The following is a 71,713-nucleotide window of genomic DNA, read 5'->3' as shown; positions in this document are numbered from 1 at the left end:
ACTCATGTCTCCGGTTCGTGGGACCCGCGTGTCATTCACAGATTCGCATCCGCGTTGAATCGGCCCTCGCTGCTCCACCGGGCCCACGCGTCGGCCGCTGCTCCTCCTTCCTCGCCGCGCCAACCGAAGACGCGCAACAATGGCGGATCTCTCGGGAATCCGTTGCGGACGCCCCAACCGACCGAACCGCCCATAAAATGAACCCAGAGTTGGGGAACAACCCCTCCATCCCAGCTGAGCGCCGCCACTATAGCTCTGCGTACGGGTTGGTCGCGAGTGCTGCGCCGCCGCCGTGGATACGATCGGCCATCGTCGCCAAGGGCCGTGCCGCCGTTCGGGAGCCGTAAAGAGGGTGCCGGGGGGGTTCGCCGGACCACGGGGAAACCATACGCACGCTCGGACCGTGCAGATAGGCATCTGCTCGGCGTGAATTGCTCGCCGGACTTCACATCCACCGTGGAACCGCAAGACGCCGTGGACAGGAGAATTCGCCCTTCGATTGTCGGTATGAAACCTCCTCCAAGGCTCGCTATCGTCCGTATTATGTGTAGTGCACTTCGATTTAGCCCTAGGACGAGGGTGTGGGCGTAGATTCTTCACCGGCGGCACCCCTCGCGTGGGTGGCGTGCCGCCGTTCGGGTCGCCGTGGATGGGGGCGATAGCCCCTGGCCATTAGATATAGCGGGAACGGTAGAGATTAGATGGGCTCACCCGTTCAGCTTGGACGACTGCTATCCGTCGGATCGCGATCGGATGATGGACATCGCTTTAGAATTCATTAAATCCGGGGCACTAGTGTTTGATCCAACGGCACAGATCGTGTACCGGTTCGCTGAGTGAGTAGTCTAATCCTAACCGCGAGATCAAGATCCTGCGGCTGATAATAGAGAATACCCCTTCGCGACGCGCGTTTTGTAAAAGAGACCCTGAGAAATGGGGAAAACAACCCGTCGTCCTATGCATAGTGCGCTGAGTCTTGGTACTCTTCTGTGTTAACCCCCTGGACTTTTTGGAAATTGAGGCGAGGTCCAGACAGTAGAGAATATTCATAAAATCAATTAGAAAACGAATTTTAGTATTAAATTTATTGCAGAAACTTGCTAAATTCATAAAAAAATTCATATGAACTCCAAACTGGTTCATTCCAGTCTCTAAAATTTTGTAAGATTATTATCTATCACTTAGAGTCTCTGTTTTGTCATGAAAACAGTAAGAAAATTAATTTCTCACTTAATCCTATTTTAAACACATAAAACCTTTGAAAATCCATAACTTAAAATCTATAACTCGAAAAATTATGATTCCTGTTCCTAGGTTTTTATTTTAATGTGTAGATTATTACTGTGTATTTTGTTTATATGTTTGGTGTAATGTTAATCTCTCTATATGCACTGTGCTTGTTTGTATTGTGGCGAGTAAAAGAACCCGTGACCGAGGATCCTGGTGAGCAGCAGGATGAAGTAGCTGAGCAGGAGCTCATTGAAGGCAAGTTGTGCCCTTGACCACTTTTTACCCAATAATGTTCTTTAATATCATTTATCCATGCATAGGTTAATTTTGATGGGACCCAATAGGTCACCCTAGATTGTTTATCTCATTACCTTGCTTACCCCTGAATCACTTGGGTAGTTTGCTATTGCTTTACATGGTTTTGGGATAATCATTTATTACATCTATGTTCCAATTCTTTTGTTATTCTATTTATGTTCATGTTAAGATCATTAATGTTAATTGGAACATAGAGCTTAACTTGAGAAACACGTGCCACCACAAGGGTTTAATGGGACGCCCTTGGCTGACTAATTAGGAAAGCTAGTGGAAGACTACCTTACCCGAAAGGGGCAAGGGCAGTAGGGGAGTTGCATGCAAGGAGGTTCTCGGGTTGATTTAGCTGCGATGGCGGTCAGACGGGGGATTCTTGCAAGTGCTCTTCCCATAAACTATAGCGGGTTTTCGGAAGCTAGTGGAACTTTGTAAAGGCCTCGTAGTGTTGCACTGTCGCGCTTCCTAGGTAGAGGTGTATGGGAGTCGCGACCCCTTGGCAGATGGGTAACATGACTTGTGGGTAAAGGGTACAACCTCTGCAGAGTGTAAAACTGGTATACTAGCCGAGCTCACGGTCATGAGCAGCTCAGGACTCTCTGATGATTAATTTATGGAACCTAAATTCAATTTTGCCATTTGCATTGCATGGGTTTATTATTAATTTTGTTCTATTACTTTACTTAAGGTTTGGTATTTACTTACACTTAGTAACTGCTAATAAAATTTTGACCAACTACTTAAAAGCAATGCTCAGCTTTAACCCCTGTCATTGATTAGCCTTACACATCACATGAACTCCCACCTTTGTGAGTTCATGTCCACTGGTTCCCCACAACTTGTTGAGCTATGATCATGTGTGAGCTCACCCTTGCTGTCTCACACCCCCCCACAGGAGAAGAATAGGTGGTTCAGGAGGAGCCACAAAGCAAGGAGTTTGATCTGATGTAGGTGGCGTTTCTCAGTTGACATTAGCGCCAACGACGATCCTTAGTTCGTTTTACATTTATTCTTTTATTTTGTAATAAGTCTTCCGCTATGTAATAAATACTCTGATGTTTTATGACATTTATCTCTATACACTCTGTTATTATATATGTTGTCTTCTTGGCGCATGTATGAGATGCACCTAGCTTTGTTCCTTAAAGCCGGGTGTGACAAGTGGCCTTCCTCTTCTGGCTTCGAGCCTCTCGAAGAGAAAGGGTCTCCTGGTTCAGGTCTAGTGGCTGCAGTGTGGCAGCCCCTGTCGCTGAAGCTTTCTTCGATGGCATGACGAAGGTCGGTGCATGCCGAAGGTGGTCGAAAAGAGGGTTCACCGGAGGTGGGCGCCAATGTTGGGGACTTGCCCTCAAATGCTATAAATTTAGAACAAGACAACACTAAAACAGGTTACTTGTTAATGTCCTTCGTCCTTCGAAGCATTATTTCCCCAAGGATATAATGATCTTCGGACGAAGGTCATGAAGAACATACCTTCATCATCTCAACATACATATATGTATAAACATTAACAACGAATGAAGCATGTAAAGCATAAGAAACAATGTGAACAATAACATTATTATATATATTTCTCAGTATATAATCGTAAGTTAATATAAGGACAATATTGAATTACATTTGGTACCTTCGGCTTGACAGGAAACAAAGGTATGAGCGTGACGCAAAAGCAAATGCCAAGTCTGCGTGAACAGTACGGGAGTACTGTTCATCTATTTATAGGCACGGGACGCAGCCCATGTAAAATTACATCCATGCCCTTTACATTTGCTAATGACTCTAAGGTAATCCATCAAGGTCTAAATAGCCTTTTCCCCATTAAGTCGGTTCCCTTTCCTACTGTCATGCCGAAGCTCTCTTGCGCATAGCTTCGGCGCTACGTCAACCTTCATATTGTTCGTGCTTCTCACACTGTGGTTCTTATCCGAGTCCGAAGGTACCTATCGGGGACCATAATTAGGGGTACCCTCAAGGCTCCTAATTCTCAGCTGGTAACCCCCATCAGCATAAAGCTGCAAAGGCCTGATGGGTGCGATTAAGTCAGGGATCGGTCCATACGAGGGACCCGATCACGCCTCGCCCGAGCCTAGCCTCGGACAAGGGCAGCCGACCCCGGAGGATCTCCGTCTCGCCCGAGGCCCCCCTCCAACGGCGAATGTGTTCCCGGCTCGCCCGAGGCCCTGTCTTCGCTAAGAAGCAACTCTGACCAAATCGCCGCACCGACCGACCAAGTCGCAGGAGCATTTAATGCAAAGGTGGCCTGACACCTTTATCCTGACGCGCGCCCCCCCGAGCCGAAGTGACCGCCGTCACTTCGCCGCTCCACTGACCAGCCTGACAGAAAGACAGCGCCGCCTGCGCCGCTCCGACTGCGGTGCCACTCGACAGAGTGAGGCTGACAGGCAGCCAGGCCCGGTCGAAGGCACCATAGGAAGCTCCGCTTCGCCCGACCCAGGGCTCGGACTCGGGCTAAGTCCCGGAAGACGGCGAACTCCGCCCGACCCAGGGCTCGGACTCGGGCTAAGTCCCGGAAGACGGCGAACTCCGCCCGACCCAGGGCTCGGACTCGGGCTAAGTCCCGGAAGACGGCGAACTCCACCCGACCCAGGGCTCGGACTCGGGCTAAGTCCCGGAAGACGACGATCTCCGCCTCGCCCGACCCAGGGCTCGGACTTGGGCTCAGCCCCAGAAGACGACGAACTTCGCTTCGCCCGACCCCAGGGCTCGGACTCCGCCCCGGCATCAGCCGGCGACCTACGCCTCGCCCGACCCGGGGGCTCGGACTCAACCTCGGCCACGGAAGACAGACTCGACCTCGGCTTCGGAGGAGCTTCCACGTCGCCAAACCTAGGGCACAGACCAGCCACGTCAATAGGAGGCACCATCAACACCCTACCCCGAGCTGACTCGGGCCACGGGGAACAAGACCGGCGTCCGATCTGGCTCGCTCCGCCAGATAGGCGATGATGGCGCCCTGCATACTCTGTGACGACGGTGGCTCTCAGCCCCCTTACGGAAGCAAGAGGACGTCAGCAAGGACTCAACAGCTCCGACAGCTGTCCCTCCGCCAGGCTCCATCGCTCCTCCGACGGCCACGACATCACACCAGCTGGGTGCCAAGATCTCTCCGACTGCCACAACGGCATGTACTTAGGGCGCTGGCTCTCCCCTGCTAGACACGTAGCACTCTGCTACACCCCCCATTGTACACCTGGATCCTCTCCTTACGCCTATAAAAGGAAGGACCAGGGCCCTCTTAGAGAAGGTTGGCCGCGTGGGGACGAGGACGAGGTACGCGCTCGCTTGAGGCCGCTCGCTCCCTCTCCCGCGTGGACGCTTGTAACCCCCTACTGCAAGCGCACCCGACCTGGGCGCAGGACGAACACGAAGGCTGCGGGATTCCCACCTCTCTCACACCGGTCTCCGGCCGCCTCGCTCTCCCCCCTTCGCGCTCGGCCTCGCGCTCGACCCATCTGGGCTAGGGCACGTGGCGACACTCACTCGTCGGCTCAGGGACCCCCCGGTCTCGGAACGCCGAAAGTTGGCGCGCCAGGTAGGGGCCTGCTGCGTGTTGACGAACAGCTTCCCGTCAAGCTCCAGATGGGCAGTCTCCAGCAACCTCTCCAACCCGGGACGGTGCTCCGTTTCGGGAGTCTTGAGTTCGTGTCCCTCGACGGCAGCTACGACATGATACTCCTTCCACCGCCGTGCGACAACGACAATGGCGGCCGACAGCCCGCCCACCGGCGGCGGAATCGACGACGTCTTCCCCACGTGGTGGAAGAACAACATTCGAGCTCACCCCGTCCTCTCCCCCGCCGACGGAGGAGGAGGCGGGGCAACCAAGGCCAAGCAGGAGGCAGCGCCTCGTCGGCTGTCGAGCGAGTCGACGGCCCCAGCGCCCCAATGGGGGGCGCGTCGGGCATCGACCCCGCGTTTGAGACGAAGGCGAGCACCATCTCCCCGCGACAAGCCAATCCCGGGCAAGCGGACGACGCCAGCACGCTCGCGAAAAGCTTGCTGGACGTCACCCTCGTACCTGAGACGACGGTGCAGTCAGTCCCCGACGTGACCTCATCGCCGCCCGTCGACCAGAAGGTACCGACCGATTCCCATCCCACGTCTTTCGGATTCAGCCTCGACCCGCCTAGCGGCTTCGCTTTGGCGGGTGCTCTCGTAGAGGCAAGTCCAAACCCTCTGGGGTTTCGTACACGGTCACCTTGGGACCGGCTGACGGACGTCTCGACCTACGGGCCCTCTGGGTCCGAGGAAGACGACGAGCCCAACATCTGTTGGGATTTCTCTGGACTTGGCAACCCCAGTGCCATGCGGGACTTCATGACCGCATGCGACTACTGCCTTTCCGACTGTTCCGACGGTAGCTGTAGCCTCGGCGACGAGGACTGCGGCCCAAGTCGCGAATGCCTCCACGTCGATCTAGGGGGTCCCTCCGAAGGCAACCATCACGGCATGCCGGAGGACGGTGATCTCCCTTGGCCGGTGCCTCGCGTTGACATCCCACGGGAGCTAGTTGTGGTCCCCGTTCAGGCGGGGGGCCATGACCCACAGCTTGATCAAATCCGCGGGGTGCAGGCCAGGCTCGACGAGGGAGCAGGAGCGCTTGAGCCGATCTACCGGGACGTCGGGCAGGCATGGGCGGGCCAACCCCCGGCCGGAGAAATACGTCATCTACCCCAGGGCTTCCAGCACCGCGTCGCCGACGACGTCAGGGTCAGGCCACCACCTGCATCTAGTGGGGTCGGCCAGAACCTGGCTGCAGCAGTGATGCTTCTCCGCGCGATGCCGGAGCCATCAACCACCGAGGGGCGGTGAATCCAGGGGGAGCTCAAGAATCTTCTGGAAGGCGCCGTGGTCCGACGGGCCGAGAGCTCTGCCTCCCGAAGGCAGGGGTACCCCTCGGAACCTCATGCCGCGACTTCCCGATTCATGCGGGAAGCCTCGGTCTACACCGGGCGCACGCGCAACACCGCGCCTGCGGCCCCGGGTCGCCTCGGCAACGAGCAACATCACCGCGACCGTCGGGCCCACCTCGACGAGAGGGTGCGCCGAGGCTACCACCCCAGGCGTGGGGGACGCTACAACAGCGGGGAGGATCGGAGTCCCTCGCCCGAACCACCCAGTCCGCAGGCCTTCAGCCGGGCCATCCGACGGGCGCCGTTCCCGACCCGGTTCCGACCCCCGACTACTATCACAAAGTACTCGGGGCGGACGAGACCGGAACTGTGGCTCGCAGACTACCGTCTGGCCTGTCAGCTGGGTGGAACGGACGATGACAACCTCATCATCTGCAACCTCCCCCTGTTCCTCTCCGACACCGCTCGCGCCTGGTTGGAGCACCTGCCTCCGGGACAGATCTCCAACTGGGATGATCTAGTCCAAGCTTTCGCTGGCAATTTCCAGGGCACGTACGTGCGCCCCGGGATTTCCTGGGACCTCCGAAGCTGCCGACAGCAGCCGGGAGAGTCTCTCCGGGACTACATCCGGCGATTCTCGAAGCAGCGCACCGAGCTGCCCAACATCACCGACTCGGATGTCATCGGTGCGTTCCTCGCCGGCACCACCTGCCGCAACCTGGTGAGTAAGCTGGGTTCGCAAGACCCCCACCAGGGCGAGCGAGCTGATGGACATCGCCACCAAGTTCGCCTCCGGCCAGGAGGCGGTCGAGGCTATCTTCAGGAAGGACAAGCAGCCCTAGGGCCGCCCTTCGGAAGATGCCCCCGAGGCGTCAACTCAGCGCGGCGCCAAGAAGAAGGGCGAGAAGAAGTCGCAAGCGAAACGCGACGCCGCCGACGCGGACCTTGTCGCCGCCGCCGAGTACAAGAACCCTCGGAAGCCCCCTGGAGGTGCCAACCTCTTCGACAAGATGCTCAAGGAGCCGTGCCCCTATCACCAGGGGCCCGTCAAGCACACCCTTGAGGAGTGCGTCATGCTTCGGCGCCACTTCCACAGGGCCGGGCCGCCCGCGGAGGGTGGCAAGGCCCGCGACGACGACAAGAAGGAAGATCACCAGGCAGGAGAGTTCCTCGAGGTCCGCGACTGCTTCATGATCTATGGTGGGCAAGCGGCGAACGCCCCGGCTCGGCACCGCAAACAAGAGCGCCGGGAGGTCTGTTCGGTGAAGGTGGCGGCGCCAGTCTACCTAGACTGGTCCGACAAGCCCATCACCTTCGACAAAGCCGACCACCCCGACCACGTGCCGAGCCCGGGGAAATACCCGCTCGTCGTCGACCCCATCATCGGCGACGTCAGGGTCACCAAGGTCCTCATGGACGGAGGCAGCAGCCTCAACATCATCTACGCCGAGACCCTCAGGCTCCTGCATGTCGATCTGTCCTCTGTCCGGGCAGGCGCTGCGCCCTTCCATGGGATCATTCCCGGGAAGCGCGTCCAGCCCCTCGGACAGCTCGACCTTTCCGTCTGCTTCGGAACACCCTCCAACTTCCGAAGGGAGACCCTGACGTTCGAGGTGGTCGAGTTCCGAGGAACCTACCACGCGGTACTAGGGAGTCCATGCTACGCGAAGTTCATGGCCGTCCCCAACTACACCTACCTGAAGCTCAAGATGCCGGGCCCCAATGGGGTCATCACCGTCGGCCCCACGTACAAACACGCGTTCGAATGCGACGTGGAGTGCGTGGAGTACGCTTAGGCCCTCGCCGAATCTGAGGCCCTCATCGCCGACCTGGAGAGCCTCTCAAAGGAGGTGCCAGACGTGAAGCGTCACACCAGCAACTTTGAGCCAGCGGAGACGGTTAAGTCCGTCCCCCTCGACCCCAGCAGTGACGCCTCCAAGCAAGTCCGGATCGGCTCCGAGCTCGGTTCCAAATAGGAAGCAGTGCTCGTCGACTTTCTCCGCGCGAACGCCGACGTCTTCGCGTGGAGTCTCTCGGACATGCCCGGCATACCGAGGGATGTCGCCGAGCACTCGCTGGACATCCGAGCCAGAGCCCGACCCGTCAAGCAGCCTCTGCGCCGATTCGACGAGGAGAAGCGCAGAGCCATAGGCGAGGAGATCCACAAGCTAATGGTGGCAGGGTTCATCAAGGAGGTATTCCATCCCGAATGGCTTGCCAACCCTGTGCTTGTGAGAAAGAAAGGGGGGAAATGGCGGATGTGTGTAGACTACACTGGCCTCAACAAAGCATGTCCGAAGGTTCCCTACCCTCTGCCTCGCATCGACCAAATCGTGGATTCCACTGCTGGGTGCGAAACCCTGTCTTTCCTTGATGCCTACTCGGGGTATCACCAAATCAGGATGAAAGAGTCCGACCAGCTCGCAACTTCTTTCATCACGCCCTTCGGCATGTACTGCTATGTCACCATGCCGTTCGGCTTGAGGAATGCGGGCGTGACGTACCAGCGGTGCATGAACCATGTGTTTGGCGAACACATCGGCCGCACGGTCGGGGCCTACGTCGATGACATCATGGTCAAGACGAGGAAAGCCTCCGACCTCCTTTCCGACCTTGAAGTGACATTCCGATGTCTCAAGGCGAAAGACGTCAAGCTCAATCCCGAGAAGCGTGTCTTCGGGGTGCCCCGAGGCATGCTCTTGGGCTTCATCGTCTCCGAGCGGGGCATCAAAGCCAACCCGGAGAAGATCGCAGCTACTACCAGCATGGGGCCCATCAAGGACTTGAAAGGCGTACAGAGGGTCATGGGATGCCTCGCGGCTCTGAGCCGCTTCATCTCACGCCTCGGCGAAAGAGGTCTACCGCTGTACCGCCTCTTAAGGAAGGCCGAGTGCTTCACTTGGACCCCTGAGGCCGAGGAAGCCCTCGGGAACCTGAAGGCGCTCCTCACGAAGGCGCCTATCTTGGTACCCCCAGCTGCCGGAGAAGCCCTCTTGGTCTACGTCGCCGCGACCACTCAGGTGGTTAGCGCCGTGATTGTGGTCGAGAGGCAAGAAGAGGGGCATGCACTGCCCGTTCAGAGGCCAGTCTACTTCGTCAGCGAGGTACTGTCCGAAACCAAGATCCGCTACCCACAAGTTCAGAAGCTGCTGTACGCGGTGATCCTAACGCGGCGGAAGCTGCGACACTACTTCGAGTCTCACCCGGTAACTGTGGTGTCATCCTTCCCCCTGGGGGAGATCATCCAGTGCCGGGAGGCCTCGGGAAGGATTGCAAAGTGGGCGGTGGAAATCATGGGCGAGACGATCTCGTTCGCTCCTCGGAAGGCCATCAAGTCCCAGGTCTTGGCGGACTTCGTAGCTGAATGGGTCGACACTCAGCTCCCAACAGCTCCGATCCAGCCGGAGCTCTGGACCATGTTCTTCGACGGGTCGCTGATGAAGACAGGAGCCGGCGCAGGCCTACTCTTCATCTCGCCCCTCGGGAAGCACCTATGCTACGTGCTACGCCTCCATTTCCCGACGTCCAACAATGTGGCCGAGTATGAGGCTCTGGTCAACGGGTTGCGGATCGCCATCGAGCTAGGGGTCCGACGCCTCGACGCTCGCGGTGACTCGCAGCTCGTCATCGACCAAGTCATGAAGAACTCCCACTGTCGCGACCCGAAGATGGAGGCCTACTGCGATGAGGTTCGGCGCCTGGAAGACAAGTTCTACGGGCTCGAGCTCAACCACATCGCTCGGCGCTACAACGAAACTGCGGACGAGCTGGCTAAAATAGCCTCGGGGCGAACGACGGTTCCCCCAGACGTCTTCGCCCGGGATCTGCATCAACCCTCCGTCAAGATCGACGACACGCCCGAACCCGAGGCACCCTCGGCCCAGCCCGAGGTACCCTCGGCTCAGTCCGAGGCACCCTCGGCTCGGCCCGAGGCATCCTCGGTTCAGCCCGAGGTACCCTCGGCCCCCGAGGGTGAGACGCTGCACGTTGGGGGGGGAGTGAAGTGGGGTCATGCCTGATCAAAGCTGGCAGACCCCGTACCTGCAATATCTCCACCAAGGAGAGCTACCCTCCGACCGAGCCGAAGCTCGGTGACTGGCGCGACGCGCCAAGTCGTTCGTCTTGCTGGGTGATGAGAGGGAGCTCTACCACCGCAGCCCCTCCGGCATCCTCCAGCGATGCATCTCCATCGCCGAAGGTCAGGAACTCCTGCAAGAGATACACTCGGGGGCTTGCGGCCATCACGCAGCACCTCGAGCCCTTGTCGGGAATGCTTTCCGACAAGGCTTCTATTGGCCAACGGCGGTGGCCGACGCCACTAGAATTGTCCGCACCTGCGAAGGGTGTCAGTTCTACGCAAGGCAGACCCACCTGCCTGCTCAGGCTCTGCAGACGATACCCATCACCTGGCCTTTCGCTGTGTGGGGTCTAGATCTCGTCGGCCCCTTGCAGAAGGCACCCGGGGGCTACACGCACCTGCTGGTCGCCATCGACAAATTCTCCAAGTGGATCGAGGTCCGACCTTTGAACAGCATCCGGTCCGAGCAGGCGGTGGCGTTCTTCACCAACATCATCCATCGCTTCGGGGTCCCGAACTCCATCATCACCAACAACGGCACCCAGTTCACCGGCAGAAAGTTCCTGGACTTCTGCGAGGATCATCACATCCGGGTGGACTGGGCCGCCGTGGCTCATCCCATGTCAAATGGGCAAGTAGAGCGTGCCAACGGCATGATTCTACAAGGGCTCAAGCCTCGGATCTACAACGACCTCAACAAGTTCGGCAAGCGATGGATGAAGGAACTCCCCTCGGTGGTCTGGAGTCTGAGGACAACGCCAAGCCGAGCCACGGGCTTCACGCCGTTCTTCCTAGTCTACGGGGCCGAGGCCGTCTTGCCCACAGACCTGGAATACGGCTCCCCGAGGACGAGGGCCTACACCGACCAAATCAACCAAGCTAGCCGAGAAGACTCGCTGGACCAGCTGGAGGAGGCTCGGGACAAGGCCTTACTACACTCGGCGCGGTACCAGCAGTCCCTGCGACGCTACCACGCCCGAGGGGTCCGGTCCCGAGACCTCCAGGTGGGCGACCTGGTGCTTCGGCTGTGACAAGACGCCCGAGGGCGGCACAAGCTCACGCCCCCCTGGGAGGGGCCGTTCGTCATCGCCAAAGTTCTGAAGCCCGGAACGTACAAGCTGGCCAACAGTCAAGGCGAGGTCTACAACAATGCTTGGAACATCCAACAGCTACGTCGCTTCTACCCTTAAGATGTTTTCAAGTTGTTCATAAACCTCGCTCCCACGCAAAGTTTAGTCATCAAGGAAGGGTCAGCCTTGCCTCTGCAAAGCCCGACCCTCCCTCGGGGGCTAAAAAGGGGGGAACCCCCTCTGCGTCGATTTGTTTCCTCGAGAAAAGATCTTTTCTGCCAGAATGTCTTTCGTGCTTTTTGACTACTTCGAAAGTGGATCCTGAAAACGACGGAGTACACGTAAGCAGCCAAGGCTGACTGAGCCGAGGGACTCCTACGCCTCTGGGATACGGATACCTCACTCATCACCTTCTGCGATAAGTAATTCACGTTCGGATAAGTGATTCCGCGGACCGAACAAGTCTTCACGTTCGGAAGCTCTTCTGCCGAAGCGATTGTTTGAGCCTTCTCGACTGCGTCGGGAACAGAACCCCATGGACGGGCAAGAGTGCGCGTAAGCGGCAAGGCCGACCGAGCCGAGGGACTCCTACGCCTCCGGGATACGGATACCTCACTCATCACCTTCCGTGAGAAGCAACTACTCGCTCGCGCAAAACAATTCTGTTACCGACAAAAAAGTCCAGATACTCGAAACAAGAGGAAAAGAGACGCAGCTTTACAACACGGCGAAGGTGTGTTTAGGCCTCGGCGGCCGCAGAAAACACACGCTACAAGATAATCCGATCCTGCAGGCTCGGATCTTGACGGCTGAAGGGAGCAGCGGCACCCTCGGCATCGACAACACCTTCGGCGAGGTCCGACCTAGCCTCGGACGGCGACGCGGTCCGAGGATCTCCACTCTAAAGGACGACGTCATCGCCACGCCCGGGCAATCGCTGCCAGGGTCTTCTCCGGGAATCCGGCCCGAGCAGGCGGCTCGGCCGGTCACCCCGGGGCCTCGGCCAGCCGTCCTCCAAGGACGTCAGCCCGACCCGAGGCCTCGGCTGGTCAACTCCAGTGTCGGTCCCGCTAACGGACGACCCGGCTAGGCTCCAGCTAACCAGGTTTCCTTTTCGAGCCAACTCTGCCCCTGTTCATGCTGATACCGCTACCCCTGGCCTCGGCTCATCGAAGAGCGGCCGAGGGGTTCCTTTAACTAAGCTAGAGAAGCCTCGGACAACAAGGACGACCGAGCCGAGGGACTCCTACGCCTCCGGGATACGGATACCTCACTCGTCACCTTTACACGGGGCGACTCACGCTTGGTGAAGCGGTACAGACAACCAACAGGCGAGTCTTAGTGCTCGAAAATGAGGAAAAAACACGGCTCCGTGCCAAAAATACATACATGTTCAGGCCTCGACAGCCACAATGAACAAAAACACTGGCATTCAAAGTGCCATTACAAACGGAACTCTGGTTCCGTCCCCGCGGGTACGAACAACCTCGAGCCTGCGGGGCGACGAACACCGGGGGACCCGCCAGCGACCTCTGCAGCAGCAGCCATGGTCCCAGGATGGACGCGGCCGCTGGAGGGCTCTCGTTCGCATTCCCGCTCAAGGGACGCGAACCAGCTATTAAAGCCAAACAGCGGGCCACCCCCAAGCGCACCGGCAGGTCCTCGCTGCCGTCCTTGCCGTGAATGCAAGGAAGAGGGCGAAATGTTGCATCCTAGCTGGGCAGCAACAGTTCGCCTTCCCCGGCATGGCTGGGGGACGTCTCCTCCGCAGAGCTGGAGGATGTTTGCCACCACCAGAAGCTGGAAGAAGAGGTGGCCCGCCGGCCCGCGCGGGAGGTAGAGCCCCGGCTCGCCTCGCTCCCCGCCCCAGCGAGGATGATGAACACCCTCGAGGCTGAGGGCGGGACCAAGATCACAGCCCGACTTGCCTCTCCCCATCCAGGGGCTGGAGGTCACCGTCTTGGGTGACCACCAGCGGAGGGGTGCAACCGGGCTGTGTGATGAAAATCCTTGAAGTCGAACGATGGCTGAAAGGTTCCAACTCCCACGGAGTTGCGTTCCTCCAACGACGAGGCAGAAAGACGGCGGATATCCCCCATCCGGGGACTTGGAAGGTGGAAAGACACGATGCATAAGGGAGCGCGAAGACATGGTCGCCTTCCAAGGGAGTCACCCCCCTTTTAAAGGCGGCTCTCCCTACTTGCGTCCCTAGCCGTCACGGGCTGAGTCTTCTCCAACACACTCCAAGGTCCTCCCCTACGGCGCGGGGGCTGGGTCCCACACGTCATACAAGCCGGCTCAGAGCGGAAGAAGCCAAACCGCCGTGCGCGGTGCGTACAACCGCCCAGCGGTTACAAGCGACTCTCCACTTTTGCCCAGACCAATAGGCGAAAGGGGCGGGCAACCATGCAGGCGGCATGCAACCGCGCCAAGTGGGCGCGCTTCTCCGACTCCCAACACGCCCAGCATGGAGGCCCAGGCCCACGCGTCATGCAACCGGCGCGCCAAATGCTTCGTGCATGCAACTGCACCGCCACTTGCGCCACTACCGCGTCTCCTCGACTGCGGAACCAATACTGCGACTCGAGGCGACCCAGCGCGCAACCCAGCAGCGCCAGCCTGGCGCGACGGTCAATGCGGCCAAAAGTGGGCCGGCAGTAATGGCGGTGGCAGGCGGGCAGGAGCAGCGGCCACGTCGTCAGCCAAGCTCACGTCCCGTCCGGGGGCAGCGAGAGAACCCTCTCTCACGGCGTGAAGACAACGCGCCCGTGATCCGTTCCTCGAACGGCTCGCGCACGCGCAACGGCCGCCCCTCCAACCACTCGCCCCGTCGCATTAACTCCGCGGCGAGACAGACGGCGCCTCTGGCTGGAGAAGCGGGCGACGCTTCGCCTTCACCATAATGACCGCGTCAAAAAAGGGACCGGGAAAGGGGGATACCCCGAAAAGGATCCTTCCCCGAGAAGGAACCAGGCTCCGAGCCCCCCCTACTGATCAGAGGTTCGAAGGCTGGCCCCTCGGAAGGGTTCGACAGCCGCCTCAGATCGCGTGGGCCCTACACCCACTACTGGTCAGAGGTTCGAAGGCCGGCCCCTCGGAAGGGTTCCACGGCCGCCTCAGGCTACTCGGGCTCCGCGCCCACTACTGATCAGGGGTTCGAAGGCTGGCCCCCGAAGGGTTCACAGCCGCCTCAGACGCCGAGCGAGGGATGACCATGGGTACGTTCGATACATAACCAAGGCTCGGGCTGCGCTCCCGAGGTACCCTAGGACATTTCCGAGACCAGCGGGAACGATCTTGTAACGGAATCCCATCAGAGGGAGGCATCGAGCCCTCGGACCCCGTCGCCAGGGGACCGGGTCAGGCAGATCACCCGCAGGTACTTTTGGGCGTGCCTCTGGGCCCCTAGCCGACCCCTAACGAACGGGGCACGGACATCCACTCGGATTACCCGCTTGCAGCTCACTGGAGACACCATGTTCGGCGCCCATCGAGGGCAACATGGCGCTTCCCCCCTCCTCCTTGTGGAAAGGCGACGCAGTTGCGTATGTAAAAAAGCCGGGTCTGTCCCTGATCGCCCTCTCGCCCTGTGCAGAGGCTCGGGGGCTGCTCTCACAAACCCGGCTCCGGCCGAACCGTTGACAGCGTCAACATACCAGCCCGAGAACTTGGGACCCGACCGTACACCCGGGCTACGGCCAGCTCGCATGAGGGAACGACCAGACCAGCCGAAGCATTACGCGAGGCATTAAGACCTCGGAGGAGTGAAACCACTCCTCCGAGGCCTCGGGGGCTACACCCGGCGGGTGCACTCGCGCGCACCCACCGGAACAAAACGCAACCGAGAAAGGCTGGTCCCCTTGCAAAAAAGTGCAACGAAAGCCTCCAAGCGAGTGCTAACACTCCCTTTGAGGCTCGGGGGCTACTGTCGGGGACCATAATTAGGGGTACCCTCAAGGCTCCTAATTCTCAGCTGGTAACCCCCATCAGCATAAAGCTGCAAAGGCCTGATCACGCCTCGCCCGAGCCTAGCCTTGGACAAGGGCAGCCGACCCCGGAGGATCTCTGTCTCGCCCGAGGCCCCCCTCCAACGGCGAATGTGTTCCCGGCTCGCCCGAGGCCCTGTCTTCGCTAAGAAGCAACTCTGACCAAATCGCCGCACCGACCGACCAAGTCGCAGGAGCATTTAATGCAAAGGTGGCCTGACACCTTTATCCTGACGCGCGCCCCCCAAAGCCGAAGTGACCGCCATCACTTCGCCGCTCCACTGACCAGCCTAACAGAAAGACAGCGCCGCCTGCGCCGCTCCGACTGCGGTGCCACTCAATAGAGTGAGGCTGACAGGCAGCCAGGCCCGGTCGAAGGCACCATAGGAAGCTCCGCTTCGCCCGACTCAGGGCTCGTACTCGGGCTAAGTCCCGGAAGACAGCGAACTCCGCCCGACCCAGGGCTCGGACTCGGGCTAAGTCTCGGAAGACGGCGAACTCCACCCGACCCAGGGCTCGGACTCGGGCTAAGTCCCGGAAGACGACGATCTCCGCCTCGCCCGACCCAGGGCTCGGACTTGGGCTCAGCCCCAGAAGACGACGAACTCCGCTTTGCCCGACCCCAGGGCTCGGACTCCGCCCCGGCATCAGCCGGCAACCTCCGCCTCGCCCGACCCGGGGGCTCGGACTCAACCTCGGCCACGGAAGACAGACTCGACCTCGGCTTCGGAGGAGCTTCCACGTCGCCCAACCTAGGGCGCAGACCAGCCACGTCAACAGGAGGCACCATCATCACCCTACCCCGAGCTGACTCGGGCCACGGGGAATAAGACTGGCGTCCCATCTGGCTCGCTCCGCTAGATAGGCGATGATGGCGCCCTGCATACTCTGTGACGACGGCGGCTCTCAGCCCCCTTACGGAAGCAAGAGGACGTCAGCAAGGACTCAACAGCTCCGACAGCTGTCCCTCCGCCAGGCTCCATCGCTCCTCCGACGGCCACGACATCACACCAGCTGGGTGCCAAGATCTCTCCGGCTGCCACAACGACATGTACTTAGGGCGCTGGCTCTCCCCTGCTAGACACGTAGCACTCTGCTACACCCCCCATTGTACACCTGGATCCTCTCCTTACGCCTATAAAAGGAAGGACCAGGGCCCTCTTAGAGAAGGTTGGCCGCGCGGGGACGAGGACGAGGTACGCGGTCGCTTGAGGCCGCTCGCTCCCTCTCCCGCGTGGACGCTTGTAACCCCCTACTGCAAGCGCACCCGACCTGGGCGCGGGACGAACACGAAGGCCACGGGATTCCCACCTCTCTCACGCCGGTCTTCGGCCGCCTCGCTCTCCCCCCTTCGCGCTCGGCCTCACGCTCGACCCATCTGGGCTGGGGCACGCGGCGACACTCACTCGTCGGCTCAGGGACCCCCCCGGTCTCGGAACGCCGACAGTACCTGTTCATGTATTACACTCCAGAAACATTGTTAAATCATGTTTTTGAGGACCTTCGGAGGACGAAGGCCCCCAACCGTTCACTAATTGCTTCATCCAAATATTAGCTTCATATACTCTTCATATAGTACCTAAAACATACTTTATCAATCTAAAAGCAAGGGGTTTGAAGATCTTTGACAATGTAGGCCCCCAACAATTGCCCCTTGTGAAATGAGTTTGTTTTTCATAACAAGCTTAGATCGCAAAAAATATGATTGTGAGGCCTCGCGCTGAAGGTTCAAAATCACCTTCCCAAAGCTCGTTATGAAAAGTTACTTTATACAACTCTAATTAGTGGGGTCAAGTGCTCATTGTGTGAAGCAGTTTACTTTTAAAATTTTTCCATATAAAAGGGGTGATGCTCGTGATCGCTGTCACGGCACACACTGTGTTACTCAATTTGCTCACAATAGTTTGCTCTACCTTCGAAGCTTGCTTCGAGCACTTTGTTGTGTTCAAACCAGCCTTAACCAGTGGTAAACAAACACTGCTTTCTCAGAGATGGCTGGAGAGCAGCCAGTCCCCAAGCTAGCCATAGCGCTTGCTTCGGAAACCTTAGAGGCGAAGGTTGGAGGTTCTGTTGGGGAGATCGAAGCCACTGCATCTCAAGCTAAAGGTGTTGTTGTGGACCCAACTGTCAAACCTGGTTCCAGGGGGCAGAACCGAGCGCATAGCATATGTGTGCCAAGATCCATTTCCACACATATGTTGACATCACAAGTGTAATATATCAAAAGACAATGCAATAAAGGCGTAAAGAGAGTAGAGTACTTTATTACATCATCATTGTATCTTTAACAAGTATCAACATCAAAGTAAGGCGGAATTAAATAACATGGGTAATCTCCCACAGGAAGATGACCGGCGCATCATTAGACTTAGAATTCATCGTCGAAATCTCCATCAAAGTCTCCAGCATCACCCTCTGATCAAAATATTAGCAAGGGTGAGCTCACTTATGGTCGGGGCTCAGCAAGTGGGGGAAAAATTAATGCAAGTTTAACAAGGTGAGGCTAGGGTTGAGTAGTAAGCATTTTAGTTGGTCAATAGTTTATTAACAACACCTGTCTTACTAATAAGTGTGTATCCCAAGTATTCCCATTAAACAATGGTATAATAGTATATCAAAAACACTTAAGTGAAACCACTTAAGCAAACCATTGGCAGATTATCGAATCTCGATTTATTGTCCATCTTTAAGTCCAATTATCATGTGAGGAGTCCAGGTTGCTCTTAACCGTGAGCACGGTTGACATATCAGTTTTACACTCTGCAGAGGTGGAACAACTTTACCCACAAGCCATGTATCCCATCTAGCCTAGGTTGATTGGACCCATAAACACTACCAAGGTGAATGGCTAGGGATCCATTATGAGGCTTTCACAAAATACCCTTAATACAAAGCAACCCGCTAAGGTTTCTACGTCGGTGTGGAGGCCCTCTAGGCGAGGTACCTTAGCCAAGAATATGTCCCCATGTTAACGTGAGCTGCCACCACGACCGCTCCCCCTCTTGCCCATATTTCAGGTAAGGTTGCTAGGTACTAAGCATATAAAGCTAATTACCAAAGTCAGAGCCAGGTAGCACTCTTGGTTACACTGTTATCCTGGGTGGTCACTCCATGTTCCAATTAATATGAAATAATCTTGTTTAACCATCGGGTTAATATCATAATACCAATTTCAATTTTGGAACATTAATATCAAATAATGAGTGACATCAAAATTATTAAGTTGAGCGATAGCACAAATTTGCAAAGCATAGTATTTTCCCAGGGAAATCAAGGAATACAGTTAGTAAATCTAGGAAATCTTTAATTAGGTAAATCCCATCAAATTATGCAGTATATTCAAAAGTAAACATTATTATATGCATTAATTAGGTACAAATAGAATATGCAGAGGGAGAATCCACTTGCCTTGACGTGGGTCATCCTCGAACGTGTTAGGCTCGTCTAACTCACAGTCCGCTTCTAGCATCGGTTTGCGTATCGGACATACAAAAGAATACGTACGCAAAATAAATAAACATACACCAATACAGGGTAATCATTCACCATTACATCCACATTCACACATCGCAGTTATCACACACATAAATACGTCTTAACACGTAAATATTTATTAATTCAATTATGACTATTATTGCGAGTCATAAATGGTGAAATTATGAGTAGGTGCTATAATAATAGTTTTAACTAGTATTAATATGTATTAACATCCTTTATGAAAATAAATGTTAATTGTTTTCTTTAACTCTAATAAATAGACTAGATTTTATTCCTTTTATTTCAAACTTGAATTTATGCGTATAGCTAAAAATGAATCTACTAACATTAATATTCTAAAAATCAATATAAATCACTAATTGGACCTTTAATAACATAAACAGGGTTATTATGACAAAAACAAGTATTTTACTAATTTTGAAAAGTTAAGTGCTATACTTATGAGCATTTTTATTTTGGCTAGTAAAAATCTATTTTCCATACGACTAGTGGTATTTTCTCCTTTCTTTCTAAAAGAAAATATTATTAAAAATAATTGGATATAAATCATCTAAAATCCTATAATGTTTTTATGGTCAATTCTATACCATTTACTAAATCCATTAAATGAACCTAAGTTTATAATCCTCCAAATAATCTCCAAAGCTCAATGTGACCAAAAATTAACTATAAAATTTCCTATCTAGTATTTTTATCACCAACGTGTGTCTACTAATTTTTCGTCATACTTCTCTCTAATCTGTCATTCTAAGAGTCATCGCATTGAAAACATGAATAATCACGGTGCACGACTTATCGCATATATCTACCAAAAACTCCATAGCGCACATACATGTGAATTTTGAATCGCAACATGCTCATATTACAACAAAATAAATATACAATTCATGAATCGAATCAAAAGTAATTTCGAAAATACACAAATATTTTGGGTCGTCTTCAACCTTGCGACGAACGGTGGATGGCTTGGGCGTGCGTCTAGGTGAAGGCTTGGTACGGCGAGGGCGTAGCTCCGGCGAGTTCCACGGGCTCGGGCGACGGCGTGGCGAACTCCATCGACGGCGGCGGTGGCTCTAACGGCGACGAGAGTGAGAGAGAGTGGGGCGAGCTCGGGTAGGGAGGATGGAGAGAGGAAGAGCTCGGTTTTTATAGAGGAGGGGGAGGGAGAGGAAAGGTCGACCGGGGGAGGGAGAGAGACGGCCGGAATTGTCGGGGACCATAATTAGGGGTACCCCCAAGACTCCTAATCTCAGCTGGTAACCCCCATCAGCACGAAGCTGCAAAGGCCTGATAGGCGCGATTAAGGTCAAGGCTCAGTCCACTCAAGGGACACAACCTCGCCTCGCCCGAGCCCAGCCTCGGGCAAAGGCAGCCGACCCCGGAAGATTCACGTCTCGCCCGAGGGCCCCCTCAAGCAACGGACACACCTTTGGCTCGCCCGAGGCCCAGTCTTCGCAGAGAAGCAACCTTGGCCAGATCGCCACGCCAACCGACCGTATCGCAGGAGCATTTAATGCAAGGATCGCCTGACACCTTATCTTGACGCGCGCTCTTCAGTCGATAGAGCCGAAGTGACTGTAGTCACTTCGCCGCTCCACTGACCGACCTGACAAGAAAACAACGCCGCCCGTGTCGCTCCGACTACTGTGCCACTCGATAGAGTGAGGCTTACAGCAGCTAAGTCCAGCCTCGGGCGACATAGGAAGCTCTGCCTCCCCCGACCCCAGGGTTCGGCCCCCGTCTCGGCCTCGGAAGATGGACTTCGCCTCGCCCGACCCCAGGGCTCGGACTCCGCCTCAGCTCCGGAAGATGACGGTCTCCGCCTCGCCCGACCTAGGGCTCAGACTCAACCTCGACGCTGGACGATGGACTCCGCCTCGCCCGACCCCAGGGCTCGGACACAGCCTCGGCCTTGGAAGATGGTCTCCGCCTCGCCCGACCCAGGGCTCGGACTCAACCTCGGAAGACGGACTCCGCCTCGCCCGACCCCAAGGGTCGGACTCAGCCTCGACTCCGGAAGACGGACTCGACCTCGACCTCGGAGGAGCCTCCGCCTCGCCCGACCTAGGGCTCGGACCGACCACGTCATAGGGGGGGCCATCATTACCCTACCCCTAGCTAGCTCAGGCTACGGGGAACAAGACCGGCGTCCCATTTGGCTCGCCCCGGTAAACAAATAATGATGGCGCCCCACGTGCCCCATGACGATGGCGGCGTTCAGCCCCTTACGGAAGCAAGGAGACGTCAGCAAGGATTCGATAGCCCCGACAGTTGTCCTTCCACAGGGCTCCAGCTCTCCTCCGACGGCCACGACATCACATGAACAGGGTGCCAAAACCTCTCCGACTGCCACGACGGCATGTACTTAGGGCTCTAGCTCCTTTCTGCTAGACACGTTAGCACACTACTACACCCCCCATTGTACACCTGGACCTTCTCCTTACGCCTATAAAAGGAAGGTCCAGGGCTCTCGTACGAGAAGGTTGGCCGCGCGGGAGAACGGGCCGATGCGTAAGGCTCTCCCACGCGAACGCTTGTAACCCCCTACTGCAAGCGCACCCGACCTGGGCGTAGGGCAACATGAAGGCCGCGGGTTTCCCCTTTGCCTGTTCCTTTCCCCCTTAGTGCTCCGTCTCGCGCTGACCCATCTGGGCTGGGACACGCGGCGACAATTTACTCGTCGGTCCAGGGACCCCCGGGGTCGAAACGCCGACAGGAATCTTCATGGCCATCAATGGAGGTAATGGGGGAAGAAGAAATGGATGCTGTGAAGTTCCATTATCGAGAAGAAGAAACGACGCACGGGGCCTTCAAGGCGCGAGTGGCACAGACGTCGGGCACGACGCTTGGGGTCGCGGGCGCTGCTCGGCTGCTCGGTGTCGCGTCTTGGCGCGGCTGGGTCGCGGCTAGACTAGCGTGGTCGGGGCAGGGGTGCGCGGCGGGGTTCTTCGCGCGCGGTCCTATAGGGCGGCGTCGGGGTAGCAGGGGCTTGGTCCCTGGCAGCGCTGCCTTGGGCGCGGGCGTGCAAGGCGAGCGTCGCGCGCGTGGGAGGCTCCTGGCAGTGTGCTGGATAGGGAAGGGGAGCAGGGAGAGAGAGGGAAAAGGAGTGAGGCCGGGTTGCCATAGAGAGAAGAGGGGGAGAGATAGCAGGGGCGGCGGCGGCGGCTGGAGACAGCTAGGGGGAAGGGGGCGCAGGTGGGGTTAGTTGGGCCCCTACTGGGCCTAGGGTTAGGGTTAGGGTTTGTTGTTGTTGGGGACTTGTTCTCAAATGCTATGAATTAAGAACAAGGCAACACAGAATGTTAAATGTTAATGTCCTTCATCCGACGAAGCATTATTTCACTTAGGATATAATGATCTTCAGACGAAGGTCATGAAGGACATACCTAAGAGCACCTAGAGGGGGGATGAATAGGTGATCCTGTTAAATTCAACAACTAATAGCCACAAAACTTGGTTAAGTGTTAGAATGATAAAACCAAGTGGCTATAGAGCGAGCTCTTGAGAGTCACAATAATCACACAGAAAAGCAATCACAAGAGACACGCGAGTTATCCCGTGGTTCGGCCAAGTATAACACTTGCCTACTTCCACGTTGTGGCGTCCCAATGGACGAGGGTTGCACTCAACCCCTTTCAAGTGATCCAATGATCAACTTGAATACCACGGTGTTCTTCTTTCTTATACTTTCTTCCATTTGCGAGGAATCTCCACAGCTTGGAGCCTCTCGCCCTTAAAATTGATGATCGCAAAGAAGCACGGAAGTAAGGGAGGGAAGAGCAACACACACAAGACTCAAAACAAGAGCACAATCATGCACACAAGCCACAACTTGAGCTCAAAACACAACTCAAGGAGTTCTCTACTCAATTGGAGCTCAAGTCACTATCTCAAAGAATCGAATGCGTGAGAATTGGAGTCTTGGTGCTTAGGAATGATCAAAGAATGCTTGTGTTTCTCCTCCATGCGCCTAGGGGTCCCTTTTATAGCCCCAAGGCAGCTAGGAGCTGTTGGAGACAATCTTGGAAAGCTAATCTTGCCTTTTGTCGGGTGGCGCATCGGACAGGCACTGTAGCATGTCTGGTGCGGATCTCCTTCCTAATTTGGTGCAGCCGACCGTTGCAACTCTTGCGTCGGTTGGCGCACCGGACACTGTCCGGTGCACACCGGACAGTCCGGTGCCCCTTCCGACCGTTGGTGCGGGCCACGTGTCGCCCTCAGATCACGCTGCCGACCGTTGCGAAGTTGGTCGTTGGTTCACCGGACAGTCCAGTGCCTCACAGGACAGTCCGGTGAATTTTAGTCGTACGCCGTTGAACTTTTCCTGAGAGCGACGACTTCGCCGCGGCTGACCCACCGGACAGTCCAATGAATTATAGCTGTACGCCGCCATCGAGTCCTGAGAGCGGCCTGTTCACCTTGGACCCGTCTGGCGTACCGAACACTGTCTAGTGCACCACCGGCAGTCCGGTGCACCCAGACAGAGCAGCAGTTGGCTGTACACAGCCAACACTTTTCCAATCTAATTTTTCCTATTTCTTGCACTTAGACACAAAACATTAGTACCCAAAATCAATGTACTAAGTCTAGAAACATACCTTCTTGTTGATTTGCACTTCATTCATCATTTTGCATATAATAACTCACACAATATGTGTTGGACACTTAATCACCAAAATATACTAGAAATGGCCCAAGGGCACATTTCCCTTTCAATCTCCCCCTTTTTGGTGATTTATGCCAACACATCAAAAAGCAACAGATAGAAGTGCAACATTAATGCAATTTGGAACAAATATTGTCTTTTACAAGATTTGGCATATTTGGATCGTTCTTTGCCACCACTTGGTTTGTTTTTGCAAATCAAATTCATTTTCCTATCTCTAAGTCAAACTCACATGTTTGGTCATATAGAGAGATAATCCAAGAGAAAATGATCAAGATCCAAAAACTCCCCCTTTTTCCCATAATCATAAAATCTCCCCACAAGAGACCAATTTTTGACAAATCAAAAATTCTAGTTCTACTATTTTCAAAATTCTCATGTGGTAGCTGATCCATTTGCTTTGGCCTTAATTTCTCTCCCTTTGGCATTAAGCACCAAAACGGGATCATTATTGGCCCTCTAACCCCATTGCCTTACCAAAATTGTCAATTAAGAGCAACCAAGGCAATAAGAGCATAGATAGGAACTTGGAGTTAATTACCCTCTCATCGGAGTGTAGTGGAAGTCTTGCATGGTCCAAGTTCATCTTTCCCTTTCAATACACCTTTGAGACTATATCTAGTAACTCAAACACATGGATTAGTCTTAAAGGGTCAAGTTGTAGCATTTCTCCCCCTTAATATGTGCATCATTCACACAAGGACTTGTGAGGTCCGGGGATCCCTTGCACAACTTGAGTACCATAAATAAGCACTAAATCATATAAAAGCATAAGGTAACATGATCAAAGGCATAAAACACATATATGTTATAGATCAATCCAAGTTACACGAATCTAAGACATTGAGCTCACTACGCAGCCTGCAAAAGGTTTTCTCATCTAAAGGCTTGGTAACGATATCGGCTAGCTGGTTCTTGGTGCTAACATAAAACACTTCGATATCTCCCTTTTGCTGGTGGTCTCTCAAAAAGTGATGCCGGATGTCTATGTGCTTAGTGCGGCTGTGTTCAACAAGATTATCCGCCATGCGGATTGCACTCTCATTGTCACATAGGAGTGGGACTTTGCTCAGATTGTAGCCAAAGTCCCGGAGGGTATGCCTCATCCAAAGTAGTTGCGCACAACAGTGTCCTGCGGCAACATACTCGGCCTCAGCGGTGGATAGGGCAACGGAGGTTTGTTTCTTTGAACACCCCAAGACACCAGGGACCTTCCTAGGAATTGGCACGTCCCTGATGTACTCTTCCTATCAACCTTGCATCCAGCATAATCGGGGTCTGAGTATCCAATTAAGTCAAAGGTAGACCCCTTTGGATACCAGATTCCGAAGCAAGGCGTAGCAACTAAATATCTAAGAATTCGCTTAACGGCCACAAGGTGACACTCCCTTGGGTCAGATTGAAATCTAGCACACATGCATACGCTTAGCATAATATCCGGTCTACTAGCACATAAATAAATTAAAGACCCTATTATAGACCGGTATGCCTTTTGATCAACGGACTTACATCCTTTGTTGAGGTCGACATGTCCGTCGGTTCCCATTGGCGTCTTTGCGGGCTTGGCGTCCTTCATCCCAAACCGCTTGAGAAGATCTTGCGTATACTTCGTTTGTGATATGAAGGTGTCGTCCTTGAGTTGCTACACTTGGAACCCAAGGAAGTAGTTCAACTCGCCCATCATTGACATCTCAAATTTCTGTGTCATTACCTTGCTAAACTCCTCACAGGACTTTTGATTAGTAGAACCAAATATTATGTCATCGACATAAATTTGGCACACAAATAGGTCACCATCACAAGTCTTAGTGAAAAGAGTTGGATCGGCTTTCCCAACCTTGAAAGCATTAGCAATTAGAAAATATCTAAGGCATTCATACCATGCTCTTGGGGCTTGCTTAAGTCCATAGAGCGCCTTAGAGAGCTTACACACATAGTCGGGGTACCGTTCATCCTCAAAGCCAGGGGGTTGCTCCACATACACCTCCTCCTTGATTGGCCCGTTGAGGAAAGCGCTCTTCACATCCATTTGAAACAGCCTGAAAGAGTGGTGAGCGGCATAGGCTAATAATATTCTAATGGACTCTAGCCTAGCCACAGGAGCAAAAGTCTCCTCGAAATCCAAACCTGCGACTTGGGCATAACCTTTTGCCACAAGTCGAGCCTTGTTTCTTGTCACCACTCCGTGCTCGTCTTGCTTGTTGCCGAACACCCACTTGGTTCCCACAACGTTTTGCTTTGGTCGTGGCACCAGGGTCCAAACTTCATTTCTCTTGAAGTTTTTGAGCTCTTCCTGCATGGCCAACACCCAGTCCGGAACTAGCAACGTCTCTTCTACCCTGAAAGCTCAATAGGAGAGACAAATGAGTAATGCTCACAAAAATTGGCTAATCTAAAGCGAGTGGTTACTCCCTTGCTTATGTCACCCAAAATCTGGTCGACGGGATGATTCCTTCGAATCGTCGCTCGGACTTGAGTTGGAGGGGCTAGTGGTGCTTCTTCCTCCATGACTTGTTCTTCTTGTGCCCCCCCTTGATCACACGCCTCTTCTTGAGAAACCTGTCCATCTTCTTGAGTTGGGGGATGCATCATTGTTGAGGAAGAAGGTTGATCTTGCTCTTGTTATTCCTGTGGTCGCACATCTCCAATCGCCATGGTGCGGATTGCGGCCATTGGAACATCATCTTCATCAATATCATCAAGATCAACTTGCTCTCTTGGAGAGCCATTAGTCCCATCAAATACAACGTCGCTAGAGACTTCAACCAAACCCGATGATTTGTTGAAAAATCTATACGCCTTTGTATTTGAGTCATAACCTAGTAAAAACCCTTCTACAGATTTGGGAGCAAATTTGGAATTTCTACCTTTCTTCACCAAAATGTAACATTTGCTCCCAAACACACGAAAGTATGAGACATTGGGTTTGTTACCAATCAGAAGTTCATACGAGGTCTTCTTGAGGAGGCGATGAAGGTAGAGCCGGTTTATGGCGTGGCAAGCTATGTTCACAGCTTCCGACCAAAACCGCTCGGGCGTCTTGAATTCTCCAAGCATCGTCCTCGCCATGTCTATGAGCGTCCTGTTCTTCCTCTCTACCACACCATTTTGCTGTGGTGTGTAGGGAGCGGAGAACTTGTGCTTGATTCCTTCCTCCTCAAGGTACTCCTCCACTTGTAAGTTCTTGAACTCGGACCCATTGTTGCTTTTTATCTTTTTCACCTTGAGCTCAAATTCATTTTGAGCTCTGTTTAGAAAGCGCTTTAGGGTCCCTTGGGTTTCTGATTTATCCTGCAAAAAGAATACCCAAGTGAAGCGGGAAAAATCATCAACAATAACAAGACCATACTTACTTCCCCCAATGCTGAGGTAGGCGACGGGTCCAAAGAGGTCCATATGAAGTAGCTCCAGAGGTCTTGATGTGGTCATCACATTCTTGCTGTGATGAGTACTTCCCACCTGTTTACCTGCTTGACAAGCTGCACAAGGTCTATCTTTTTCGAAACATACATTTGTTAGTCCTAACACATGCTCTCCCTTTAGAAGTTTGTGGAGGTTCTTCATCCCAACATGTGCTAGACGGCGATGCCACAGCCAGCCCATACTAGTCTTAGCGATTAAGCATGCATCTAGATCGGCCTCCTCTTTCAAAAAATCAACTAAGTAGAGTTTGCCATCTAGTACACCCTTAAACGCTAATGAACCATCACTCCTTCTAAAGACAGATACATCGACATTAGTAAACAAACAATTGTAGCCCATGTGGCACAATTGACTAACAGACAGGAGATTATAGCCTAGTGACTCTACTAAAAATACATTAGAAATAGAGTGCTCATTTGTGATGGCAATCTTGCCCAAGCCTTTGACCTTGCCTTGGTTCCCATCTCCAAAGATAATTGTATCCTAGGAATCCTTGTTCTTGACGTAGGAGGTGAACATCTTCTTCTCCCCCGTCATGTGGTTTGTGCATCCGCTGTTGATAATCCAGCTTGAGCCCTCGGATGCATAAACCTGCAAGACAATTTACGCTTGGGTTTTAGGTACCCAACTCTTGTTGGGTCCTACAATGTTAGTCACAATATCCTTTGGGACCCAAATGCAAGTCTTGTCTCCCTTGCATTTGGCCCCCAACTTCCTAGCAACCACTTTCTTATTTTTACATGAAAGTACAAAATCAGTGTTGCAGGCATGAAAAACAGTAGCAGATTCATTATGCATTTTCCTAGGCACATGATGAATAACATTTCCCTTCCTAGGCCTACTTCTACCATGCAAAAAAGTAGAACTTGAAGCAATCATAGCGTGTGAATCAGAAGCACTATAATTCCTATTATAATGTTAACTTCTAGAAAATTTTCTGTCATTATACATGAAAGCATGATTCTTTAGATTACCACTAGCCATAGGGGCCTTCCCTTTCTCCTTGTTGGGAATGGGAGCCCTTTGGCTTGTTAAGTTCTTGGCTTCCTTTCGAAAGCCAAGTCCATCCTTAATCGAGGGATGTCTACCAATGGTGTAGGCATCCCTAGCAAATTTTAACTTATCAAAGTCATTTTGCAAGTCTTAAGTTGGTCATTAAGACTTGCCACTTCATCATTTAATTTTGTAATAGAAGTAAGGTGTTCAACACATGCATCAACATCAAAATCTTTACATCTATTACAAATGACAACATGTTCCACACATGAACTAAATTTATTAGCTACTTCTAACTTAGCATTTAAATCATCATTCAAAATCTTTAAACTAGAAATTGATTCATGGCACACAGATAATTTAGAGGATAGAGTTTCATTCCTTTTAGTTTCTAAAGCAAGAGATTTTTGTACACTAACAAATTTATCATGCTCTTCATACAAAATGTCTTCTTGCTTCGATAAAAGTCTATCCATTTCATTTAAAGCATCAATTAACTCATTAATTTTATCTACTTTTGATCTATCTAAGCCCTTAAATAATTCAGTATAGTCTACTTCATCATCACTAGATTCATCATCGCTTGAAGTAGTATACTTAGAAGTTTCTCGAACGCTTACCTTTTTCTCCTTTGCCATGAGGCAGGTGTGGCATTCGTTGGGGAAGAGATAAGACTTATTGAAGGCTGAGGCAGCGAGTCCTTTGTCGTCGGAATCGGAAGACAAGTAGTCTGAGTCCCATTCCTTTCCGATGTGTGCCTCACCCTTTGCCTTCCTATAGCTCCTTTTCTTCTTTTTTCTTCCTACCCTTTCCTTGTTCCTGGTCACTAGAGTTATCTGGACAATTTGCTTTAAAATGACCAGTCTTACCGCACTTGAAGCAGGAGCGCTTTCCCTTTGCTTTGTTCTTGTTAGGGTACTCCTTGCGTACTTTCAATGCGGTCTTGAAGCGCTTTATGATTAGGGCCATCTCATCTTCGTTTAGCCCGGTCGCCTCAACTTGTGCCACCTTGCTAGGTAGCGCCTCCCTACTACTTGTTGCCTTGAGAGCAACGGGTTGAGGCTCATAGACGACCATTGGGCCATTGAGAGCGTCATCCACGTACCGCGCTTCCTTAACCATCATCCGCCCGCTCACAAATTTCCCAAGAGTCTCCTCGGGAGTCATCTTTGTGTACCTGGGATTTTCACGGATGAGGTTCACAAGATGAGGATCAATAACAGTGAAGGACCTGAGCATGAGTCGGACGATGTCTTGGTCCGTCCATCTCGTGCTTCCATAGCTCCTGATCTTTTTAACCAGGGTCTTGAGCCTGTTGTACGTTTGCGTTGGCTCCTCTCCCCTGATCATTGCGAACCTTCCCAGCTCGCCTTCCACCAACTCCATCTTGGTGATCATGGTGGCGTCGTTCCCCTCATGAGAAATCTTGAGGGTGTCCCAGATTTGCTTGGTGTTGTCCAAGCCGCTCACTTTATTGTACTCGTCCTTGCACAAGGATGCTAGCAAAACAGTGGTCGCTTGTGCATTTTTATGGATTTGCTCATTAATGAAAACGGGGTTGTCAGTACTATCAAAATGCATTCCGTTTTCAACAATCTCCCAAATACTTGGATGGAGAGAAAATAGGTGACTACGCATTTTGTGACTCCAAAATGAGTAGTCTTCTCCATCAAAGTGCGGAGGTTTCCCAAGTGGAATTGAAAGTAAATGAGCATTGGAATTAAAAGGAACACAAGAATAATCAAATGAATAGTTTGAGTTAACCGGTTTCTTTTTCTCGTCGTAGTCGTCGTCTCTTGGGGAAGAAGAAGACTCGTCGCTGTCGTAGTAGACGATCTTCTTGATGCGCCTCTTCTTCTTCCCGTCCTTCTTCTTATGACTTGAGCCAAAGTCAGTGGACTTGTCGTCCCTCGGCTCGTTGAGGAAGGACTCCTTCTCCTTGTCATTGACCACCATCCCCTTTCCCTTAGGATCCATCCCTTCGGGCGATTAGTCCCTTTCGTGAAGAGAACGGCTCCGATACCAATTGAGAGCACCTAGAGGGGGGGTGAATAGGTGATCCTGTTAAATTCAACAACTAATAGTGTCGGCGTTTCGAGACCGGGGGGTCCCTGGGCCGACGAGTGAAGATGTCGCCGCGTGCCCCAGCCCAGATGGGTCGACGCGAGACGGAGCGCGAAGGGGGGAAAAAGGCAGCCGAAGCGAGAGAGAGAGAGAGGTGGGAATCACACGGCCTTCATGTTTGTCCCGCGCCCGGGTCAGGTGCGCTTGCAGTAGGAGGTTACAAGCGTCCACGCGGGAGGGGAGCGAGCGGCCTCACGCGAGCGCCTGTCCCGTCCTCTTCCCCGCGCAGCCAACCCTCTGTAAGAGGGCCCTGGTCCTTCCTTTTATAGGCGTAAGGAGAGGATCCAGGTGTACAATGGGGGTGTAGCAGAGTGCTAACGTGTCTAGCAGAGGAGAGCTAGCGCCCTAAGTACATGCCATCGTGGCAGCCGGAGAGGTTTTGGCACCCGGTTCGTGTGGTGTCGTGGCCGTCGGAGGAGCGCTGGAGCCTGGCGGAAGGATAGCTGTCGGGGCTGTCGAGTCCTTGCTGACGTCCTCTTGCTTCCGTAAGGGGGCTGGGAGCCGCCGTCTTCATAGAGCGTGCGGGGCGCCATCATGACTTGTCTGGCGGAGCGAGCCAGATGGGACGCCGGTCTTGTTCCCCGTAGCCTGAGTCAGCTTGGGATAGGGTAATGATGGCGCCTCCTGTTGACGTGGTCGGTCCGTGCCTTAGGTTGGGCGATGTGGAGGCTTCTCTAAGGTCAAGGTCGAGTCTGTCTTCCAAGGCCGAGGTCGAGTCCGAGCCCCTGGGTCGGGCGAGGCGGAGACCGTCGGCGGAGTCGGGCGAAGCGGAGTTCGTCGTCTTCCAGGGCTGAGCCCGAGTCTGAGCCCTGGGTCGGGCGGAGCGGAGTTTGCCGTCTTTCGGGGCTGAGCCCGAGTCCGAGTCCTGGGTCGGGCGGAGCGGAGTTTGCCGTCTTCCAGGGCTGAGCCCGAGTCCGAGCCCTGGGTCGGGCGGAGCGGAGTTCGCCGTCTTCCGGGGCTGAGCCCGAGTCCGAGCCCTGGGTCGGGCGGAGCGGAGTTCGCCGTCTTCCGGGGCTGAGCCCGAGTCCGAGCCCTGGGTCGGGCGGAGCGGAGTTCGCCGTCTTCCGGGGCTGAGCCCGAGTCCGAGCCCTGGGTTGGGCGAAGCGGAGTTTCCTATGGTGCCTGAGGCCGGGCCTGACTGCCAGTCAGCCTCACTCTATCGAGTGGCACAGCAGTCGGAGCGGCGTAGGCGGCGCTGTCCTTCTGTCAGGCCGGTCAGTGGAGTGGCGAAGTGACTGCGGTCACTTCGGCTCTGTCGACTGGAGGGCGTGCGTCAGGATAAAGGTGTCAGGCCACCTTTGCATTAAATGCCCCTGCGATTTGGTCAATTAGCGTGGCGATTTGGCCAGGGTTGCTTCTTGGCGAAGACTGGGCCTCGGGCGAGCCGGAAGTATGTTCGTCGCTGGAGGGGGGCCTCGGGCGAGACGAAGATCCTCCGGGGTCGGCTGCCCTTGCCCGAGGATAGGCTCAGGCGAGGCGTGATCAAGTCCCTCGAATGGACCGATCCCTGACTTAGTCGCACCCATCAGGCCTTTGCAGCTTTGTGCTGATGGGGGTTACCAGCTGAGAATTAGGAGTCTTGAGGGTACCCCTAATTATGGTCCCCGACAGTAGCCCCCGAGCCTCGAAGGGAGTGTTAACACTCGCTTGGAGGCTTTTGTCGCACTTTTTTGCAAGGGGACCAGCCTTTCTCGGTTGCGTTTTGTTCCGGTGGGTGCGCGCGAGCACACCCGCCGGGTGTAGCCCTCGAGGCCTCGGAGTAGTGGTTTGACTCCTCCAAGGTCTTAATGCCTCGTGCAATGCTTCGGCTGGTCTGGTCGTTCCCTCATGCGAGCTGGCCATAGCCCGGGAGCACGGTCGGGTCCCAAGTTCTCGGGCTGGTATGTTGACGCTGTCAACGGTTTGGCCGGAGCTGGGTTTGTGAGAGCAGCCCCCGAGCCTCCGCACAGGGCGAGAGGACGGTCAAGGACAGACTCGACTTTTTAACATACGCCCCTGCGTCGCCTTTCCGCAAGGAGGAGGAGGGGGGGAAAGCGCCATGTTGCCCTCGGAGGGCACCGAACATGGTGTCTCCAGTGAGCTGCTGGCGGGTAATCCGAGTGAACGCCCGTGCCCCATTTGTTAGGGGTCGGCTAGAGGCCCGGAGGCGCGCTCAAAAGTACCTGCGGGTGATCTGTCGGACCCGGTCCCCTGCCGACGGGGTCCGAGGGCTTGATGCCTCCCTCTGATGGGATTCCGTTACAAGATCGTTCCCGCTGGTCTCGGAAATGTCCTAGGGTACCTCGGGAGCGTAGCCCGAGCCTTGGTTATGTATCGAACATACCCATGGTCATCCCTCGCTCTGTGTCTGAGGCGGCTGTGAACCCTTCGAGGGCCAGCCTACGAACCCCTGATCAGTAGTGGGCGCGGAGCCCGAGTAGCCTGAGGCGGCCGTTGAACCCTTTCGAGGGGCCGGCCTTCGAACCTCTGACCAGTAGTGGGCGCAGAACCCACGCGCTCTGAGGCGGCTGTTGAACCCCTCCGAGGGGCCAGCCTTCGAACCTCTGATCAGTAGGGAGGCTCGGAGCCTGTTTCCTTCACGGAGAAGGATCCTTTTTGGGGTATCCCCCTTTTCCGGTCCCTGTTGTAAGAGAGAGAAAGAGGAAAAAGGAAAAGGATACGAAATCGAAAGACGTGGCGTACCTCTTTTGACGCGGTCATTATGGCGAAGGCGAAGCGTCGCTCGCTTCCCCTGCCAGAGGCGCCGCCTTTCCCGTCGCGGAGTTAATGCGACGGGGCGAGCGATTCGCGGGGCGGCCGTTGCGCCTGTGCGAGCCGTTCGAGGAACGGAACACGGGCGCGCCATCTTCACGTCGTGAGAGAGGGTTCTTTCACTGCCCCAGGATGGGACGTAAGCTTGGCTGACGACGCGACCGCTGCTCCCGCCCGCCTGCCACCGCCATTACTGCCGGCCCATTTATGGCCGTATTGACCGTCGCGCCTGGCTGGCACTGCTGGGTCGTACGCATGATTGCCTCGAGTCGCGGTACTGGTTCCGCAGTCGAGGAGGCGTGGCAGTGGCGCGAGTGGCGGTGCAGTTGCTTGCACATAGCGACCGGCGCGCCGGCTGCGTGACGCGTGGGCGTGGGCCCCCATGCTGGGTGCGTTGGAAGTCGGAGGGGCGCGCCTACTTGGCGCGGTTGCATGCCGCCTGCCTGGCTGCCCGCCCTTTCGCCCGCTGGTCTGGGCGAAAGTGGAGGAATGCTTGTAACCGCTGGGTGGTTGCATGCACCGCGCGCGGTGGTTTGGCTTCTTCTGCTCTGGGCCAGCTTGCATGGCGCATGGGACCCAGCCCTTGCACCGTGGGGGGAGGACCTTGGAGCGTGTTGGAGAAGACTCAGCCCACGACCGCTGGGGACACAAGTAGGGAGAGCCGCCTTTAAAAGGAGGGTGACCCCCTTGAAAGGCGATCATGTCTTCGCGCTCCCTTATGCATCGTGTCTTTCCACCTTCCGAGCCCCCGGATGGGGGACACCCGCAGTCCTTCCGCCTTGTCGTTGGAGGACGCAACTCTGTGGGAGTTGGTACCTTTCAGCCATCGTTCGGCTTCAAGGATTTTCATCATGCAGCCCGGCTGCACCCCTCCGCCGGCGGTCACCCAAGACGGTGACCTCCAGTTCGGTGGTGGGGGAAAGCAAACCGGGCTGCGGCCTCTGCCCCTCCCTCAGCCTCAAGGATTTTCATCATCAGTGCTGGGGAGGGGAGTGTGCCGAGTTGGGGTCGGCCCCTGCGCGGGCGGCGGCCCGCTCCTTCCCTCAGTGATCGGGGGGAAGGGCGTTCGCCGTTCACGGCGCTGGCAGCTGCCGCGTGCCTGGCTCTCTGACCCGAGTGGCTTCGGAGCCGCTCCCGGCGCCGCCTTCCGCCACGACAGCTGGAAGAGGTTCTTCCGCCGACGAGATAGCCAGGGCCGCCCACGGACTGACCTCCAACTCTACGGCCTTCTGCCCGTCCTTGCCTCACAAGTTTGGGCACGGGCGAGGGCCTCATGGCAGCAGCATCCGCCCTAAGGTCATCGCTGCTGCTGTTCGGCCCCCTGGAGCAGAAGTCGTCGTCGTCGCCGCTGCTGGAGCGGGCGACGGCGAGCCGTTCGTCGGTCTTCTGTTGCTCCGCAGGCCCCGCAATCGTGTGGGGTTGTTCGTACCTGCGGAGGTGGAACCGGAGTTCCGTTTGTAATGGCACCTTGAATGCCGGTCTTTCGTTCATTGTGGCTGTCGGGGCCTGAACGTGTATGTATTTTTGGCGCAGAGCCGTGTTTTTTCCTCATTTTCGAGCACTAAGGCTCGCCTGTTGGTTGTCTGAACCGCTTCACCAAGCGTGAGTCACCCCGTACAAAGGTGACGAGTGAGGTATCCGTATCCTGGAGGCGTAGGAGTCCCTCGGCTCGGTCGACCTTGCTGTCCGAAGCTTCTCTTGCTTAGTTAAAGGAACCCCTCGGCCGCTCTTCGATGAGCCGAAGCCAGGGGTAGCGGTGTCAGCACGGACAGAGGCGGAGTTGGCTCGAAAAGAAGACTTGGTCGGCCGGAGCCTGGCTGGGTCGTCCGTTAGCAGGACCGACGCCGGAGTTGATCTGTCGAGGCCTCGGGCCGGGCTGATGTCTTCGAGGGACAGCTGACCGAGGCCTCGGGGTGACCAGCCGAGCCGCCTGCTCGAGTCGGATTCTTGGAGGAGACCCTGGCGGCGATGTCCCGGGCGTGATGATGAAGTCGTCCTTCAGGGTGGAGATCCTCGGACCGCGTCGCCGTCCGAGGCTAGGTCGGACCTCGCCGAAGGTGTAGTCGACGCCGAGGGTGCTGCTGCTCCCTTCAACTATCGAGATCCGAGCCTGCAGGATCGGATTATCTTGTAGCATGTGTTTTCTGCGGCCGCCGAGGCCCAAACACACCATCGTCGTGTTGTGAAGCTGCGCTTCTTTTCCTCTTGTTTCGAGTATCTGGACTTTTTCGTCGGTAATAGAATTGTCTGTGTGAGCGAGAGATGCTTTTCACGGAAGGTGATGAGTGAGGTATCCGTATCCCGGAGGCGTAGGAATCCCTCGGCTCGGTCGGCCTTGCCGCTTACGCGCACTCTTGCCCGTCCATAGGGTTCTGTCACCGACGCAGTCGAGAAGGCTCGAAGAATCGCTTCGGCAGAGGAGCTTTCGAGCGTGAAGACTTGTTCGGTCCGCGGAATCACTTATCCGAACGCGAGTTACTTATCGCAGAAGGTGATGAGTGAGGTATCCGTATCTCGGAGGCGTAGGAGTCCCTCGGCTCGGTCAGCCTTGGCTGCTTACGTGTACTCTGTCATTTTCAGGATCCACTTTCGAAGTAGTCGAAAAGCACGAAAGACATTCTGGCAGAAAGGATCTTTTTTCGAGGAAAATTTCGACGCAGAGGGGGTTCCCCCCTTTTAGCCCCCGAGGGAGGGTCGGGCTTTGCCGAGGCAAGGCTGACCCTTCCTTGATGACTAAACTTTGCGTGGGAGCGAGGTATATGAACAACTTGAAAGCATCTTAAGGGTAGAAGCGACGTAGCTGTTGGATGTTCCAAGCGTTGCTGTAGACCTCGCCTTGACTGTTGGCCAGCTTGTACGTTCCGGGCTTCAGAACCTTTGTGATGACGAACGGCCCTTCCCAGGGAGGCGTGAGCTTGTGCCACCCTCGGGCGTCCTGTCACAGCCGAAGCACCAGGTCGCCCACCTGGAGGTCTCGGGACCGAACCCCTCGGGCGTGGTAGCGTCGCAGGTACTGCTGGTACCGCGCCGAGTGTAGTAAGGCCATGTCCCGAGCCTCTTCCAGCTGGTCCAGCGAGTCTTCTCGACTAGCTTGGTTGCTTTGGTCGGCGTAGGCCCTCGTCCTCGGGGAACCATATTCTAAGTCTGTGGGCAAGATGGCCTCGGCCCCATAGACTAGAAAGAACGGCGTGAAGCCCGTGGCTCGGCTCGGCGTTGTCCTCAGACTCCAGACCACCGAGGGGAGTTCCTTTATCCATCGCTTGCCGAACTTGTTGAGGTCGTTGTAGATCCGAGGCTTGAGTCCTTGTAGAATCATGCCGTTGGCACGCTCTACTTGCCCATTCGTCATGGGGTGAGCCACGGCGGCCCAGTCCACCCGGATGTGGTGATCATCGCAGAAGTCCAGGAACTTTCTGTCGGTGAACTGGGTGCCGTTGTCGGTGATGATGGAGTTCGGGACTCCAAAGCGATGGATGATGTTGGTGAAGAACGGAACCGCCTGTTTGGACCTGATGCTGTTTAGGGGTCGGACCTCGATCCACTTGGAGAATTTGTTGATGGCGACCAACAGGTGTGTGTAGCCCCCGGGTGCCTTCTGCAAGGGGCCGACGAGGTCCAGACCCCACACAGCAAAAGGCCAGGTGATGGGTATCGTCTGCAGAGCCTGAGCAGGCAGGTGGGTCTGCCTCACGTAGAACTGACACCCTTCGCAGGTGCGGACAATTCTAGTGGCATCGGCCACCGCCGTTGGCCAGTAGAAACCTTGTCAGAAGGCGTTTCCAACAAGGGCCCGAGGTGCTGTGTGATGGCCGCAAGCCCCCGAGTGTATCTCTTGTAGGAGCTCCTGGCCTTCGGTGATGGAAATGCATCGCTGGAGGATGCCTGAGGGGCTGCGGTGGTAGAGCTCTTTCCCGTCCTCCACCAAGACAAATGACTTGGCGCGCCGCGCCAACCGCCGAGCTTCAGCTCGGTCGAGGGGTAGCTCTCCTCGGTGGAGATGTTGCAGGTACGGGGTCTGCCAGTTTCGATTAGGCGTGACCCCGCTTCGCTCCTCCTCGACGCGCAGTGCCTCACCCTCGGGGGCCGAGGGTACCTCGGGCTGAACCGAGGGTGCCTCGGGCCGAGCTGAGGGTGCCTCGGGTTGAGCCGAGGGTGCCTCGGACTGAGCCAAGGGTGCCTCGGACTGAGCCGAGGGTACCTCGGGCTGGGCCGAGGGTGCCTCGGGCTCAGACGTGTCGTCGATCTTGACGGAGGGTTGATGCAGGTCTCGGGAGAAGACGTCCGGGGGAACCGTTGTTTGCCCCGAGGCTATTTTAGCCAGCTCGTCCACAGTCTCGTTGTAGCGTCGAGCAATGTGGTTGAGCTCGAGCCCATAGAACTTGTCTTCCAGGCGCCGAACCACATCGCAGTAGGCTTCCATCTTCGGGTCGCGGCAGTGGGAGTTCTTCATGCCTTGGTCGATGACGAGTTGCGAGTCACCGCGAGCGTCGAGGCGTCGGACCCCTAGCTCGATGGTGATGCGCAACCCGTTGACCAGAGCCTCGTACTCAGCCACATCGTTGGGCACCGGGAAGTGGAGGCGTAGCACGTAGCGTAGGTGCTTCCCGAGGGGCGAGATGAAGAGTAGGCCTGCGCCGGCTCCTGTCTTCATCAGCGACCCGTCGAAGAACATGGTCCAGAGTTCCGGTTGAATCGGAACTGTTGGGAGCTGGGTGTCGACCCACTCAGCCACGAAGTCCGCCAAGACCTGGGACTTGATGGCCTTCCGAGGGGCGAACGAGATCGTTTCGCCCATAATTTCCACCGCCCACTTTGCGATTCTACCCGAGGCCTCTCGGCACTGGATGATCTCCCCCAGGGGGAAGGATGACACCACAGTTACCGGATGAGACTCGAAGTAGTGTCGCAACTTCCGCCGCGTCAGGATCACCACATACAGCAGCTTCTGAACTTGTGGGTAGCGAATCTTGGTCTCGGACAGTACCTCGCTGATGAAGTAGACTGGCCTCTGGACGGGCAATGCATGCCCTTCTTCTCGTCTCTCAACCACGATCGCGGCGCTAACCACCTGAGTGGTCGCGGCGATGTAGATCAAGAGGGCTTCTCCGGCAGCGGGGGGCACCAAGATGGGCGCGTTCGTGAGGAGCGCCTTCAGGTTCCCGAGGGCTTCCTCGGCCTCAGGGGTCCAAGTGAAACACTCGGCCTTCCTTAAGAGGCGGTACAGAGGCAGGCCTCTTTCACCGAGGCGTGAGATGAAGCGGCTCAGAGCCGCAAGGCATCCCGTGACTCTCTGTATGCCCTTCAAGTCCTTGATGGGCCCCATGCTGGTGATGGCCACGATCTTCTCCGGGTTGGCTTCGATGCCCCGCTCGGAGACGATGAACCCCAAGAGCATGCCTCGGGGAACCCCAAAGACACACTTCTCGGGATTAAGCTTCACGCCTTTCGCCTTGAGACATCGGAATGTCACTTCAAGGTCGGAAAGGAGGTCGGAGGCTTTCCTCGTCTTGACTACGATGTCATCGACGTAGGCCTCGACCGGCCGGCCAATGTGTTCACCGAACACATGGTTCATGCACCGCTGGTACGTCACGCCTGCATTCCTCAAGCCGAACGACATGGTGACATAGCAGTACATGCCGAAGGGTGTGATGAAAGAAGTCACGAGCTGGTCGGACTCCTTCATCCTGATTTGGTGATACCCTGAGTAGGCATCGAGGAAAGACAGGGTTTCGCACCTAGCAGTGGAATCCATGATTTGATCGATGCGAGGCAGAGGGTAGGGAACCTTCGAACATGCTTTGTTTAGACCAGTGTAGTCTACACACATCCGCCATTTCCCTCCTTTCTTTCTCACAAGCACAGGGTTGGCAAGCCATTCGGGATGGAATACCTCTTTGACGAACCCTGCCGCCATTAGCTTGTGGATCTCCTCGCCTATGGCTCTGCGCTTTTCTTCGTCGAATCGGTGCAGAGGCTGCTTCACGGGTCGGGCTCCAGCTCGGATATCCAGCGAGTGCTCGGCGACATCCCTCGGTATGTCGGGCATGTCCGAGGGACTTCACACGAAAACATCGGTGTTTGTGCGGAGAAAGTCGACGAGCACTGCTTCCTATTTGGGATCGAGCTCGGAGCCGATCCAGATCTACTTGGAGGCGTCGCTGCTGGGGTCGAGGGGGACGGACTTAACCGTCTCCGCTGGCTCGAAGTTGCCGGCGTGGCGCTTCACGTCTGGCACCTCCTTAGAGAGGCTCTCCAGGTCGGTGATGAGGGCCTCGGATTCGGCGAGGGCCTCGGCGTACTCCACGCACTCCACGTCGCATTCGAACGCGTGTCTGTACGTGGGGCCGACGGTGATGACCCCGTTGGGGCCCGACATCTTGAGCTTGAGGTAGGTGTAGTTGGGGACGGCCATGAACTTCGCATAGCATGGCCTCCCCAGTACTACGTGGTAGGTTCCTCGGAACCCGACCACCTCGAACGTGAGGGTCTCCCTTCGGAAGTTGGAGGGTGTTCCGAAGCAGACAGGAAGGTCGAGCTGTCCGAGGGGCTGGACGCGCTTCCCGGGGATGATCCCGTGGAAAGGCGCAGTGCCTGCCCGGACCGAGGATAGATCAACACGCAGGAGCCCGAGGGTCTCGGCGTAGATGATGTTGAGGCTGCTGCCTCCGTCCATGAGGACCTTGGTGAGCCTGACGTTGCCGATGATGGGGTCGACAACGAGCGGGTATTTCCCCGGGCTCGACACGTGGTCGGGGTGGTTGGCTTGGTCAAAGGTGATGGGCTTGTCGGACCAGTCTAGGTAGACTGGCGCCGCCACCTTCACCAAACAGACCTCCCGACGCTCTTGCTTGCGGTGCCGAGCCGAGGCGTTTGCCGCTTGCCCACCGTAGATCATGAAGCAGTCGCGGACCTCGGGGAACTCTCCTGCCTGGTGATCCTCCTTCTTGTCGTCGTCGCGAGCCCTGCCACCCTCCGCGGGTGGCCCGGCCCTGTGGAAGTGGCACCGAAGCATGGCACACTCCTCAAGGGTGTGCTTGACGGGCCCCTGATGATAGGGGCACGGCTCCTTGAGCATCTTGTCGAAAAGGTTGGCACCTCCAGGGGGTTTCCGAGGGTTCTTGTACTCGGCGGCGGCGACAAGGTCCGCGTCGGTGGCGTCGCGTTTCGCTTGCGACTTCTTCTTGCCTTTTTTCTTGGCGCCGCGCTGAGTTGATGCCTCAGGGGCGTCTTCCGGTGGGCGGCCCTGGGGCTGCTTGTCCTTCCGGAAGATAGCCTCAACCGCCTCCTGGCCAGAGGCGAACTTGGTGGCGATGTCCATCAGCTCGCTCGCCCTGGTGGGGGTTTTGCGACCCAGCTTACTGACTAGGTCGCGGCAAGTGGTGCCGGCGAGGAACGCGCCGATGACATCTGAATCGGTGATGTTGGGCAGCTCGGTGCGCTGCTTCGAGAATCGCCGGATGTAGTCCCGGAGAGACTCTCCCGGCTGCTGTCGGCAGCTTCGGAGGACCCAGGAGTTTCCGGGGCGCACGTACGTGCCCTGGAAATTGCCGGCGAAGGCTTGGACCAGGTCGTCCCAGTTGGAGATCTGCCCCGGAGGCAGGTGCTCCAACCAGGCGCGAGCGGTGTCGGAGAGGAACAGGGGGAGGTTGCGGATGATGAGGTTGTCATCTTCCGTTCCACCCAGTTGGCAGGCCAGCCGGTAGTCCGCGAGCCACAGTTCCGGTCTCATCTCCCCCGAGTACTTTGTGATAGTAGTCGGGGGGTCGGAACCGGGTCGGGAACGGCGCCCGTCGTATGGCACGGCTGAAAGCCTGCGGACCGGGTGGTTCGGGCAAGGGACTCTGATCCTCCCCGCTGTCGTAGCATCCCCCACGCCTGAGGTGGTAGCCTCGGCGCACCCTCTCGTCGAGGTGGGCCCGACGGTCGCGGTGATGGTGCTCATTGCCGAGGCGACCCGGGGCCGCAGGCGCTGTGTCGAGCGTGCGCCCGGTGTGGACCGAGGCTTCCTGCATGAATCAGGAAGTCGCGGCGCGATGTTCCGAGGGGTACCCCTGCCTTCAGGAGGCGGAGCTTTTGGCCCGTCGGACCGCGACGCCCTCCAGGAGATTCTTGAGCTCTCCCTGAATCCGCCGCCCCTCGGTGGTTGATGGCTCCGGCATCGCGCGGAGAAGCATTGCTGCTGCAGCCAGGTTCTGGCCGACTCCACTGGAAGCGGGTGGCGGCCTTACCCGGACATCATCGGCGATGCGGTGCTGGATACCCTGGGGTAGATGGCGCACTTCTCCGGCCAGAGGTTGGCCCGCCCATTCCTGCCCGATGTCTCGGCGGATCGGCTCAAGCGTTCCTGCTCCCTCGTCGAGCATGGCCTGCACCCCGCGGATTTGCTCGAGCTGTGGGTCATGACCCCCCACATGAACGGGGACCACAGCTAGCTCCCGTAGGATGTCAACGCGAGGCACAGGCCTAGGGAGATCACCATTCTCCGGCACACCAAGATGGTTGCCTTCGGAGGGACCCCTTAGATCGACATGGAAACATTCACGACTTGGGCCGCAGTCCTCGTCGCCGAGGCTGCGGCTACCGTCGGAACAGTCGGAAAGGCAGTAGTCGCATGCGGTCATGAAGTCCCGCATGGCACTGGGGTTACCAAGTCCGGATAAATCCCAACAGAAGTCGGGCACGTCATCTTCCTCGGACCCCGAGGGCCCGTAGGTCGAGATGTCAGTCAGCTGGTCCCAGGGTGACCGCATACGAAACACCAGGGGGTTTGGACTCGCCTCTACGAGAGCGTCCGGCAAAGCGAAGTCGCTTGGCGGGTCGAGGCTGAATCCAAAGGGCGTGAGATGGGAATCGGTGGGTACCTCTTGGTCGACGGGCGGTGACGAAGTCACGTCAGGGACTGACTGCACCGTCGTCTCAGGTACGAGGGTGACGCCCAGCAAGCCTTTCGCGAGTGTGCTGGCGTCGTCCGTTTGCTTGGGATTGGCGTGTTGCGGGGAGACGGCGCTCGTCTTCGTCTCAAACGCGAGGTCGATGCCCGACGTGCCCCCCGTTGAGGCGCCGGTGCCGTTGACTCGCTCGACAGCCGACGAGGTGCCGCCTCCTGCTTAGCCTTGGTTGCCCCGCCTCCTCCTCCGTCGGCGGGGGAGAGGGCGGGGTGAGCTCGAACGTTGTTCTTCCACCGCGCGGGGAGGACGTCGTCGATTCCGCCGCCGGCGGGCGGGCTGTCGGCCGCCATTGTCGCTGTCGCACGGCGGGGGAAGGAGTATCATGTCGTAGCTGCCGTCGAGGGACATGAACTCAAGACTCCCGAAACGGAGCACCGTCCCGGGCTGGAAAGGTTGCTGGAGACTGCCCATCTGGAGCTTGATGGGTAGCTGTTCGTCAACACGCAGCAGGCCCCCACCTGGCGCGCCAACTGTCGGCGTTTCGAGACCGGGGGGTCCCTGGGCCGACGAGTGAAGATGTCGTCGTGTGCCCCAGCCCAGATGGGTCGGCACGAGACGGAGCGCGAAGGGGGAAAAGGCAGCTGGAGCGAGAGAGAGAGAGAGAGGTGGGAATCCCGCGGCCTTCGTGTTTGTCCCGCGCCCGGGTCGGGTGCGCTTGCAGTAGGGGGTTACAAGCGTCCACGCGGGAGGGGAGCGAGCGGCCTCACGCGAGCGCCTGTCCCGTCCTCTTCCCCGCGCGGCCAACCCTCTGTAAGAGGGCACTGGTCCTTCCTTTTATAGGCGTAAGGAGAGGATCCAGGTGTACAATGGGGGGGTGTAGCAGAGTGCTAACGTGTCTAGCGGAGGAGAGCTAGCGCCCTAAGTACATGCCATCGTGGCAGCCGGAGAGGTTTTGGCACCCGGTTCGTGTGGTGTCGTGGCCGTCGAAGGAGCGCTGGAGCCTAGCGGAAGGACAGCTGTCGGGGCTGTCGAGTCCTTGCTGACGTCCTCTTGCTTCCGTAAGGGGGCTAGGAGACGCCGTCGTCATAGAGCGTGCGGGGCGCCATCATTACTTGTCTGGCGGAGCGAGCCAGATGGGACGTCGGTCTTGTTCCCCGTAGCCTGAGTCAGCTTGGGATAGGGTAATGATGGCGCCTCCTATTGACGTGGTCGGTCCGTGCCTTAGGTTGGGCGAGGTGGAGGCTTCTCCAAGGTCGAGGTCGAGTCTGTCTTCCGAGGCCGAGGTCGAGTCCGAGCCCCTGGGTCGGGCGAGGCGGAGACCATCGGCGGAGGCCAGGGCTGAGTCCGAGCCCTGGGGTCGGGCGAAGCAGAGTTCGTCGTCTTCCGGGGCTGAGCCCGAGTCCGAGCCCTGGGTCGGGCGGAGCGGAGTTCGCCGTCTTTCGGGGCTGAGCCCGAGTCCGAGCCCTAGGTCGGGCGGAGCGGAGTTCGCCGTCTTCCGGGGCTGAGTCCGAGTCCGAGCCCTGGGTCGGGCAGATCGGAGTTCGCCGTCTTCCGGGGCTGAGCCCGAGTCCGAGCCCTAGGTCGGGCGGAGCGGAGTTCGCCGTCTTCCGGGGCTGAGCCCGAGTCCGAGCCCTGGGTCGGGCGAAGCGGAGTTTCCTATGGTGCCTGAGGCCGGGCCTGACTGCCGGTCAGCCTCACTCTGTCGAGTGGCACAGCAGTCGGAGCGGCGTAGGCGGCGCTGTCCTTTTGTCAGGCCGGTCAGTGGAGCGGCGAAGTGACTGTGGTCACTTCGGCTCTGTCGACTGGAGGGCGTGCGTCAGGATAAAGGTGTCAGGCCACCTTTGCATTAAATGCCCCTGCGATTTGGTTGGTTAGCGTGGCGATTTGGCCAGGGTTGCTTCTTGGCGAAGACTGGGCCTCGGGCGAGCCGGAAGTATGTTCGTCGCTGGAGGGGGGCCTCGGGCGAGGCGGAGATCCTCCGGGGTCGGGTGCCCTTGCCCGAGGCTAGGCTCGGGCGAGGCGTGATCGAGTCCCTCGAATGGACCGATCCCTGACTTAGTCGCACCCATCAGGCCTTTGCAGCTTTGTGCTGATGGGGGTTACCAGCTGAGATATAGGAGTCTTGAGGGTACCGCTAATTATGGTCCCTAACAAATAGCCACAAAACTTGGTTAAGTGTTAGAATGATAAAACCAAGTGGCTATAGAGCGAGCTCTTGCGAGTCACAATAATCACACAGAAAAGCAATCACAAGAGACACGCGAGTTATCCTGTGGTTCGGCCAAGTATAACACTTGCCAACTTCCACGTTGTGGCGTCCCAATGGACGAGGGTGGCACTCAACCCCTTTCAAGTGATCCAATGATCAACTTGAATACCACGGTGTTCTTCTTTCTTATACTTTCTTCCGTTTGCGAGGAATCTCCACACTTGGAGCCTCTCGCCCTTACAATTGATGATTTTAAAGAAGCAGGAAGTAAGGGAGGGAAGAGCAACACACACAAGACTCAAAACAAGAGCACAATCACGCACACAAGCCACAACTTGAGCTCAAAACAAAACTCAAGGAGTTCTCTACTCAATTGGAGCTCAAGTCACTACCTCAAAGAATCGAATGCGCGAGAATTGGAGTCTTGGTGCTTAGGAATGATCAAAGAATGCTTGTGTTTCTCCTCCATGCACCTAGGGGTCCCTTTTATAGCCCCAAGGCAGCTAGGAGCCGTTGGAGACAATCTTGGAAGGCTAATCTTGCCTTCTATCAGGTGGCGCACCGGACAGTCTGGTGCACCACCGGACAGGCACTGTAGCATGTCCGGTGCGGATCTCCTTCCTAATTTGGCGCAGCCGACCATTGCAACTCTGGCGTCGGTTGGCGCACCGGACACTGTCTGGTGCACACCGGACAGTCCGGTGCCCCTTCCGACCGTTGGTGCGGGCCACGTGTCGCCCTCAGATCACGCTGCCGACCGTTGCGAAGTTGACCGTTGGTTCACCGGATAGTCCGGTGCCTCACCGAACAGTCCGGTGAATTTTAGCCGTACGCCATTGAACTTTTCCCGAGAGCGATGACTTCGCCGCGGCTGACCCACCGGACAGTCCGGTGAATTATAGCCGTACGCCGTCGTCGAGTCCTGAGAGCGGCTTGTTCACCTTGGACCCGTCTGGCGCACCGGACACTATCTGGTGCACCACCGGACAGTCCGGTGCACCCAGGCAGAGCAGGAGTTGGTTGTACACAGCCAACACTTTTCCAATCTAATTTTTCCTGTTTCTTGCACTTAGACACAAAACATTAGTACCTAAAATCAATGTACTAAGTCTAGAAACATACCTTCTTGTTGATTTGCACTTCATTCATCATTTTGCATATAATAACTCACACAATATGTGTTGGACACTTAATCACCAAAATATACTAGAAATGGCCCAACGACACATTTCCCTTTCAATACCTTCATGGTCGTAGTATATGTTAACAAAAGAAGAAGCATATGAAATATAAGAGACAATATAAACAATCATATAACATTATTAATTTGTTCTCATTATATTATCATAGAGAAAGAGAAACAATACTGAATTATAAATGTACCTTCGGCTTGATAGAAGGTAAAAGTACAAGCGTGATGCCCAAGTGAATACAAGTCAGCGTGAACAGTACGGGAGTACTGTTCATCTATTTATAGTCACAGGACGCAGCCTGTGTGAAATTACATTCATGCCTTTCATATTCACTATTGACTTAAGAACAAACTATCGAGGACTAAATAGCCTTTTCCTCCTTAAGTCGGTTCCTCTTGATGTTACTGAGCCAAAGCTTCTTCGCGCGCACCTTCGGCGCTGGTTCAATCCTTCGTTCCAATTCTGCTTTCCATTTTGTATATGCTTTTAACCCGAGATCGAAGGTACTTGTTCATATGTTACACTTGGAAAACATTGTTAAATCATGTTTTTGAGGACCTTTGAAGGACAAAGGCCCCCAATAGTATCCCCTCGCAGTATTAATTTGTTTAAGATAACGAATTCAGACTGCGACATGGACAAAGGCCTTAAGCCGAAGGTCCGAAAAAACACCTTCCCTTTGCTAGAATAGCAACAGTCAATGATGGACGGGACCCCTCAATTTAGGACGTGCTGAGCGTATAAATAAGAACTCACACTAGCCACATTTGATACGCTGCCTATGCCATTTACTTTATTTTCTCAAATTCAGAGCTCTTGCTCACTAACGCTTGCTAGTTTTTCAAGTTTCCTGAGCTTCGGTTAAAAAGACGCATTTTCATCATTTCTGAAAGAGAAATGTCTCGAGACAAAAAGGTTGCTGCTGAGACGAAGCTAACTGAAGAGGAGAAGCTTTTTGAGGAGAAGAAGGTTGTGAATCCTTACATTGCTAGATTTATCGAGTCAATGGCAAAAACAAATACAGAGAAGATTACTAAGGATATAGTGGAAGGCCTGTCTGAAGATACCAGTGACAGTGATAGTTATGATGCGGAAAGCGGGGGCGAAGATTCTGAGGATCTGCCCTGGAGGCCAAGTCATTCGATTTTCGGAAAATCGACCATCAAACAAAGTCACCTTGAGAACATGAGAGGAAGATAATTTCGGGATATGTCTATTGTAAGTGCTGGTGGAGAAAACAACGTCGTTGCCCCCGAGGAAAACAAAGTTGTGATTTACCGAAGCTTCTTCAAAGCTGGGCTTCGGTTCCCACTAAGTAGGTTTGTAGTTGCAGTGCTAAAAACCTACCAAATCTTCCTTCATCAGTTGACCCCCGAAGCCATATTGAGGTTGGGAGTCTTCATCTAGGCACTAAGAAGCCAAGGGATAGAGCCAAGCGCAAAGTGTTTCTGCAGCATGCACGAACTTCTGTATGAGACGAAGGCCATGGGTAAAGAACAGTATCACAACAACTTCAGTTGTTATGGATTTATCGCCCGTCCCAACGCAAGCCACCCAGTGCCAACATTTCAGAAGAGATGGCCCGGAAATTGGATGGAAGAATGGTTTTATGTGAAGAACGACTTGACAGCGAGGGAGGACATCAAGGAGGTTATCATGCGCCCCATATGGTCCCGCTTCGGTCTCCGAAAGCCGAAGGTTGAAATTGATGACGCCGCCGAAGTGTGTCAGAAAGCATTTGGTACTGTCTGCTTCTTCATTGGTACAAGAGATTTAATTCAAAAGCATATATCATTCAGAGTATGGCCGCTTGTAGAGAGCTAGGAAATGCCAAAGGAGACCATCACCAAGTCTAGCGAAGGTGAACTGGTCCGGCTGAAGTATACATTCAGGTATGGGGATAAGTTCGATGAACCCATCATTGACTGGCGAAAATGCATCAAAGCTACAAGTGATGAATTGCTTGGATCATATTCCAAGGCAGAAGATAATGCATTATCGACAGCCTTCGGAAGTCGGGGAAAGAAGAGATTGAACAGAGTTTTCGATGCCATTGGCTTTGTCTATCCCGACTACTGCTACCCGCTGCAGGGACAGGGGAAGAAGAGAAAAGGTGTTGCTTTGGCCGCTCCAGCAGAGCCTGTGCCAAAGGCCGCGGGAAAAAAGATGAAGGTACTTACCCTCCGGCCGCGTTACATTGAACCGACTGTGATACCTGAGTTTGGCGGGGAGGCCCCTTCAACTACTGAATCAAGAGAAATTGTTCCTCCCATACAGAGGACTGAAGAGCCAGCCATAATGCCGAAGGCACCTTCAGTTGAGCTAGTTGAAACGAAGGTTGACAAAGATAAGGCTGAAAAGTCAAAAACTGAAGAAATGACAAAGATGCCAGAGATTTTAAGCCCTTCAACAGAAGCAACAATGCCGACGACACAAAAAGTTCTGCCACTACTCCTAAGAGGAGGAGGATGGCAAATGTACTAGATGTCGTATTAGAAACGACAAAAACCTTGAATCCTGCTTGTCGGCGTTTCGACCCCGGGGGGTCCCTGGACCGACGCGTAAATTGTCGCTGCGTGTCCCAGCCCAGATGGGTCGGCGTGAGACGGAGCACGAAGGGGGGAAGAAACAGGCAAAGGGGAAACCCGCGGCCTTCGTGTTGCCCTGCGCCCAGGTCGGGTGCGCTTGCAGTAGGGGGTTACAAGCGTTCGCGTGGGAGAGAGCGAGAGCCTTACGGGTCGACCCGTTCTCCCGCGCGGCCAACCTTCTCGTACGAGAGCCCTGGACCTTCCTTTTATAGGCGTAAGGAGAGGGTCTAGGTGTACAATGGGGGGTGTAGCAGTGTGCTAAAGTGTCTAGCAGAGAGGAGCTAGAGCCCTAAGTACATGCCATCGTGGCAGTCGGAGAGGTTTTGGCACCCTGTTCATGTGATTTCGTGGCCGTCGGAGGAGAGCTGGAGCCCTGCGGAAGGTCAGCTGTCGGGGCTGTCGAATCGTTGCTGACGTCTCCTTGCTTCCGTAAGGGGCTGAGAGCCGCCGTCGTCATGGAGCATGCGGGGCGCCATCATTACTTGTTTACTGGGGCGAGCTAGCTAGGGGCAGGGTAATGATGGCCCCCCTGGCGACGTGGCCGGTCTGGACCCGAGTTTGGGCGAGGTGGCGATTCCTCTGAGGCCAAGGCTGAGTCCGAACCCTGGGGTCGAGCGAGGCGGAGTCTGTCTTCCGAGGTCGAGGTCGAGTCCGAGCCCTGGGTCGGGCGAGGCGGAGACCGTCTTCCGAGGCCGAGGCTGTGTCCGAGCCATGGGGTCGGGCGAGGCAGAGTCCGTCATCCAGCGTCGAGGTTGAGCCCGAGCCCTGGGTCGGGCGAGGCGGATACCGTCTTCCGAGGCCGAGGCTGTGTCTGAGCCCTGGGGTCGGGCGAGGTGGAGTCCGTCGTCTAGCGTCGAGGTTGAGCCCGAGCCCTGGGGTCGGGCGAGGCGGAGTTTCCTATGGCGCCCGAGGCTGGACTTAACTGTTGTCAGCCTCACTCTGTCGAGTGGCACAGCAGTCGGAGCAACGCAGGTGGCACTGTTTTCTTGTCAGGTTGGTCAGTGGAGCGGCGAAGTGACTGCGGTCACTTCGGCTCTGTCGACTAAAGAGCGCGCGTCAGGATAAGGTGTCAGGCGATCCTTGCATTAAATGCTCCTGCGATACGGTCGATTGGCGTGGCGATTTGGCCAAGGTTGCTTCTCCGTGAAGACTGGGCCTCGGGCGAGCCGAAGGTGTGTCCGTTGCTTGAGGGGGCCCTCGGGCGAGACGTGAATCCTCCGGGGTCGGCTGCCTTCGCCCGAGGCTAGGCTCGGGCGAGGCGAGATTGTGTCCCTTGAGTGGACTGAGCCTTGACCTTAATCGCGCCCATCAGGCCTTTGCAGCTTTGTGCTGATGGGGGTTACCAGCTGAGATTAGGAGTCTTGGGCGTACCCCTAATTATGGTCCCCGACAGTAGCCCCCGAGCCTCGAAGCGAGTGTTGATACTCGCTTGGAGGCTTTTGTCGCACTTTTTTGCAAGGGGACCGGCCTTTCTCGGTTGCGTTTCGTTCCGGTGGGTGCGCGCGAGCGCACCCGCCGGGTGTAGCCCCCGAGGCCTCGGAGGAGTGGTTTGACTCCTTCGAGGTCTTAGCGCATTTCGTGATGCTTCGGCCGGTCTGGTTGTTCCCTCATGCGAACTAGCCATAGCCCGGGTGCATAGTCGAGTCCCAAGTTCTCGGGCTGGTATGTTGACGCTGTCAACGGTTTGGCCGGAGCCGGGTTTGCGAGAGCAGCCCCCGAGCCTCCGCACAGAGCGAGAGATAGTCAAGGACAGACTCGGCTTTTTTCATACGCCCCTGCGTCGCCTTTCCGCAAGGAGGAGGTGGGGAAAGCGCCATGTTGCCCTCGGAGGGCCCCGAACATGGTGTCTCCAGTGAGTTGGTAATGGGTAATCCGAGTGGACGCCCGTGCCCCATTCGTTAGGGGTCGGCTAGTGGCCTGGAGGCGCGCTCCAAAAGTACCTGCGGGTGATTCGCCGGACCCGGTCCCCTTTTGATGGGGTCCGAGGGCTCGATGCCTCCCTCTGGTGGGATTCCGTTACAAAATTGTTCCCGTCGGTCTCGGAAATGCCTAGGGTACCTCGGGAGCGTAGCCGGAGCCTTGGTTATGTATCGAACGTACCCAGGGTCATCCCTCGCTCTGCGTGCTCTAAGGCGGCTGTCGAACCCTTCGGGGGCCAGCCTACGAACCCCTGATCAGTAGTGGGCGCGGAGCTCGAGTGGCCTGAGGCGGCCATTGAACCCTTCCGAGGGGCCAGCCTTCGAACCTCTGACCAGTAGTGGGCGTGGAGCCTGAGTGCTCTGAGGCGGCTGTTGGACCCTTCCGAGGGGCTAGCCTTCGAACCTCTGATCAGTAGGGGGCTCGGGGCCCGCTTCCTTCGAGGAGGAGGATTCCTTTCGGAGTATCCCCTTTCTCGGTCCCTATAGCAAGAGAGAGAAAGAGGAAGTGGAAAAGGATACGAAATCGAACGACGTGGCGCACCTTTTTTGACGCGGTCATTATGGCAGAGGTGAAGCGTCACCTGCTTCGCCTGCCAAAGGTGCCGCCTGTCCTGCCGCAGAGTTAATGCGACGGGACGAGTGGTTCGTGGGGCAGCCGTTGTGCGTGCACGAGCCGTTCGAGGAACGGAACACGGGCGCGTCGTCTTCACGCCGTGGGAGAGGATTCTCCTGCTGCCCCATGAGGGGACATGAGCTTGCTGACGACTTGACTGCTGCTTCCGTCCGCCTGCCACCACCATTACTGCCGGCCCATTTCTGGCTGTATCGACCGTCGCGCCTTCTCCCGCGGCTGATTGACCCGTGACCGATGTGCTCGGTTGGCACTGTCGGGTCATGCGCAGGGTCGCCTCGAGTCGTGGCACCAGTTCCGCAGTCGAGGAGGCGCGGTACTGGCGCGAGTGGCGGTGCAGTTTCTCTCACGTAGTAACCGGCGTGCCGGTTACATGATGTGTGGCCCTGGGCCTCCATGCTGGACGCGTCGAAGTCGAAAGGGTGCGCCCCCTTGATGCGGTTGCATGCCGCCTGCATGGCGGTCCACCCTTTCACCCGCTGGTCTGGGCGATAGTGGAGGAAAGCTTGTAACCGCTGGGCTGTTGTGCGCTCCGCGCGCGGCGGTTTGGCTTCTTCTGTCCTGGGCCAGCTTGCATGACGCGTGGGACCCAGCCCCCGTGTCGTAGGGGGAGGACCTTGAAGCGTGTTGGAGAAGACTCAGTCCGTGCCGGCTGAGGACGCAAGTGGGGAGAGTCGCCTTTAAAAAGAGGGTGACCCCCTTGGATGGCAACCATGTCTTCGCACTCTCCACATGCATCGCGCCCTTCCACCTTCCGAGCCCCCGGATGGGGAGCGCTCGTGTTGCTTTCGTCTTGTCGTCGTTGGAGGAACGCAACTTCGCGGAAGTTGGTACCTTTCAGCCATCGCTCGGCTTTAAGGATTTTCATCAGGCAGCCCGGCTGCATCCCCTCGCCGGTGGTCACCCAAGACGGTGACCACCAGTTTGATGGTGGGGAGAAGCGAGCCGGGCTGCGACCTCTGCCCCGCCCTCAGCTTCAAGGATCTTCATCATCCTGGCTGGGGCGGAGGGCGGGCTGAGCCGGAGCTCTACCTCCCGCGCGGGTTCGTGGGTCACCTTCTCCCTCAGCATTCAGGGGAGAGGGCGCTCACCGGCCTAGCGGGAGGGTCGGACTTCGACAACGCGGGGCTGGTCATCGGCGAGCGTCGTCAGCTTCAGCGCGTTGGGCTCGCTGGCTCAACTGGCTCTGGCTCGGCTCCCGGTGCCCCCTCTCGCCGCGAGAGCGGTTGTCGCGCCGCGCGCACCGGAGGACCGCCCAAGACGTCGCGCGCTGCTAGGGCGGCGTTCGTGTTCTTGGGCTGTCCTGCCTTTGCTCCGGTACGGCGCCTCTGCGCGGAGGTCGGTGCTCGCCCGTACGGGAGGATCCGAGTGGGGATCTGCCGGTGCAGATGGCTTCCGTCGTCGGCGCTGAGGTGGTGGTGGCTGAAGAAGTCCTCGTCGCCGACGGGATCACCACCACCATCCGCGCTCCGGGCCTCCGGCTCTTTGGCTTTGATAGCTTGTCCTCGCCCCTCGAGTGGGGACGTGGGCGAGGAGCTTGTTGCAGCAGCGTCCGCCCTGAAGCCATCGTTGCTGCTGTTTGGCCACCTGGAGCGGAGGTCGTTGTCGTTGCTGCCGGAGCGAGCAGCGGTGAGCCAACTGGGGTTTCGTCGCCCCGCAGGCCCTCCAATGTGGGGGGTTGTTCGTTCCTGCGGGGTGGAACCGGAGTTCCATTTGTAAAGGCACCTTGAGTGCCGGTGTTTGTTCATTGTGGCTGTCGGGGCCTGAACATGTAGGTATTTTTGGGTGTAATACCATGTTTTTTCCTTATTTTCGAGCACTGGAACTCGCCTGTCGGCTAGCCAAACCGCTTGACCAACACTAGTACAAATAAGTTCAAAGCCTGCGGCACGTTGAACTTTTCACTGGCGGTTTCCGTTATCAAACGCCAGTGAAAGAAACAGGTGGGCCCGGCTTTAAAAACCGCCAGTGGAAACCTATTTCCACTGGCGGTTATCTTAACACAACCGCCAGTGGAAATAGGATGTTTCCACTGGCGGTTGTGTAACACAAACCGCCAGTGAAAATTGATTTCCACTGGCGGTTATCTTAACTTAACCGCCAGTGGAAACATCCTATTTCCACTGGCGGTTTTTAAAGATAACCGCCAGTGGAAATCAATTTTCACTGGCGGTTTTTAAAGACAACCGCCAGTGAAGTGTCTGTTATAAATACCCCTCTTCCCCCGACAGTGAACTGTATGCTCGCAGCCAACTTCCATTGGAGGCGATTTTGGAGGTCTAGAATTCACAAAATACATGGGGAGAGGTTTTGATCTTCATTTTTTGGAAGAAGATTGCTAATAAAGGTTGGTTTATGTTGCTAATGTCAATTTTTATTCATTTTTGCTCAATTTTAGCCACATTTTGGATCTAGGGTTTCACCATTGGAGAGAGAGTGTATCCTCTCTCAATTTTAGCCACATTTTAGCCACATTTTTGCTCTATTCGCTCAAATAAAGTTGTTTAATATGGTTAGATTTTGTCTATCCTCTCTCCTTTTTCATTTTTAGTTCTCAAATCAGTTTATCCATGACATATTAAGTTGTTTAATGAATGGTTCATGTGTTGTGTGGAGAGAGAAGAAGATAGGTTTGATAATTAAGATTGTTTTTATTAGTTGCTATGAAAGTTGGTTTAATTATGTTTTAATTGCCAATTATTGTTTATCTTTGCTCAATTTTGGAACTAGGCCTTCACCATGTGTTAAAGAGAAGAGTATGGCTAGGAAAGTTTAGTTTTATGTTCCTCTTGCCAATTTTTGTTCATTTTCCTTAAATTTAGCCACATTTTGGATATAGGGTTTCACCCCTTCATCCTTCCCAACAGGTGGTGATGGAGAGGACATCCTGGATGTATAACTTATCAAGGCTAGATCCATCATACATATCCGAGGTCCATAAGTTTATTGATGTCGCTACGAACCATGCTTGGAGAACAAAGACAAAACACATATATTGTCCATGCATGGACTGCAAAAATGCTGCTGTATTTAATGACACAGAACAAATCATATCTCATCTGGTATGCCGAGGATTTATGAAGGATTACACAATTTGGACAAAGCATGGAGAGGGTAGCTCTTCGCCTTATACGACTGGAAACCCTGAGAACATCGACGACAGATTTCAGTTCGTTCACGAGACACACCAACCTCTTCCACAGAGCGAACATGTAGTGCAAAATGTTACTGATCATGGTTACGCTCGAGGAAATGAACATGATAGACCTTATGTTCTGCCAAGTGTTATGGATGAGGAAGATGCAGAGTTGCTAGAGGCAATGTTGCGTCGTCATACAGATCAATCGATGTTCTTAATGAAAGGTATGGAGTCCCTGAAGAAGGCAGCAGAAGAGCCTTTGTACGACGAGTCTAAGGGTTGTACCAAAGAGTTCACGACGCTCCGGTCTGTGCTAAAGCTGTTGATGTTAAAAGCTAAATATGGTGTGTCTGATGCTGGCTTCGATGCGTTCTTGAGTATTATCGCAGACATGCTTCCAAAGGAGAACAATGTGCCTGCTAACACGTACTATGCAAAGAAACTAATCAGTCCGCTCACTATGGGTGTGGAGAAGATCCACGCGTGTAGAAATCACTGTATCCTTTATCGAGGTGATGATTATAAAGACTTGGAGAGCTGCCCAAAGTGCGGTGCAAGTAGGTACAAGACGAATAAAGACTATCGAGAGGACGAAGAGTGTGTTGCATCCGTGTCTAAAGGGAAGAAGCGAAAGAAAGCCCAAAAAAATACTTCAAAATCCACGAGCAAAGAAAAAGAAGTAGACTATTATGCGCTCAAAAAGATTCCTGCTTTGGTGATGTGGTACCTCCCCGTCGTCGATCGATTGAGGTGTTTGTTCGCTAATCCTGAGGATGCCAGACTTATGAGCTGGCATGCTTCTGATGAGCACAAAAACGATGGGAAGCTTCGACATCCAGCCGATGGGAAGCAGTGGCAAGATTTCAATGACAACCACCGAGACTTTGCCGATGAACCGAGAAATGTTAGGTTCGCACTGAGTACTGATGGAATGAACCCATTTGCTGAGAGGAGCAGCAAGCATAGCACATGGCCGGTGATCCTCACCATATACAACCTTCCTCCATGGTTGATGCAGAAACGGAAGTACATTTTGCTAACCATCCTTATTTCTGGACCTACACAACCTGGAGTTGACATGGATGTATTTTTGGAGCCCTTAATGGAGGATATGAAAATATTGTGGGAAACAGGTGTTCAAATGTTGGATGAGTATCGTAAAGGTTCATTCACGCTGAGAGCAATTCTTTTTGTTACGATCAACGATTACCCTGCTCTCTTCACATTATCAGGCCAGTTTAAGGGAAAGGTTGGTTGCACAGTATGCATTGATGGAACTGCTTACGTATCCCTTGCTGCATCTAGGAAGATAGTTTACATGAGGCACAGACGCTTTTTATTGGAAGGACACAGGTACCGCATGCGAAAGATGGATAAGTACTTCGACAATAATGGTGAACTACATTCTACTGCTCCATCGGGTAACAATAGAGGTCATAGAGTTTTTGAAATAGTCAGGAATATCAAGTTTGTTTTCGGGAAGAAGACAAAAGACGGAAAAACAAGGAAGGATGTCAAACCAGCTTCGGGGGCTATATTCAAGAAGAAGTCTATTTTCTTCGAGTACTTGCCTTACTGGAAAGAGTTAGATGTGCGGCATGCGATCGATGGTATGCACGTTCAGAAGAACGTGTTTGAAAGCATAATGGGCACCTTGCTAGACATAAAGGGCAAAACAAAAGAAGGGCTCAATTCACGCATGGACTTGGTAGATTTAGGCATAAAAAAGGAACTACATCCCGTTCTTCAAGAAAATGGGAAGTACCATCTCCGAGCAGCAAGCTACAATCTCAATGTAGATGAGAAACATGCGATGTGTGTTTGGCTTAAGAATTTGAAAGTCCCATCCGGATTCTGCTCTAGCATACGGAGTATTGTGTCAATGAAAGACCTGACAATCACCAACTACAACTCACATGATTGCCATGTCATGCTGACTACATTCCTACCTATTGCCATCAGGGCTATAAATCCTTTGTTTTTAAAGATGGCAATCACACGGTTGTGCTACTTTTTCAACAGGATTTCACAAAAGGTAATTGGCCGTGATGAGTTGGCATCTCTTCAGGAATTCGCAGTGGAGACAATATCACAGTTTGAGATGTGTTTCCCTCCATCGTTCTTTGATATTATGGTGCACCTTGTGGTGCACTTGGTGCCACAAATAGAGGCATTGGGTCCTATGTACTTGCATGAAATGTGGACGTATGAGCGTTTCATGTCAATACTGAATGGCTATGTATCAACCCGTGCTCGTCCTGAGGCATCCATGATAGAGGGGTACTGTACCGAAGAGGCCATTGAGTCCGGAGGTCCATTCTGCAATAGTATCCTAAAAGACCAGGTTGCAATAGGTCTGCCTCCGTCACGACACGAGGGTAGACTGTATGGAAGCGGGAGGATGGGACGGAAATCTTTCATCCCACCGGATTACGATATAGTACTTGAGGCACATCAGAGCATCCTACATCAGCTAACGATAATGGAGCCATTTATCCAACAACACATCAATGAGCTTCGCGAGCAAAATCCTGGGCATACGGATGATTGGGTAATGAAGCAACATAAGCAGCGATTCAACACATGGCTAATGGTGAAGGACATTCCACGTGGAGAAACAATAGAAGAACAAACCATCAAGGGCTTGGCATCTGGACCATCACGCCAGGTCACAACATGGCAAACCTATGACATTAGTGGATTCACATTTTGTACCAAGTCCAAGGACAAAAAGAGCATGTCACAAAACAGTGGTGTTCGATGCGAGGCCATAGATGATGAAACTGGTGAGATTATAACATATTTTGGCTTTATTGAGGACATATGGGAACTAGACTATGGTACATTTCAGATCTCGGTTTTCCGATGTCAATGGGTTGAAGACAAACAAGTCACGGTAGACAACTATGGGGTCAGAGTTCTTGATCTAAGTAAGGTAGGTTACAAAGATGACCCATGGATCCTTGCTAATCGTGCTGCACAGGTCTTCTATGCTGAACAGATCATTTCTAACAATGAGAAGAAAAGCACCGACAAACCGAAGCATGTAGTTTTTCCTGGAAAACAACAAGCTATAGGAGTTGATGGTGTATCTGATTTAGAGGATTTTAACCAGTTCAACGACATGTCTCTTTTCATAGACCATCCAACCAAGATAAGGAACGTTGAGCGAAGCATCCCACGCAATTCGTTGCCCTGGGTACGCCACGATGGACAAGGCAGAACAATAGCTTCCTAGATTATATACTTGTCATGTAATTGATTATTGTTAGGACTTGTCATGTAATTGATTATTGTTAGGACTTTGCACATCCAGAATGCTCGTTCTTGCACTGATTTTACACAGAGCAGAACATCATGCTGGAGCCTACCGATCAATATGTACTGTATATATACATGCATGGTAATCTGACTTGCCATGAAAACTTCGGACTGGAAGGGTAGGCAGCAGATGTCGCACTCCAGCGCGTCCTTCTCCACGGATAGTGTCACAGTCGCCTCTTCCTCATCTTCCAACCCCGTCTCTTTAGAGTGCAGCCTTCTTTAGAGTGCGGCCGGCAGAGGAAGCCGTGGTCTTTTTCCCAGTCATGGTTTATCACCTAGAAAGGTAAATAAAAGCAGAGAAGATTATTCGACTAATATATATCAGGCAGTAAGAAACAACCATCTCCAACGGTGATGAGAGACGCAAAGCCAAGAGACAACATAGGATTTAATTCATACAGTGGGAGTGAAGACGAAGATACGTGAAGCAAGGAGACTACATAGGATTTAAACACTGCAATTGAATGCTCTCACTGAGTGGAGGAGCCGAGGAGGCCGCGCAGGCCTGCCCGTCAGCCGTTTCCGACGTCTCACTGAGACGTCTCGACCTCGGATCGAGGTGCTCGAAGATCGGGGTCCACGTGAACCCACCGGCACCTTCGGCGGTTTCTGCTTCCTAGCCCTAGGATTGGAGCCTTCTCTAGTTCTCTTGAGTTGAGCCTCGACTAATCCGGCGGGGGAAAGTGTACTGCTGCAGCAGCACTGGAGCGCAGAAGTCGAAGTCTTCTTTGATCAATCGAGTCAATCAAAGAAGTTGCATTTTGTTGTCGTCTCACCAGGCAGGCTATCTGATCGGCGACATGTCTGAATGTCGTATCAGGCTTTATCGATCATCTCCACAGGTATTATATACTCTACTTCTCATTGAACTCTAGAGGTGCCCACAGCATTTTGTGATAAAGAGGAGAGAGAGAGAGGAGAGATAGAGGAGAGAGAGAGAGGGAAGAGATAGAGGAGAGAGAGGAGAGATAGAGGAGAGATAGAGGAGAGAGAGAGATAGAGGAGAGAGAGGAGAGATAGAGGAGAGATAGAGGAGAGAGTATACTTAATATATAAAAACTATACTAATTAAATATATAAAAAGTATACTAAACAATATATAAAAAACTATGTTAAATAATAACAAAAAACAATTTCTACTGGCGGTTGTCATATAGAACCGCCAGTAGAAATGGCTTCTACAGTCTGTGGAAGCCATTTCTACTGGCGGTTCTCTATGACAACCGCCAGTAGAAATGGTTTCTACTGGCGGTTCTCGTTGTCAACCGCCAGTAGAAATGGCTTCTACAGTCTGTGGAAACCATTTCTACTGGCGGTTCTCGTTATCAACCGCCAGTAGAAATGGCGCCTATATAAAGGTGGCGCGCGGGAGCCGAAAATTTTACAAGTCCCTGGCGCCCTTTCACTTGAAGACGACGCCGTCAGGCTGCTGGATTTCGACCCCGAGGGTTTTCGCCGGCGATCGTCCCCGCGCCCATCCCCACGCCGCCATTCCCGCCCCCGCACCGCCGTCTCCAGGTTTTTTCTCTTTCCCCTAATCTGTACCGCCACCGTCTACTACCGCGCCGGGCCGCCGCCGCCGCCGCCGCGTTTTAGTAAAACCTAGGGCACGCGCCGCCGCCGAGAGGGAGGAAGAGAGATGAAGGAGAGGGAGAGGGAAGAGAGAGGAGGGAGAGGGAGAGGGAGGAGAGAGGAGGGCGCACGCGCCGCCCGCCGCCGAGAGGGAGGAAGAGAGAGGAAGAGAGAGGGAGAGAGATAGAGGGAGGGAGAGGAGGGTGAGAGAGAGAGAGGAATTTTATACATTGTAATTTTATGTGTTCAAATGTATGTTGAATTCATATGTGTTCAAATGTATGTTGAAATGTATGGTGAGAGAGATAGAGGGAGGGAGAGGAGGGTGAGAGAGGGAGAGGAGGGTGAGAGAGAGAGAGGAATTTTATACATTGTAATTTTATGTGTTCAAATGTATGTTGAATTCATATGTGTTCAAATGTATGTTGAAATGTATGTTGAAATGTATGGTGAGAGAGATAGAGGGAGGGAGAGGAGGGTGAGAGAGGGAGAGGAGGGTGAGAGAGAGAGAGGAATTTTATACATTGTAATTTTATGTGTTCAAATGTATGTTGAATTCATATGTGTTCAAATGTATGTTGAATATATACATTGTAATTTTATCCGTCACAACTCGATAATATACGTATCCGATCCGATCCGAATTCGATCTGAACTCGATAATTTCCGTACGACTCTCCCTCTCTCCCTCTCTATACGTCCTATGCGACTCTCCCTCTCTCCCTCTCCTCGTCCTATACGACTCTCCCTCTCTCTATACGTCCTATGCGACTCTCTCCCCGTCCTACACGATACTATACGACTATACGATACTATATGGTTAGGGTTTAGGGTTATGGTTAGGGTTAAGGTTAGGGTTAAGGGTTATAGTTAGGGTTAGGGTTAAGGGTTAGGGTTATGGTTAGGGTTAGGGTTAAGGGTTCGGGTTTTGGGTTAAGGGTTCGGGTTTTGGGTTAGGGTTAGGGTTTAGGGTTAGGGTTAGGGTTAGGGTTAGGGTTTTGGGTCAGGGTGTTAGGGTTAGGGTTAGGGTTAAGGGTTCGGGTTTTGGGTTAAGGGTTCGGGTTTTGGGTTAGGGTTAGGGTTAAGGGTTTAGGGTTAGGGTTAGGGTTAGGGTTAGGGTTAGGGTTTTGGGTCAGGGTTAGAGTTAGGGTTAGGGTTAGGGTTAGGGTTAAGGGTTCGGGTTTTGGGTTAAGGGTTCGGGTTTTGGGTTAGGGTTAGGGTTAGGGTTAGGGTTAGGGTTAGGGTTAGGGTTAGGGTTGTGGGTCAGGGTTAGAGTTAGGGTTAGGGTTAGGGTTAGGGTTAAGGGTTCGGGTTTTGGGTTAGGGTTAGGGTTAGGGTTAGGGTTAGGGTTTTGGGATAGGGTTAGGGTTAAGGGTTTAGTGCCCGCGAGGATGTATTTAATTATACTATTTGTTAAGATGAATTTAATTATTGCTTACGTTAATATGTGTTAATATGTATTTAATTATTGCTTATGTATTTGTATATATATAGCTCAATGAGTTCTCCGATCAAGGACCAAGGATTAGTGCCCGAGCACATGGACAAGAGTGTTGCTCAAGAACAATCTAGCAGTGAAGGATATGAAACGCCTAGCGAACCCTTTTCCTACCACTAGCATAGATAGGGCCGCTCTCCGTGAGTTGCAACGTGACCCTACTTATGATCCACGAGAAGCTGAGGTAAAAGTACGCATCGTTAGCTTCGTATGTGTACCCTACTGATTTCACATGCATGATCTCTTGTGCATTTTATTACATGAATAGGAGGTCGTGTCTGAATTTCGTGCGATACTCGAAGAAGCCGTGGCACGATACGAAGACGTACCAGAGCCGACCCAAGACGCACCGGAACAGACCAAGACAACAACCGAGACATCAAGGAAAAGGAAGCAGAGCGATCGAAAAAGAGGTGACAGGGGGCTGAACAAATTTCCCGACAAAACATACAAAATCTCAGACGTGAGCCCGAAAGGTCAGCCCCTAGCTCCAGAAGAGGCACTACCTAAGTTTCGGAATGCACTTGGGTTTTTAGTTAGAGATAATCTTGACATAACAATACGACAGTGGAGAGATGTGTCAGATGATGTCAAGAATCAAATATGGAATAAGCTATTAATGAGGTTCGTTCAGCCTCGGGGTTCAGAAGAACTCGTGAAGGAATACACGATGAAGCAGCTTGCAATAAATTTCCGAAACTGGAGGTCTGAGATGAACACAAAGTTTGCAAAGAAAGGTCTGGACCCGACCAAAAAATATAAAATCTCAGCAGGTCAGTGGGCAGTATTTCTAGAGCAGAGGAGCAGCCCTGATTTCATATCTCTAAGTGAGGCAAATTCAGAACTATCAAAGAAGAACAAGTACCGCCACCACCTAGGCACAGGTGGTTACAAGCGTCAGGTTCCTAAATGGACACAAGAAGACGCCGAGAAGAAGGCTGCAGGGTTGCCGACGCTGTCCGAGCAACTTGGTGAAAGGGCGGCAAATTGGCTCCGTGCTAGAAAACCAAGGGAAACCGAGACCGGTGTATCTTTTGATGATCCCATTGTCGAAGAAGCGGCAAAAAACATATATACAATGGCAGCTAAGCAGAGCGAAGGAACTTTTAAGCCACAAAGGGAAAGAGACATCCTAACGGCTGGTCTCGGTAACCCTGAGCATCCTGGTCGTGTACGAGGAATCTCGTCTAAGGAAGGATGGAAGGAAGGATTCGGACCACAGTGGGAAGGTCTGTACAAGAAACGTGATCGATACAAGGAAGAGATCGCGGATTATTTTAAGGAGGAGGCCAAGAAAGAGTTCAAAGCCATGATGTCTCAAATGCTATCGAATCCTCCTCCAGAATTGATGCAACAGTTAGCGAGTGCGATGTCTGTTCAACAGATGACCACTCCACAGATACAAATAATTCCAGCAGCTCAACCGCCGGCTTCCACAGATTGTACGACATTACCAAGCTCTGTTGCTTCAACGGGAAATAAGGACCGTTATCCAGTTGATGACATCACAAGGCCTGTGGCGTGCACACTGGTTATAAGATATGGTATTAACAATAAACGTACAAAGATAGTAGCCACAGGCCTTGCGATCCCAGGACGCAAGTACCATGGAAACGATATTCCAGATGATTATTGCAAAGTAGAAGTGACGACGGTCGTCCAAGGATACGAGGACGACATGCTAGACATCCCTGGGCCCGAAGATATCGAGAAACTTGGACAAGCTATTAAGAATTTTATCCTTTGGCCTCGAAGAGATGTCGAATTGCTTGATTTGTCGAATTCGTCGCAGGCGTCGCAGGCCCAACCGTCTCCGCCTTCTCAAATTGCTGTTCCTATTGTACATCCATCCTCACCTCCTCAAACTTCACATGCTGCTCCTCATCCTTTTTCTGACCCACCGTCTCCGCCACAAGCATCACCATTCAGGGCTCCACCACCTTCTCCTCCCCATCCTCTTGGTGACCCACTGTCTACGCCACCATCAAGGGATCCACCTTCTCCACAGCCATCAAACGATCCACGGCCATCAAAGAAATCTAAACTTCCTATACCAAAATTGGTGTCCCCGTATCAGAAAAAGAAGAGTAAAGCTACTACTGCTGGCACAGTTAGGTTTTTGAAAGGGATTGGACGGAGCCTCACGTCACAAACTGTTGATTTGGCCGAGCACGAGGAGTCTGCAAAAAAGGCTGAGGCAACGGCCGCAAAGATAAAGAAGCCAACTAAGGCAGATTACAAAAACGTGCCTAAAAAATATGTGCCGGGCAGACCTCTGCTACCTCTTGACAAACTAAGAAAGGTCCCGGCTGGTGTTAAAAGGTTGCATGACTGGTACATGCGGGCATCATCGGTTGGCATCGACACCATCAGTGTGCATATACCAGACCATGCTTTTATTGGTTCGAACCAAAAGGCCGTTGTTACATTCGAGGACATGTGGTTAATGATGAACCTTCAGAGACTCGACGTGCAACTTGTAACGATGTTTGCATTGTAAGTGTCGCTCATACTTCCACATATGTGTGTTATTATTAGTGAGCTGTATAAAATTTCAATATCTGACATGCACGTGTGACTTGCAGAATGCAACATGATCAGCAGGAGATTCTTTACGGTACCAAGCCCAATGCTAGTGCCAGTAAAAGGGTTGGGTATCTCAACCCAATACTTATATCCGAGGAAAGCCACACTTTTAGAATCGGGAAAGACAACGATGAAATAAGGGAAAAGACGGACGAAGAAGTTGAGAAGCGTATAAAGGAAATGAAGAAGGATTTTGAAGCTCGATACGCCACATACATAGGACATGCAATGCTTCAATTTCAAGACAGGGAAGCCATAATGGCCCCGTACAACTTTAAGTAAGTGTGATTTTGCATAAATAAAATTAATAATTTCAATACACATGCATCACAAATTTGATTCGTACAGGGACCACTGGATATGCTTCCTCATTTATCCTAAGGTTGGAAAGGTGCTGGTGCTCGACTCCTTGAACTTCGACCCTTCGACATATGCAACATTCCTCAGCATCTTAGAGCTGTAAGCCTTTTCTATGCATGCATACTTTTATCGATTAAAATTTGAGAATAACATGGTGATTCTATTTGAGATCACAGTGCTTATAGATTCTATAAGATGAGAGGTGGAAAGTACGACCTGTCGAAAAAACTCGTGCCACTAGACATCCATCATCACTGGCCGGTAAGTATGTGATTTTATGAATACATATCATACACAATGTTGCAACTAAATAACCAATCTCCCGTTATGTAGTGCCACAAGCAACCACAAGGATCGGTCCTATGTGGATTCTATGCGTGCGAGTTCATGAGAGTGAACGGACGATACATCACGAACCCTGACAAGGTATTATTAGTAATAGTTAAGTATGTATTTATGTCATTAAAGATGCAAATGTGTTATTATTGAGTATAAATAGATGATGTTTATAAAATTCCTTTACAGCAATTTCAACGAGGAAACCCGGAGAACTTGACCGAAGCTGCATTGTATGGCATAGTCGAGGACCTCTGCACATTCATATTGAAAGAGGTCATTCCCGCAGAAGGAAAATATCACGATGCTTCCGGGACATTAGCTTTGCCAGAGTTCAGAATACTAACAGAAATTAGTAGATTATCTCTTAGCCGAGATAGTTATTAGAGCTTAGGTGAAAACTTATGATGTATAGAATGCATGAAGCATATATGGTTGTAAACAGAATACTTTGATGTATATAAATGTATGATAGAATTTAATTTCATGTTGCTTTCAATATCAATATAGATATATATATATATGTTTGTGTGTGTGTAAATAAATATATATATAATTCAGTATTGTTTGAAATTTTGAAAAAAGGCGGGAAAACTTCCACTGGCGGTTTTATAAAGAAAACCGCCAGTGAAAAGTGCATTTACACTGGCGGTTTGCTTTATAAAACCGCCAGTGTAAATGCATTTCCACTGGCGGTTTTCTTTATTCAGCCGCCAGTGGAAATGCACTTTTCACTGGCGGTTCGTTAAGAAAACCGCCAGTGAAAATGCACTTTTCACTGGCGGTTCCAAAATAACCGCCAGTGGAAATGCTGATTTCCACTGACCCCTAGCACTGGCGGTACTGAAAAACGCCAGTGTAAATATGTTTAGAACCGCCACTATAGAGCTTCTGTGTACTAGTGCAAGTGTGAGTTGCCTCGTGCGAGGTGACGAGTGAGGTATCCGTATCCTGGAGGCGTAGGAGTCCCTCGGCTCAGTCGGCCTTGCCGCCCGAGGCTTCTCTTGCTTAGTTAAAGGAACCCTCGGTCGCTCTGCGATGAGTCGGGGCCGAGGGCAGCGGTGTCAGCATGGACAGAGGCAGAGTTGGCTCGAAAAGAAGACTTCGTCGGCCGGAGCCTGGCCGGGCCGTCCACTGGCGGGACCAGCGCCGGAGTCGGGTTGCCGAGGCCATGAGTCGGGCTGGTGTCGTCGGGGGACAGTTGGCTGAGGCTTCGGGGCAACCGGCCGAGCCGTCTGCTCGGGCCGGGTTCCTAGAGGAGACCCTAGCGGCGATGGCCCAGGCATGGTGCTTACGTCGTCCTTTGGAGCGGAGATCCTTCTCCCATGTTGCCGTCCGAGGCTCGGTCGGACTTCGCCGAAGGTGGAGTTGACGCCAAGGGTGCTGCTGCTCCCCCTCCATCGACGTCTGAGCCTGCAGGATCGGTTCGCTTGTAGTATGCATATGTTTTTTGTGGCCGTCGAGGCCCAAACATACTGTCGTCGTGTTGTAAAGCTGCGTTTCTTTTCCTCTTGTTTCGAGTATCAGGGCTTGCTCGTTGGTAGCATAATCGTTTATCCGAGCTAGAGTTACTTCTCACGGAAGGTGATGAGTGAGGTATCCGTATCCCGAAGGCGTAGGAATCCCTCGGCTCGGTCGGCCTTGCCGCTTACGTGTACTCTTGCTCGTCCGCGGGATTCTATTATCGACGTAGCCGAGAGAACCCGAAAAATCATTTCGGCAGAAAGTCTTTTGAGCGTTAAGGTTTGTTCGGTCAGCAGGATCGCTCATCCGAACGTGAGTTACTTCTCGCAGAAGGTGATGAGTGAGGTATTCGTATCCCGGAGGAATAGGAGTCCCTCGGCTTGGTCGGCCTTGCTTGCTTACGTGTACTCCGTCGTTTTCGTGATCCCACTACCGAAGTAGTCGAAAAGCACGAAAGATATTCTGGCAGAAAGACTTTTACCGAGGAAAATTTTGACGTGGAGGGGGTTCCCCCCTTCTAGCCCCCGAGGGAGGGTCGGGCTTTGCCGAGGCAAGGCTGACCCTTCCTTGATGGTTAGACTTCATATGTAAACGAGGTATATGAACGGCTTAAAAACATCTTAAGGGTAGAAGCGACATAGCTGTCGGATGTTCCAAACGTTGCTGTAGACCTCGCCTTGACTGTTGGCCAGCTTGTACGTCCCGGGCTTCAAAACCTTGGCGATGACGAACGGCCCTTCCCAGGGAGGCGTGAGCTTGTGCCGCCCTCGGGCGTCTTGTCGTAGTTGAAGCACCAAGTCGCCCACCTGGAGGTCTTGGGACCGAACCCCTCGGGCATGGTAGCGTCGCAGGGACTGCTGATACCGCGCCAAGTGCCGTAAGGCCACGTCCCGAGCCTCTTCCAGTTGGTCCAGTGAGTCCTCTCGGTTGGTTCGATTGCTTTGGTCGTCGTACGCCCTCGTCCTCGGGGAACCGTATTCTAAGTCTGTGGGCAAGATGGCCTCGGCCCCATAGTCTAGAAAGAACGGTGTGAAGCCCGTGGCTCGGCTCGGCGTTGTCCTCAGACTCCAGACCACCGAGGGGAGTTCCTTCATCCATCGCTTGCCAAATTTGTGGAGGTCGTTGTAGATCCTCGGCTTGAGTCCTTGCAGAATCATGCCATTGGCACGTTCTACCTGCCCATTCTTCATGGGGTGAGCCACGGCAGCCCAGTCCACCCGGATGTGGTGATCCTCGCAGAAGTCCAGGAACTTTTTGCCGGTGAACTGGGTGCCGTTGTCCGTGATGATGGAGTTCGGGACCCCGAAGCGATGGATGATGTTGGTGAAGAATGCCACCGCCTGTTCGGACCTGATGCTGTTTAGGGGTCGGACTTTAATCCACTTGGAGAATTTGTCGATGGCGACCAGCAGGTGCGTGTAGCCCCCGGGCGCCTTCTGCAAGGGACCGACGAGGTCTTGACCCCACACAGCAAACGGCCAGGTGATGGGTATTGTCTGCAGATCCTGAGCGGGTAGGTGGGTCTGCTTCATGTAGAATTGACACCCTTGGCAGGTGTGGACAATTCTAGTGGTGTCGGCCACCGCGGTTGGACAATAGAAACCTTGTCGGAAAGCGTTTCCAACAAGGGCTCGAGGCGCTGTGTGATGACCGCAAGCCCCCAAGTGTATTTTTTGTAAGAGCTCCTGGCCTTCGGCGATGGATATGCATCACAGGAGGATGTCGGAGGGGCTGCGGTGGTAGACCTCCTTCCCGTCACCCAGCAAGACGAATGACTTGGCGCGCCGTGCCAGTCGCTGAGCTTCGGCTCTGTCGAGGGGTAGCTCTTCTCGGTGGAGATATTGCAGGTATGGGGTCTACCAGTTTCGATTAGGCGGGACCCCATTCCGCTGTTCCTCGATGCGCAATGCCTCACCCTCGGGGGCCGAGGGTGCCTCGGGCTGAGCCGAGGGCGCCTCGGGCTGAGCCGAGGGCGCCTCGGGCAGGGCCGAGACCTTCTCAGGCTCGGGCGTGTCGTCGGTCTTGACTGAGGGTTGATGTAGGTCTCGGGAGAAGACGTCCGGGGGAACCGTTGTCTGCCCTGAGGCTATCTTAGCTAGCTCGTTCGCCGTCTCGTTGTATCGCCGAGCGACGTGGTTGACCTCGAGCCCGTAGAACTTGTCCTCCAGGCGCCGAACCTCGTCGCATTAGGCTTCCATCTTCGGGTCGCGGCAATGGGAGTTCTTCATGACTTGGTCGATGACAAGCTGCGAGTCACCGCGAGCGTCGAGGCGTCGGACCCCTAGCTCGATGACGATGCGCAACCCGTTGACCAGAGCCTCGTACTCAGCCACGTTGTTGGACGCCGGGAAATGGAGGCGCAACACGTAGCGGAGGTGCTTCCCGAGGGGCGAGATGAAGAGCAGGCCCACGCCTGCCCCTGTTTTCATCAGCGACCCGTCGAAAAACATGGTCCAGAGTTTTGGTTGGATCGGAGCTGCCGGAAGCTGGGTGTCGACCCATTCAGCCACAAAGTCCGCCAAGACTTGGGACTTGATGGCCTTCCGAGGGGCGAACGAGATTGTCTCGCCCATGATCTCCACCGCCCACTTTGCAATCCTACCCGAGGCCTCTCGGCACTGGATGATCTCCCCCAGGGGGAAGGATGACACCACAGTCACCGGATGAGACTGGAAGTAGTGTCGCAACTTCCGCCGCGTTAGAACCATCGCGTACAACATCTTCTAAATTTGTGGGTAGCGGATCTTGGTCTCGGACAGTACCTCACTGATGAAGTAGACCGGCCTCTGGACGGGCAATGCATGCCCTTCTTCTCGTCTCTCAACCACGATCGCGGCGTTGACCACCTGAGTGGTAGCGGCGACGTAGATTAAGAGGGCTTCTCCGGCAGCGGGAGGCACCAGGATGGGTGCGTTCGTAAGGAGCGCCTTCAGGTTCCCGAGGGCTTCCTCGTCCTCAGGGGTCCAAGTGAAGCACTCGGTCTTTCTTAAGAGGCGGTACAGAGGTAGGCCTCTTTCGCCGAGGCGCGAGATGAAGCGGCTCAGAGCCGCAAGGCATCCCATGACCCTTTGTACGCCTTTCAAGTCCTCCATGGGCCACATGTTGGTGACGGCCGCGATTTTCTCCGGGTTGGCCTTGATGCCCCGCTCGGAGACGATGAACCCCAGGAGCATGCCTCGGGGGCTCCGAAGACACACTTCTCGGGATTGAGTTCCACGCCTTTTGCCTTGAGACACCGGAATGTCGTTTCAAGGTCGGAGAGGAGGTCGGAGGCTTTCCTTGTCTTGACTACGATGTCATCGACGTAAGCCTCAACCGTTCGACCAATGTGCTCTCCGAACACGTGGTTCATGCACCTTTGGTACGTCGCACCCGCATTCCTCAAACCAAATGGCATAGTAACGTAGCAGTACATGCCAAAGGGCATGATGAAAGAAGTCGCGAGCTGGTCGGACTCTTTCATCCTGATTTGGTGATACCCTGAGTAGGCATCGAGGAAAGACAGGGTTTCGCACCCAGCAGTGGAATCCACGATTTGATCGATGCGAGGCAGAGGGTAGGGAACCTTCGGACATGCTTTGTTTAGACCAGTGTAGTCTACACACATCCGCCATTTCCCTCCTTTCTTTCTCACAAGCACAGGGTTGGCAAGCCATTCGGGATGGAATACCTCTTTGATGATCCCTGCGGCCATCAGCTTGTGGATCTCCTCGCCTATGGCTCTGCGCTTTTCTTCGTCGAATCGGCGCAGAGGCTGCTTCACAGGTCGGGATCCAGCTCGGATATCCAGCGAGCGCTCGGCGACATCCCTCGGTATGCCAGGCATGTCCGAGGGACTCCACACAAAGACTTTGGCGTTTGCGCGGAGAAAGTCGACGAGCACTGCTTCCTATTTGGGGTCGAGCTCGGAGCCGATCCAGATCTGCTTGGAGGCGTCGTTGCTGGGGTCGAGAGGGACGGACTTAACCGTCTCTGCTGGCTCGAAGTTGCCGGTGTGGCGCTTTGCATCTGGCGCCTCCTTGGAGAGGCTCTCCAAGTCGGCGATGAGGGCCTCGGCGTACTCCACGCACTCCATGTCGCATTCGTACGCGTGTCGGTACGTGGGGCCGACGGTGATGACCCCGTTGGGGCCCGGCATTTTGAGCTTGAGGTAGGTGTAGTTGGGGACGGCCATGAACTTGGCGTAGCATGGCCTCCCCAGTACTGCGTGGTAGGTTCCTCGGAACCCGACCACCTCGAACGTGAGGGTTTCCCTTCAGAAGTTGGATGGAGTCCCGAAGCAGACGGGCAGATCGAGTTGTCCGAGGGGTTGGACGCGTTTCCAGGGGATGATCCCGTGAAAAGGCACCGCGCCTGTTCGGATCAAGGACAGATCGATCTGCAGGAGCCCGAGGGTCTCGGCATAGATGATGTTGAGGCTGCTGCCTCCGTCCATGAGGACCTTGGTGAGCCTGAAGTTGCCGATGACGGGGTCGACAACAAGCGGATATTTCCCCGGGCTCGGCACGCGGTCGGGGTGGTCGCCCTGGTCGAAGGTGATGGGCTTGTCGGACCAGTCTAGGTAGACTGGCGCCGTCACCTTTACCGAGCAGACCTCCCGACGCTCTTGCTTGCGGTGCCGAGCCGAGGCGTTCGCCACTTGCCCACCGTAGATCATGAAGCAGTTGTGGACCTCGGGGAACTCCTCTGCCTTGTGATCCTCCTTCTTGTCGTTGTTGTGGGCCCTGCCACCTTCCGCCGGTGGCCCGGCCTTTTGAAAGTGGCACCGAAGCATGACGCACTCCTCAAGGGTGTGCTTGACGGGCCCCTGATGATAGGGGCACGGCTCCTTGAGCATCTTATCGAAGAGATTGGCACCTCCGGGAGGTTTCCGAGGGTTCTTGTACTCAGCGGCGGCGACAAGTTCCGCATCGGTGGCATCGCATTTCGCTTGCGACTTCTTCTTGTTCTTCTTCTTGGTGCCGCGCTGAGCGGACGCCTCGGGGACATCTTCCGGTTGGCGGCCCTAGGGCTGCATGTCCTTCCGGAAGATGGCCTCAACCGCCTCCTGGCCAGAGGCGAACTTGGTGGCGATGTCCATCAGCTCGCTCGCCCTGGTGGGGGTCTTGCGACCCAGCTTGCTCACCAGGTCGCGGCAGGTGGTGCCGGTAAGGAACGCGTCGATGACGTCTGAGTCGGTGACGTTGGGCAGCTCGGTGCGCTGCTTCGGGAATCGTCGGATGTAGTCCCAGAGAGACTCTCCCGGCTGCTGGCGGCAGCCTCGGAGATCCCAGGAGTTCCCAAGGCGCACGTACGTGCACTGGAAGTTACCGGCGAAGGCTTGGACCAGGTCGTCCAAGTTGGAGATCTGCCTCGGAGGCAGATGCTCCAGCCAGGCTCGAGCGGTGTCGGAGAGGAACAGGGGGAGGTTGCGGATGATGAGGTTGTCATCGTCCATTCCACCCAGCTGGCAGGCCAGTCGGTAGTCCGCGAGGCACAGTTCCGGCCTCGTCTCCCCCGAGTACTTTGTGATGGTAGTCGGGGTTCGGAACCGGGTCGGGAACGGCGCCCGTCGTATGGCCCGGCTGAAAGCCTGCGGACCGGGTGGTTCGGGCGAGGGACTCCAATCCTCCCCACTGTCGTAGCGTCCCCCACGCCTGGGGTGGTAGCCTCAGCGCACCCTCTCGTCGAGGTGGGCTCGACGGTTGCGGTGGTGGTGCTCGTTGCCGAGGCGACCCGGGGCCACAGGCGCCGTGTTGCGCGTGCGCCCGGTGTGGACCGAGGCTTCCCGCACAAATCGGGAAGTCGCGGCGCGATGCTCTAGGGGGTACCCCTGCCTTTGGGAGGCAGAGCTTTCGGCCCGTCGGACTGCGGCATCCTCCAGGAGATTCTTGAGCTCTCCCTAGATGCGCCGCCCTTCAGTGGTCGATGGTTCCGGCATCGCGCGGAGTAGTATTGCTGATGTAGCCAGGTTCTGGCCGACCCCACTGGAAGCCAGTGGCGGCCTTGCCCTGACGTCGTCGGCAATGCGGTGCTGGATGCCCTGGGGTAGATGACGCGCTTCTCCGGCCGGAGCTTGGTCTGCCCATTCCTGCCCGATGTTCCGCCGGAACTGCTCAAGTGTTCTTGCTCCCTCGTCGAGCCTAGCCTGCATCTCGCGGATTTGCTCGAGCTGTGCGTCCTGACCCCCCGCAGAGACTGGGACCACAGCTAGCTCCCGAAGGATGTCAACGCGAGGCGCAGGCCTAGGGGGATCGCCGTTTTCCGGCATACCAAGATGATTGCCTTCGCCAGACCCCCTAGATCGACGTGGAAACATTCACGACTTGGGCCGCAGTCCTCGTCACCGAAGCTACGGCTACCATCGGAACAATCAGAGAGGTAGTAGTCGCATGCGGTCATGAAGTCCCGCATGGCACTGGGGTTACCGAGCCCGGAGAAATCCCAACAAAAGTCGGGCTCATAATCTTCCTCAGAACCCGAGGGTCCGTAGGTCGAGACGGTCGTCAGTCTGTCCCAGGGCGACCGCAGATGGTACCCCGGAGGGTTGGTACATGCCTCTATGAAGGATTCCACCGAAGCGAGGTCGCTTGGTGGGTCCAAGCTGAATCCAAAAGGCACGAGATGGGAATCGGTCGGTACCTCTTAGTCGATGGGCGGTGACGAAGTCGCGTCAGGGGCAGACTGCACCGTCATCTCAGGTACGAGGGTGACGCCCAGCAAGTCCTTCGCGAGCGTGCTGGCGTTGTTCGTCTGCTTGGGGTTGGCGTGTTGCGGGGAAACGGCGCTCGTCTTCGTCTCAGATGCAAGGTCGAAGCCCGACGTGTCCCCCGCTGGGGCGCTGGCGTCGTCGACTTGCTTGACAGCCGACGAGGTGCCGCCTCCTGCTTGGCCACGGTTGCCCCGCCTCCTCCTCCATCGGTGGGGGAGATGACGGGACAAACCCGGACGTTGTTCTTCCGCCATGTGGGGAAGACGTTGTTGATTCCACCGCCGGCGGGCGGGCTGACGGCCGC

Source organism: Zea mays, chromosome 9 (genome assembly GCF_902167145.1).
Source record: "Zea mays cultivar B73 chromosome 9, Zm-B73-REFERENCE-NAM-5.0, whole genome shotgun sequence".
Lineage (NCBI taxonomy): Eukaryota > Viridiplantae > Streptophyta > Magnoliopsida > Poales > Poaceae > Zea > Zea mays.
Note: the sequence above shows the minus strand (reverse complement) of the source record.